Here is a 71,630-nt window from a genome sequence, read left to right on the forward strand (position 1 = left end):
GCTGAGCCGCGTTCCGCAAGCTGGGATGCCCCAAGCTGAGCCGCGTCCTGTGAGCTAGGAGGCAGCGAGCTGAGCCATGACCGATGAGCTAGGAAGCCGTGGTCTGAGCCGTGTCCCGCAAGCTAAGAGGCCTCAAACAATGCTGAAATCGTAGTCTAAAGCATCCAACAATTTGTCATCCTCTCCTGCCATCTGTAGCCAGACCCAGTCAATATCAGACACTAATAAATCTTTTCTCGAAATAAAAGACTCCTCGGACTCCTTTTTAAGAAAGTGATATTTAGAGAATTTTGTGCCTAGAAACCCGGCTAAAGTAAAATAATACAATCTCTGGAGGGCAATTTTTTCCGTCATCAGATCACTCGAGGAAGGCGTGAGGTAGGAGGCTGTGAACAGAGCTGCGTGGCATGAGCTGGAAGGCCATGAGCTGAGCCGCGTGGCGTGAGCAATGAGGCTCTGAGCTGAGCCGCGTGGCGCGAGCGAGGAGGCCGCAGGCTGAGCTGCGTGTCGCGAGCTAGGAAGCCGTGAGCAGAGAGGCCACGAGCTGAGCCGCGTTCCGCAAGCTGGGATGCCCCAAGCTGAGCCGTGTCCTGTGAGCTAGGAAGCAGCGAGCTGAGCCATGACCGATGAGCTAGGAAGCCGTGGTCTGAGCCGTGTCCCGCAAGCTAAGAGGCCTCAAACATTGCTGAAATCGTAGTCTAAAGCATTCAACAATTTGTCATCCTCTCCTGCCATCTGTAGCCAGACCCAGTCAATATTGGACACTAATAAATATTTTCTCGAAATAAAAGACTCCTCGGACTCCTTTTTAAGAAAGTGATATTTAGAGAATTTTGTGCCTAGAAACCCGGCTAAAATAAAATAATAAAATCTCTGGAGGGCAATTTTTTCCGCCATCAGATCACTCGAGGAAGGCGTGAGGTAGGAGGCTGTGAACAGAGCTGCGTGGCATGAGCTGGAAGTCCATGAGCTGAGCCGCGTGGCGTGAGCAATGAGGCTCTGAGCTGAGCCGCGTGGCGCGAGCGAGGAGGCCGCAGGCTGAGCTGCGTGTCGCGAGCTAGGAAGCCGTGAGCTGAGAGGCCACGAGCTGAGCCGCGTTCCGCAAGCTGGGATGCCCCAAGCTGAGCCGCGTCCTGTGAGCTAGGAGGCAGCGAGCTGAGCCATGACCGATGAGCTAGGAAGCCGTGGTCTGAGCCGTGTCCCGCAAGCTAAGAGGCCTCAAACAATGCTGAAATCGTAGTCTAAAGCATCCAACAATTTGTCATCCTCTCCTGCCATCTGTAGCCAGACCCAGTCAATATCAGACACTAATAAATCTTTTCTCGAAATAAAAGACTCCTCGGACTCCTTTTTAAGAAAGTGATATTTAGAGAATTTTGTGCCTAGAAACCCGGCTAAAGTAAAATAATACAATCTCTGGAGGGCAATTTTTTCCGCCATCAGATCACTCGAGGAAGGCGTGAGGTAGGAGGCCGTGAACAGACCTGCTTGGCATGAGGTGGAAGACCATGAGCTGAGCCGCGTGGCGTGAGCAATGAGGCTCTGAGCTGAGCCGCGTGGCGCGAGTGAGGAGGCCGCAGGCTGAGCTGCCTGTCGCGAGCTAGGAAGCCGTGAGCTGAGAGGCCACGAGCTGAGCCGCGTTCCACAAGCTGGGATGCCCCAAGCTGAGCCGCGTCCTGTGAGCTAGGAAGCAGCGAGCTGAGCCATGACCGATGAGCTAGGAAGCCGTGGTCTGAGCCGTGTCCCGCAAGCTAAGAGGCCTCAAAAAATGCTGAAATCGTAGTCTAAAGCATCCAACAATTTGTCATCCTCTCCTGCCATCTGTAGCCAGACCCAGTCAATATCAGACACTAATAAATTTTTTCTCAAAATAAAAGACTCCTCGGACTCCTTTTTAAGAAAGTGATATTTAGAGAATTTTGTGCCTAGAAACCCGGCTAAAGTAAAATAATACAATCTCTGGAGGGCAATTTTTTCCGCCATCAGATCACTCGAGGAAGGCGTGAGGTAGGAGGCTGTGAACAGAGCTGCGTGGCATGAGCTGGAAGTCCATGAGCTGAGCCGCGTGGCGTGAGCAATGAGGCTCTGAGCTGAGCCGCGTGGCGCGAGCGAGGAGGCCGCAGGCTGGGCTGCGTGTCGCGAGCTAGGAAGCCGTGAGCTGAGAGGCCACGAGCTGAGCCGCGTTCCGCAAGCTGGGATGCCCCAAGCTGAGCCGCGTCCTGTGAGCTAGGAGGCAGCGAGCTGAGCCATGACCGATGAGCTAGGAAGCCGTGGTCTGAGCCGTGTCCCGCAAGCTAAGAGGCCTCAAACAATGCTGAAATCGTAGTCTAAAGCATCCAACAATTTGTCATCCTCTCCTGCCATCTGTAGCCAGACCCAGTCAATATCAGACACTAATAAATCTTTTCTCGAAATAAAAGACTCCTCGGACTCCTTTTTAAGAAAGTGATATTTAGAGAATTTTGTGCCTAGAAACCCGGCTAAAGTAAAATAATACAATCTCTGGAGGGCAATTTTTTCCGTCATCAGATCACTCGAGGAAGGCGTGAGGTAGGAGGCTGTGAACAGAGCTGCGTGGCATGAGCTGGAAGGCCATGAGCTGAGCCGCGTGGCGTGAGCAATGAGGCTCTGAGCTGAGCCGCGTGGCGCGAGCGAGGAGGCCGCAGGCTGAGCTGCGTGTCGCGAGCTAGGAAGCCGTGAGCAGAGAGGCCACGAGCTGAGCCGCGTTCCGCAAGCTGGGATGCCCCAAGCTGAGCCGTGTCCTGTGAGCTAGGAAGCAGCGAGCTGAGCCATGACCGATGAGCTAGGAAGCCGTGGTCTGAGCCGTGTCCCGCAAGCTAAGAGGCCTCAAACATTGCTGAAATCGTAGTCTAAAGCATTCAACAATTTGTCATCCTCTCCTGCCATCTGTAGCCAGACCCAGTCAATATTGGACACTAATAAATATTTTCTCGAAATAAAAGACTCCTCGGACTCCTTTTTAAGAAAGTGATATTTAGAGAATTTTGTGCCTAGAAACCCGGCTAAAATAAAATAATAAAATCTCTGGAGGGCAATTTTTTCCGCCATCAGATCACTCGAGGAAGGCGTGAGGTAGGAGGCTGTGAACAGAGCTGCGTGGCATGAGCTGGAAGTCCATGAGCTGAGCCGCGTGGCGTGAGCAATGAGGCTCTGAGCTGAGCCGCGTGGCGCGAGCGAGGAGGCCGCAGGCTGAGCTGCGTGTCGCGAGCTAGGAAGCCGTGAGCTGAGAGGCCACGAGCTGAGCCGCGTTCCGCAAGCTGGGATGCCCCAAGCTGAGCCGCGTCCTGTGAGCTAGGAGGCAGCGAGCTGAGCCATGACCGATGAGCTAGGAAGCCGTGGTCTGAGCCGTGTCCCGCAAGCTAAGAGGCCTCAAACAATGCTGAAATCGTAGTCTAAAGCATCCAACAATTTGTCATCCTCTCCTGCCATCTGTAGCCAGACCCAGTCAATATCAGACACTAATAAATCTTTTCTCGAAATAAAAGACTCCTCGGACTCCTTTTTAAGAAAGTGATATTTAGAGAATTTTGTGCCTAGAAACCCGGCTAAAGTAAAATAATACAATCTCTGGAGGGCAATTTTTTCCGCCATCAGATCACTCGAGGAAGGCGTGAGGTAGGAGGCCGTGAACAGACCTGCTTGGCATGAGGTGGAAGACCATGAGCTGAGCCGCGTGGCGTGAGCAATGAGGCTCTGAGCTGAGCCGCGTGGCGCGAGTGAGGAGGCCGCAGGCTGAGCTGCCTGTCGCGAGCTAGGAAGCCGTGAGCTGAGAGGCCACGAGCTGAGCCGCGTTCCACAAGCTGGGATGCCCCAAGCTGAGCCGCGTCCTGTGAGCTAGGAAGCAGCGAGCTGAGCCATGACCGATGAGCTAGGAAGCCGTGGTCTGAGCCGTGTCCCGCAAGCTAAGAGGCCTCAAAAAATGCTGAAATCGTAGTCTAAAGCATCCAACAATTTGTCATCCTCTCCTGCCATCTGTAGCCAGACCCAGTCAATATCAGACACTAATAAATTTTTTCTCAAAATAAAAGACTCCTCGGACTCCTTTTTAAGAAAGTGATATTTAGAGAATTTTGTGCCTAGAAACCCGGCTAAAGTAAAATAATACAATCTCTGGAGGGCAATTTTTTCCGCCATCAGATCACTCGAGGAAGGCGTGAGGTAGGAGGCTGTGAACAGAGCTGCGTGGCATGAGCTGGAAGTCCATGAGCTGAGCCGCGTGGCGTGAGCAATGAGGCTCTGAGCTGAGCCGCGTGGCGCGAGCGAGGAGGCCGCAGGCTGGGCTGCGTGTCGCGAGCTAGGAAGCCGTGAGCTGAGAGGCCACGAGCTGAGCCGCGTTCCGCAAGCTGGGATGCCCCAAGCTGAGCCGCGTCCTGTGAGCTAGGAGGCAGCGAGCTGAGCCATGACCGATGAGCTAGGAAGCCGTGGTCTGAGCCGTGTCCCGCAAGCTAAGAGGCCTCAAACAATGCTGAAATCGTAGTCTAAAGCATCCAACAATTTGTCATCCTCTCCTGCCATCTGTAGCCAGACCCAGTCAATATCAGACACTAATAAATCTTTTCTCGAAATAAAAGACTCCTCGGACTCCTTTTTAAGAAAGTGATATTTAGAGAATTTTGTGCCTAGAAACCCGGCTAAAGTAAAATAATACAATCTCTGGAGGGCAATTTTTTCCGTCATCAGATCACTCGAGGAAGGCGTGAGGTAGGAGGCTGTGAACAGAGCTGCGTGGCATGAGCTGGAAGGCCATGAGCTGAGCCGCGTGGCGTGAGCAATGAGGCTCTGAGCTGAGCCGCGTGGCGCGAGCGAGGAGGCCGCAGGCTGAGCTGCGTGTCGCGAGCTAGGAAGCCGTGAGCAGAGAGGCCACGAGCTGAGCCGCGTTCCGCAAGCTGGGATGCCCCAAGCTGAGCCGTGTCCTGTGAGCTAGGAAGCAGCGAGCTGAGCCATGACCGATGAGCTAGGAAGCCGTGGTCTGAGCCGTGTCCCGCAAGCTAAGAGGCCTCAAACATTGCTGAAATCGTAGTCTAAAGCATTCAACAATTTGTCATCCTCTCCTGCCATCTGTAGCCAGACCCAGTCAATATTGGACACTAATAAATATTTTCTCGAAATAAAAGACTCCTCGGACTCCTTTTTAAGAAAGTGATATTTAGAGAATTTTGTGCCTAGAAACCCGGCTAAAATAAAATAATAAAATCTCTGGAGGGCAATTTTTTCCGCCATCAGATCACTCGAGGAAGGCGTGAGGTAGGAGGCTGTGAACAGAGCTGCGTGGCATGAGCTGGAAGTCCATGAGCTGAGCCGCGTGGCGTGAGCAATGAGGCTCTGAGCTGAGCCGCGTGGCGCGAGCGAGGAGGCCGCAGGCTGAGCTGCGTGTCGCGAGCTAGGAAGCCGTGAGCTGAGAGGCCACGAGCTGAGCCGCGTTCCGCAAGCTGGGATGCCCCAAGCTGAGCCGCGTCCTGTGAGCTAGGAGGCAGCGAGCTGAGCCATGACCGATGAGCTAGGAAGCCGTGGTCTGAGCCGTGTCCCGCAAGCTAAGAGGCCTCAAACAATGCTGAAATCGTAGTCTAAAGCATCCAACAATTTGTCATCCTCTCCTGCCATCTGTAGCCAGACCCAGTCAATATCAGACACTAATAAATCTTTTCTCGAAATAAAAGACTCCTCGGACTCCTTTTTAAGAAAGTGATATTTAGAGAATTTTGTGCCTAGAAACCCGGCTAAAGTAAAATAATACAATCTCTGGAGGGCAATTTTTTCCGCCATCAGATCACTCGAGGAAGGCGTGAGGTAGGAGGCCGTGAACAGACCTGCTTGGCATGAGGTGGAAGACCATGAGCTGAGCCGCGTGGCGTGAGCAATGAGGCTCTGAGCTGAGCCGCGTGGCGCGAGTGAGGAGGCCGCAGGCTGAGCTGCCTGTCGCGAGCTAGGAAGCCGTGAGCTGAGAGGCCACGAGCTGAGCCGCGTTCCACAAGCTGGGATGCCCCAAGCTGAGCCGCGTCCTGTGAGCTAGGAAGCAGCGAGCTGAGCCATGACCGATGAGCTAGGAAGCCGTGGTCTGAGCCGTGTCCCGCAAGCTAAGAGGCCTCAAAAAATGCTGAAATCGTAGTCTAAAGCATCCAACAATTTGTCATCCTCTCCTGCCATCTGTAGCCAGACCCAGTCAATATCAGACACTAATAAATTTTTTCTCAAAATAAAAGACTCCTCGGACTCCTTTTTAAGAAAGTGATATTTAGAGAATTTTGTGCCTAGAAACCCGGCTAAAGTAAAATAATACAATCTCTGGAGGGCAATTTTTTCCGCCATCAGATCACTCGAGGAAGGCGTGAGGTAGGAGGCTGTGAACAGAGCTGCGTGGCATGAGCTGGAAGTCCATGAGCTGAGCCGCGTGGCGTGAGCAATGAGGCTCTGAGCTGAGCCGCGTGGCGCGAGCGAGGAGGCCGCAGGCTGGGCTGCGTGTCGCGAGCTAGGAAGCCGTGAGCTGAGAGGCCACGAGCTGAGCCGCGTTCCGCAAGCTGGGATGCCCCAAGCTGAGCCGCGTCCTGTGAGCTAGGAGGCAGCGAGCTGAGCCATGACCGATGAGCTAGGAAGCCGTGGTCTGAGCCGTGTCCCGCAAGCTAAGAGGCCTCAAACAATGCTGAAATCGTAGTCTAAAGCATCCAACAATTTGTCATCCTCTCCTGCCATCTGTAGCCAGACCCAGTCAATATCAGACACTAATAAATCTTTTCTCGAAATAAAAGACTCCTCGGACTCCTTTTTAAGAAAGTGATATTTAGAGAATTTTGTGCCTAGAAACCCGGCTAAAGTAAAATAATACAATCTCTGGAGGGCAATTTTTTCCGTCATCAGATCACTCGAGGAAGGCGTGAGGTAGGAGGCTGTGAACAGAGCTGCGTGGCATGAGCTGGAAGGCCATGAGCTGAGCCGCGTGGCGTGAGCAATGAGGCTCTGAGCTGAGCCGCGTGGCGCGAGCGAGGAGGCCGCAGGCTGAGCTGCGTGTCGCGAGCTAGGAAGCCGTGAGCAGAGAGGCCACGAGCTGAGCCGCGTTCCGCAAGCTGGGATGCCCCAAGCTGAGCCGTGTCCTGTGAGCTAGGAAGCAGCGAGCTGAGCCATGACCGATGAGCTAGGAAGCCGTGGTCTGAGCCGTGTCCCGCAAGCTAAGAGGCCTCAAACATTGCTGAAATCGTAGTCTAAAGCATTCAACAATTTGTCATCCTCTCCTGCCATCTGTAGCCAGACCCAGTCAATATTGGACACTAATAAATATTTTCTCGAAATAAAAGACTCCTCGGACTCCTTTTTAAGAAAGTGATATTTAGAGAATTTTGTGCCTAGAAACCCGGCTAAAATAAAATAATAAAATCTCTGGAGGGCAATTTTTTCCGCCATCAGATCACTCGAGGAAGGCGTGAGGTAGGAGGCTGTGAACAGAGCTGCGTGGCATGAGCTGGAAGTCCATGAGCTGAGCCGCGTGGCGTGAGCAATGAGGCTCTGAGCTGAGCCGCGTGGCGCGAGCGAGGAGGCCGCAGGCTGAGCTGCGTGTCGCGAGCTAGGAAGCCGTGAGCTGAGAGGCCACGAGCTGAGCCGCGTTCCGCAAGCTGGGATGCCCCAAGCTGAGCCGCGTCCTGTGAGCTAGGAGGCAGCGAGCTGAGCCATGACCGATGAGCTAGGAAGCCGTGGTCTGAGCCGTGTCCCGCAAGCTAAGAGGCCTCAAACAATGCTGAAATCGTAGTCTAAAGCATCCAACAATTTGTCATCCTCTCCTGCCATCTGTAGCCAGACCCAGTCAATATCAGACACTAATAAATCTTTTCTCGAAATAAAAGACTCCTCGGACTCCTTTTTAAGAAAGTGATATTTAGAGAATTTTGTGCCTAGAAACCCGGCTAAAGTAAAATAATACAATCTCTGGAGGGCAATTTTTTCCGCCATCAGATCACTCGAGGAAGGCGTGAGGTAGGAGGCCGTGAACAGACCTGCGTGGCATGAGGTGGAAGACCATGAGCTGAGCCGCGTGGCGTGAGCAATGAGGCTCTGAGCTGAGCCGCGTGGCGCGAGTGAGGAGGCCGCAGGCTGAGCTGCGTGTCGCGAGCTAGGAAGCCGTGAGCTGAGAGGCTACGAGCTGAGCCGCGTTCCGCAAGCCGGGATGCCCCAAGCTGATCCGCGTCCTGTGAGCTAGGAAGCAGCGAGCTGAGCCATGACCGATGAGCTAGGAAGCCGTGGTCTGAGCCGTGTCCCGCAAGCTAAGAGGCCTCAAAAAATGCTGAAATCGTAGTCTAAAGCATCCAACAATTTGTCATCCTCTCCTGCCATCTGTAGCCAGACCCAGTCAATATCAGACACTAATAAATCTTTTCTCAAAATAAAAGACTCCTCGGACTCCTTTTTAAGAAAGTGATATTTAGAGAATTTTGTGCCTAGAAACCCGGCTAAAGTAAAATAATACAATCTCTGGAGGGCAATTTTTTCCGCCATCAGATCACTCGAGGAAGGTGTGAGGTAGGAGGCCGTGAACAGACCTGCGTTGCATGAGGTGGAAGACCATGAGCTGAGCCGCGTGGCGTGAGCAATGAGGCTCTGAGCTGAGCCGCGTGGCGCGAGCGAGGAGGCCGCAGGCTGAGCTGCGTGTCGCGAGCTAGGAAGCCGTGAGCTGAGAGGCCACGAGCTGAGCCACGTTCCGCAAGCTGGGATGCCCCAAGCTGAGCCGCGTCCTGTGAGCTAGGAGGCAGCGAGCTGAGCCATGACCGATGAGCTAGGAAGCCGTGGTCTGAGCCGTGTCCCGCAAGCTAAGAGGCCTCAAACAATGCTGAAATCGTAGTCTAAAGCATCCAACAATTTGTCATCCTCTCCTGCCATCTGTAGCCAGACCCAGTCAATATCAGACACTAATAAATCTTTTCTCAAAATAAAAGACTCCTCGGACTCCTTTTTAAGAAAGTGATATTTAGAGAATTTTGTGCCTAGAAACCCGGCTAAAGTAAAATAATACAATCTCTGGAGGGCAATTTTTTCCGCCATCAGATCACTCGAGGAAGGTGTGAGGTAGGAGGCCGTGAACAGACCTGCGTTGCATGAGGTGGAAGACCATGAGCTGAGCCGCGTGGCGTGAGCAATGAGGCTCTGAGCTGAGCCGCGTGGCGCGAGCGAGGAGGCCGCAGGCTGAGCTGCGTGTCGCGAGCTAGGAAGCCGTGAGCTGAGAGGCCACGAGCTGAGCCACGTTCCGCAAGCTGGGATGCCCCAAGCTGAGCCGCGTCCTGTGAGCTAGGAGGCAGCGAGCTGAGCCATGACCGATGAGCTAGGAAGCCGTGGTCTGAGCCGTGTCCCGCAAGCTAAGAGGCCTCAAACAATGCTGAAATCGTAGTCTAAAGCATCCAACAATTTGTCATCCTCTCCTGCCATCTGTAGCCAGACCCAGTCAGTATCAGACACTAATAAATCTTTTCTCGAAATAAAAGACTCCTCGGACTCCTTTTTAAGAAAGTGATATTTAGAGAATTTTGTGCCTAGAAACCCGGCTAAAATAAAATAATAAAATCTCTGGAGGGCAATTTTTTCCGCCATCAGATCACTCGAGGAAGGCGTGAGGTAGGAGGCTGTGAACAGAGCTGCGTGGCATGAGCTGGAAGTCCATGAGCTGAGCCTCGTGGCGTGAGCAATGAGGCTCTGAGCTGAGCCACGTGGTGCGAGCGAGGAGGCCGCAGGCTGAGCTGCGTGTCGCGAGCTAGGAAGCCGTGAGCTGAGAGGCCACGAGCTGAGCCGCGTTCCGCAAGCTGGGATGCCCCAAGCTGAGCCGCGTCCTGTGAGCTAGGAGGCAGCGAGCTGAGCCATGACCGATGAGCTAGGAAGCCGTGGTCTGAGCCATGTCCCGCAAGCTAAGAGGCCTCAAACATTGCTGAAATCGTAGTCTAAAGCATCCAACAATTTGTCATCCTCTCCTGCCATCTGTAGCCAGACCCAGTCAATATCGGACACTAATAAATCGTTTCTCGAAATAAGACTCCTCGGACTCCTTTTTAAGAAAGTGATATTTAGAGAATTTTGTGCCTAGAAACCCGGCTAAAATAAAATAATAAAATCTCTGGAGGGCAATTTTTTCCGCCATCAGATCACTCGAGGAAGGCGTGAGGTAGGAGGCTGTGAACAGAGCTGCGTGACATGAGCTGGAAGTCCATGAGCTGAGCCGCGTGGCGTGAGCAATGAGGCTCTGAGCTGAGCTGCGTGTCGCGAGCTAGGAAGCCGTGAGCTGAGAGGCCACGAGCTGAGCCGCGTTCCGCAAGCTGGGATGCCCCAAGCTGAGCCGCGTCCTGTGAGCTAGGAGGCAGCGAGCTGAGCCATGACCGATGAGCTAGGAAGCCGTGGTCTGAGCCGTGTCCCGCAAGCTAAGAGGCCTCAAACAATGCTGAAATCGTAGTCTAAAGCATCCAACAATTTGTCATCCTCTCCTGCCATCTGTAGCCAGACCCAGTCAATATCAGACACTAATAAATCTTTTCTCGAAATAAAAGACTCCTCGGACTCCTTTTTAAGAAAGTGATATTTAGAGAATTTTGTGCCTAGAAACCCGGCTAAAGTAAAATAATACAATCTCTGGAGGGCAATTTTTTCCGCCATCAGATCACTCGAGGAAGGCGTGAGGTAGGAGGCCGTGAACAGACCTGCGTGGCATGAGGTGGAAGACCATGAGCTGAGCTGCGTGGCGTGAGCAATGAGGCTCTGAGCTGAGCCGCGTGGCGCGAGTGAGGAGTCCGCAGGCTGAGCTGCGTGTCGCGAGCTAGGAAGCCGTGAGCTGAGAGGCCACGAGCTAAGCCGCGTTCCGCAAGCTGGGATGCCCCAAGCTGAGCCGCGTCCTGTGAGCTAGGAAGCAGCGAGCTGAGCCATGACCGATGAGCTAGGAAGCCGTGGTCTGAGCCGTGTCCCACAAGCTAAGAGGCCTCAAACATTGCTGAAATCGTAGTCTAAAGCATTCAACAATTTGTCATCCTCTCCTGCCATCTGTAGCCAGACCCAGTCAATATTGGACACTAATAAATATTTTCTCGAAATAAAAGACTCCTTGGACTCCTTTTTAAGAAAGTGATATTTAGAGAATTTTGTGCCTAGAAACCCGGCTAAAATAAAATAATAAAATCTCTGGAGGGCAATTTTTTCCGCCATCAGATCACTCGAGGAAGGCGTGAGGTAGGAGGCTGTGAACAGAGCTGCGTGGCATGAGCTGGAAGTCCATGAGCTGAGCCGCGTGGCGTGAGCAATGAGGCTCTGAGCTGAGCCGCGTGGCGCGAGCGAGGAGGCCGCAGGCTGAGCTGCGTGTCGCGAGCTAGGAAGCCGTGAGCTGAGAGGCCACGAGCTGAGCCGCGTTCCGCAAGCTGGGATGCCCCAAGCTGAGCCGCGTCCTGTGAGCTAGGAGGCAGCGAGCTGAGCCATGACCGATGAGCTAGGAAGCCGTGGTCTGAGCCGTGTCCCGCAAGCTAAGAGGCCTCAAACAATGCTGAAATCGTAGTCTAAAGCATCCAACAATTTGTCATCCTCTCCTGCCATCTGTAGCCAGACCCAGTCAATATCAGACACTAATAAATCTTTTCTCGAAATAAAAGACTCCTCGGACTCCTTTTTAAGAAAGTGATATTTAGAGAATTTTGTGCCTAGAAACCCGGCTAAAGTAAAATAATACAATCTCTGGAGGGCAATTTTTTCCGTCATCAGATCACTCGAGGAAGGCGTGAGGTAGGAGGCTGTGAACAGAGCTGCGTGGCATGAGCTGGAAGGCCATGAGCTGAGCCGCGTGGCGTGAGCAATGAGGCTCTGAGCTGAGCCGCGTGGCGCGAGCGAGGAGGCCGCAGGCTGAGCTGCGTGTCGCGAGCTAGGAAGCCGTGAGCTGAGAGGCCACGAGCTGAGCCGCGTTCCGCAAGCTGGGATGCCCCAAGCTGAGCCGTGTCCTGTGAGCTAGGAAGCAGCGAGCTGAGCCATGACCGATGAGCTAGGAAGCCGTGGTCTGAGCCGTGTCCCGCAAGCTAAGAGGCCTCAAACATTGCTGAAATCGTAGTCTAAAGCATTCAACAATTTGTCATCCTCTCCTGCCATCTGTAGCCAGACCCAGTCAATATTGGACACTAATAAATATTTTCTCGAAATAAAAGACTCCTCGGACTCCTTTTTAAGAAAGTGATATTTAGAGAATTTTGTGCCTAGAAACCCGGCTAAAATAAAATAATAAAATCTCTGGAGGGCAATTTTTTCCGCCATCAGATCACTCGAGGAAGGCGTGAGGTAGGAGGCTGTGAACAGAGCTGCGTGGCATGAGCTGGAAGTCCATGAGCTGAGCCGCGTGGCGTGAGCAATGAGGCTCTGAGCTGAGCCGCGTGGCGCGAGCGAGGAGGCCGCAGGCTGAGCTGCGTGTCGCGAGCTAGGAAGCCGTGAGCTGAGAGGCCACGAGCTGAGCCGCGTTCCGCAAGCTGGGATGCCCCAAGCTGAGCCGCGTCCTGTGAGCTAGGAGGCAGCGAGCTGAGCCATGACCGATGAGCTAGGAAGCCGTGGTCTGAGCCGTGTCCCGCAAGCTAAGAGGCCTCAAACAATGCTGAAATCGTAGTCTAAAGCATCCAACAATTTGTCATCCTCTCCTGCCATCTGTAGCCAGACCCAGTCAATATCAGACACTAATAAATCTTTTCTCGAAATAAGACTCCTCGGACTCCTTTTTAAGAAAGTGATATTTAGAGAATTTTGTGCCTAGAAACCCGGCTAAAGTAAAATAATACAATCTCTGGAGGGCAATTTTTTCCGCCATCAGATCACTCGAGGAAGGCGTGAGGTAGGAGGCCGTGAACAGACCTGCTTGGCATGAGGTGGAAGACCATGAGCTGAGCCGCGTGGCGTGAGCAATGAGGCTCTGAGCTGAGCCGCGTGGCGCGAGTGAGGAGGCCGCAGGCTGAGCTGCCTGTCGCGAGCTAGGAAGCCGTGAGCTGAGAGGCCACGAGCTGAGCCGCGTTCCACAAGCTGGGATGCCCCAAGCTGAGCCGCGTCCTGTGAGCTAGGAAGCAGCGAGCTGAGCCATGACCGATGAGCTAGGAAGCCGTGGTCTGAGCCGTGTCCCGCAAGCTAAGAGGCCTCAAAAAATGCTGAAATCGTAGTCTAAAGCATCCAACAATTTGTCATCCTCTCCTGCCATCTGTAGCCAGACCCAGTCAATATCAGACACTAATAAATTTTTTCTCAAAATAAAAGACTCCTCGGACTCCTTTTTAAGAAAGTGATATTTAGAGAATTTTGTGCCTAGAAACCCGGCTAAAGTAAAATAATACAATCTCTGGAGGGCAATTTTTTCCGCCATCAGATCACTCGAGGAAGGCGTGAGGTAGGAGGCCGTGAACAGACCTGAGTTGCATGAGGTGGAAGACCATGAGCTGAGCCGCGTGGCGTGAGCAATGAGGCTCTGAGCTGAGCTGCGTGGCGCGAGCGAGGAGGCCGCAGGCTGAGCTGCGTGTCGCGAGCTAGGAAGCCGTGAGCTGAGAGGCCACGAGCTGAGCCACGTTCCGCAAGCTGGGATGCCCCAAGCTGAGCCGCGTCCTGTGAGCTAGGAGGCAGCGAGCTGAGCCATGACCGATGAGCTAGGAAGCCGTGGTCTGAGCCGTGTCCCGCAAGCTAAGAGGCCTCAAACAATGCTGAAATCGTAGTCTAAAGCATCCAACAATTTGTCATCCTCTCCTGCCATCTGTAGCCAGACCCAGTCAGTATCAGACACTAATAAATCTTTTCTCGAAATAAAAGACTCCTCGGACTCCTTTTTAAGAAAGTGATATTTAGAGAATTTTGTGCCTATAAACCCGGCTAAAGTAAAATAATACAATCTCTGGAGGGCAATTTTTTCCGCCATCAGATCACTCGAGGAAGGCGTGAGGTAGGAGGCTGTGAACAGAGCTGCGTGGCATGAGCTGGAAGTCCATGAGCTGAGCCGCGTGGCGTGAGCAATGAGGCTCTGAGCTGAGCCGCGTGGCGCGAGCGAGGAGGCCGCAGGCTGAGCTGCGTGTCGCGAGCTAGGAAGCCGTGAGCTGAGAGGCCACGAGCTGAGCCGCGTTCCGCAAGCTGGGATGCCCCAAGCTGAGCCGCGTCCTGTGAGCTAGGAGGCAGCGAGCTAAGCCATGACCGATGAGCTAGGAAGCCGTGGTCTGAGCCGTGTCCCGCAAGCTAAGAGGCCTCAAACAATGCTGAAATCGTAGTCTAAAGCATCCAACAATTTGTCATCCTCTCCTGCCATCTGTAGCCAGACCCAGTCAATATCAGACACTAATAAATCTTTTCTCGAAATAAAAGACTCCTCGGACTCCTTTTTAAGAAAGTGATATTTAGAGAATTTTGTGCCTAGAAACCCGGCTAAAGTAAAATAATACAATCTCTGGAGGGCAATTTTTTCCGCCATCAGATCACTCGAGGAAGGCGTGAGGTAGGAGGCCGTGAACAGACCTGCGTGGCATGAGGTGGAAGACCATGAGCTGAGCCGCGTGGCGTGAGCAATGAGGCTCTGAGCTGAGCCGCGTGGCGCGAGTGAGGAGGCCGCAGGCTGAGCTGCGTGTCGCGAGCTAGGAAGCCGTGAGCTGAGAGGCTACGAGCTGAGCCGCGTTCCGCAAGCCGGGATGCCCCAAGCTGATCCGCGTCCTGTGAGCTAGGAAGCAGCGAGCTGAGCCATGACCGATGAGCTAGGAAGCCGTGGTCTGAGCCGTGTCCCGCAAGCTAAGAGGCCTCAAAAAATGCTGAAATCGTAGTCTAAAGCATCCAACAATTTGTCATCCTCTCCTGCCATCTGTAGCCAGACCCAGTCAATATCAGACACTAATAAATCTTTTCTCAAAATAAAAGACTCCTCGGACTCCTTTTTAAGAAAGTGATATTTAGAGAATTTTGTGCCTAGAAACCCGGCTAAAGTAAAATAATACAATCTCTGGAGGGCAATTTTTTCCGCCATCAGATCACTCGAGGAAGGTGTGAGGTAGGAGGCCGTGAACAGACCTGCGTTGCATGAGGTGGAAGACCATGAGCTGAGCCGCGTGGCGTGAGCAATGAGGCTCTGAGCTGAGCCGCGTGGCGCGAGCGAGGAGGCCGCAGGCTGAGCTGCGTGTCGCGAGCTAGGAAGCCGTGAGCTGAGAGGCCACGAGCTGAGCCACGTTCCGCAAGCTGGGATGCCCCAAGCTGAGCCGCGTCCTGTGAGCTAGGAGGCAGCGAGCTGAGCCATGACCGATGAGCTAGGAAGCCGTGGTCTGAGCCGTGTCCCGCAAGCTAAGAGGCCTCAAACAATGCTGAAATCGTAGTCTAAAGCATCCAACAATTTGTCATCCTCTCCTGCCATCTGTAGCCAGACCCAGTCAATATCAGACACTAATAAATCTTTTCTCAAAATAAAAGACTCCTCGGACTCCTTTTTAAGAAAGTGATATTTAGAGAATTTTGTGCCTAGAAACCCGGCTAAAGTAAAATAATACAATCTCTGGAGGGCAATTTTTTCCGCCATCAGATCACTCGAGGAAGGTGTGAGGTAGGAGGCCGTGAACAGACCTGCGTTGCATGAGGTGGAAGACCATGAGCTGAGCCGCGTGGCGTGAGCAATGAGGCTCTGAGCTGAGCCGCGTGGCGCGAGCGAGGAGGCCGCAGGCTGAGCTGCGTGTCGCGAGCTAGGAAGCCGTGAGCTGAGAGGCCACGAGCTGAGCCACGTTCCGCAAGCTGGGATGCCCCAAGCTGAGCCGCGTCCTGTGAGCTAGGAGGCAGCGAGCTGAGCCATGACCGATGAGCTAGGAAGCCGTGGTCTGAGCCGTGTCCCGCAAGCTAAGAGGCCTCAAACAATGCTGAAATCGTAGTCTAAAGCATCCAACAATTTGTCATCCTCTCCTGCCATCTGTAGCCAGACCCAGTCAGTATCAGACACTAATAAATCTTTTCTCGAAATAAAAGACTCCTCGGACTCCTTTTTAAGAAAGTGATATTTAGAGAATTTTGTGCCTAGAAACCCGGCTAAAATAAAATAATAAAATCTCTGGAGGGCAATTTTTTCCGCCATCAGATCACTCGAGGAAGGCGTGAGGTAGGAGGCTGTGAACAGAGCTGCGTGGCATGAGCTGGAAGTCCATGAGCTGAGCCTCGTGGCGTGAGCAATGAGGCTCTGAGCTGAGCCACGTGGTGCGAGCGAGGAGGCCGCAGGCTGAGCTGCGTGTCGCGAGCTAGGAAGCCGTGAGCTGAGAGGCCACGAGCTGAGCCGCGTTCCGCAAGCTGGGATGCCCCAAGCTGAGCCGCGTCCTGTGAGCTAGGAGGCAGCGAGCTGAGCCATGACCGATGAGCTAGGAAGCCGTGGTCTGAGCCATGTCCCGCAAGCTAAGAGGCCTCAAACATTGCTGAAATCGTAGTCTAAAGCATCCAACAATTTGTCATCCTCTCCTGCCATCTGTAGCCAGACCCAGTCAATATCGGACACTAATAAATCGTTTCTCGAAATAAGACTCCTCGGACTCCTTTTTAAGAAAGTGATATTTAGAGAATTTTGTGCCTAGAAACCCGGCTAAAATAAAATAATAAAATCTCTGGAGGGCAATTTTTTCCGCCATCAGATCACTCGAGGAAGGCGTGAGGTAGGAGGCTGTGAACAGAGCTGCGTGACATGAGCTGGAAGTCCATGAGCTGAGCCGCGTGGCGTGAGCAATGAGGCTCTGAGCTGAGCTGCGTGTCGCGAGCTAGGAAGCCGTGAGCTGAGAGGCCACGAGCTGAGCCGCGTTCCGCAAGCTGGGATGCCCCAAGCTGAGCCGCGTCCTGTGAGCTAGGAGGCAGCGAGCTGAGCCATGACCGATGAGCTAGGAAGCCGTGGTCTGAGCCGTGTCCCGCAAGCTAAGAGGCCTCAAACAATGCTGAAATCGTAGTCTAAAGCATCAAACAATTTGTCATCCTCTCCTGCCATCTGTAGCCAGACCCAGTCAATATCAGACACTAATAAATCTTTTCTCAAAATAAAAGACTCCTCGGACTCCTTTTTAAGAAAGTGATATTTAGAGAATTTTGTGCCTAGAAACCCGGCTAAAGTAAAATAATACAATCTCTGGAGGGCAATTTTTTCCGCCATCAGATCACTCGAGGAAGGTGTGAGGTAGGAGGCCGTGAACAGACCTGCGTTGCATGAGGTGGAAGACCATGAGCTGAGCCGCGTGGCGTGAGCAATGAGGCTCTGAGCTGAGCCGCGTGGCGCGAGCGAGGAGGCCGCAGGCTGAGCTGCGTGTCGCGAGCTAGGAAGCCGTGAGCTGAGAGGCCACGAGCTGAGCCACGTTCCGCAAGCTGGGATGCCCCAAGCTGAGCCGCGTCCTGTGAGCTAGGAGGCAGCGAGCTGAGCCATGACCGATGAGCTAGGAAGCCGTGGTCTGAGCCGTGTCCCGCAAGCTAAGAGGCCTCAAGCAATGCTGAAATCGTAGTCTAAAGCATCCAACAATTTGTCATCCTCTCCTGCCATCTGTAGCCAGACCCAGTCAGTATCAGACACTAATAAATCTTTTCTCGAAATAAAAGACTCCTCGGACTCCTTTTTAAGGAAGTGATATTTAGAGAATTTTGTGCCTAGAAACCCGGCTAAAATAAAATAATAAAATCTCTGGAGGGCAATTTTTTCCGCCATCAGATCACTCGAGGAAGGCGTGAGGTAGGAGGCTGTGAACAGAGCTGCGTGGCATGAGCTGGAAGTCCATGAGCTGAGCCTCGTGGCGTGAGCAATGAGGCTCTGAGCTGAGCCACGTGGTGCGAGCGAGGAGGCCGCAGGCTGAGCTGCGTGTCGCGAGCTAGGAAGCCGTGAGCTGAGAGGCCACGAGCTGAGCCGCGTTCCGCAAGCTGGGATGCCCCAAGCTGAGCCGCGTCCTGTGAGCTAGGAGGCAGCGAGCTGAGCCATGACCGATGAGCTAGGAAGCCGTGGTCTGAGCCATGTCCCGCAAGCTAAGAGGCCTCAAACATTGCTGAAATCGTAGTCTAAAGCATCCAACAATTTGTCATCCTCTCCTGCCATCTGTAGCCAGACCCAGTCAATATCGGACACTAATAAATCGTTTCTCGAAATAAGACTCCTCGGACTCCTTTTTAAGAAAGTGATATTTAGAGAATTTTGTGCCTAGAAACCCGGCTAAAATAAAATAATAAAATCTCTGGAGGGCAATTTTTTCCGCCATCAGATCACTCGAGGAAGGCGTGAGGTAGGAGGCTGTGAACAGAGCTGCGTGACATGAGCTGGAAGTCCATGAGCTGAGCCGCGTGGCGTGAGCAATGAGGCTCTGAGCTGAGCTGCGTGTCGCGAGCTAGGAAGCCGTGAGCTGAGAGGCCACGAGCTGAGCCGCGTTCCGCAAGCTGGGATGCCCCAAGCTGAGCCGCGTCCTGTGAGCTAGGAGGCAGCGAGCTGAGCCATGACCGATGAGCTAGGAAGCCGTGGTCTGAGCCGTGTCCCGCAAGCTAAGAGGCCTCAAACATTGCTGAAATCGTAGTCTAAAGCATCCAACAATTTGTCATCCTCTCCTGCCATCTGTAGCCAGACCCAGTCAATATCGGACACTAATAAATCGTTTCTCGAAATAAGACTCCTCGGACTCCTTTTTAAGAAAGTGATATTTAGAGAATTTTGTGCCTAGAAACCCGGCTAAAATAAAATAATAAAATCTCTGGAGGGCAATTTTTTCCGCCATCAGATCACTCGAGGAAGGCGTGAGGTAGGAGGCTGTGAACAGAGCTGCGTGACATGAGCTGGAAGTCCATGAGCTGAGCCGCGTGGCGTGAGCAATGAGGCTCTGAGCTGAGCCGCGTGGCGCGAGCGAGGAGGCCGCAGGCTGAGCTGCGTGTCGCGAGCTAGGAAGCCGTGAGCTGAGAGGCCACGAGCTGAGCCGCGTTCCGCAAGCTGGGATGCCCCAAGCTGAGCCGCGTCCTGTGAGCTAGGAGGCAGCGAGCTGAGCCATGACCGATGAGCTAGGAAGCCGTGGTCTGAGCCGTGTCCCGCAAGATAAGAGGCCTCAAACATTGCTGAAATCGTAGTCTAAAGCATCCAACAATTTGTCATCCTCTCCTACCACCTGTAGCCAGACCCCGTCAATATCAGACACTAATAAATCTTTTCTCGAAATAAGACTCCTCGGACTCCATTTTAAGAAAGTGATATTTAGAGAATTTTGTGCCTAGAAACCCGGCTAAAATAAAATAATACAATCTCTGGAGGGCAATTTTTTCCGCCATCAGATCACTCGAGGAAGGCGTGAGGTAGAAAGGCTGTGAACAGAGCTGCGTGACATGAGCTGGAAGTCCATGAGCTGAGCCGCGTGGCGTGAGCAATGAGGCTCTGAGCTGAGCCGCGTGGCGCGAGCGAGGAGGCCGCAGGCTGAGCTGCGTGTCGCGAGCTAGGAAGCCGTGAGCTGAGAGGCCACGAGCTGAGCCGCGTTCCGCAAGCTGGGATGCCCCAAGCTGAGCCGCGTCCTGTGAGCTAGGAGGCAGCGAGCTGAGCCATGACCGATGAGCTAGGAAGCCGTGGTCTGAGCCGTGTCCCGCAAGATAAGAGGCCTCAAACATTGCTGAAATCGTAGTCTAAAGCATCCAACAATTTGTCATCCTCTCCTACCACCTGTAGCCAGACCCAGTCAATATCAGACACTAATAAATATTTTCTCGAAATAAAAGACTCCTCGGACTCCTTTTTAAGAAAGTGATATTTAGAGAATTTTGTGCCTAGAAACCCGGCTAAAATAAAATAATACAATCTCTGGAGGGCAATTTTTTCCGCCATCAGATCACTCGAGGATGGCGTGAAGTAGGAGGCTGTGAACAGAGCTGCTTGGCATGAGCTGGAAGTCCATGAGCTGAGCCGCATGGCGTGAGCAATGAGGCTCTTAGCTGAGCCGCGTGGCGCGAGCGAGGAGGCCGCAGGCTGAGCTGCGTGTCGCGAGCTAGGAAGCCGTGAGCTGAGAGGCCACGAGCTGAGCCGCGTTCCGCAAGCTGGGATGCCCCAAGCTGAGCCGCGTCCTGTGAGCTAGGAGGCAGCGAGCTGAGCCATGACCGATGAGCTAGGAAGCCGTGGTCTGAGCCGTGTCCCGCAAGCTAAGAGGCCTCAAACAATGCTGAAATTGTAGTCTAAAGCATTCAACAATTTGTCATCCTCTCCTGCCATCTGTAGCCAGACCCAGTCAATATCAGACACTAATAAATATTTTCTCGAAATAAAAGACTCCTCGGACTCCTTTTTAAGAAAGTGATATTTAGAGAATTTTGTGCCTAGAAACCCGGCTAAAATAAAATAATAAAATCTCTGGAGGGCAATTTTTTCCGCCATCAGATCACTCGAGGAAGGCGTGAGGTAGGAGGATGTGAACAGAGCTGCGTGGCATGAGCTGGAAGACCATGAGCTGAGCCGCGTGGCGCGAGCGAGGAGGCCGCAGGCTGAGCCGCGTTCCGCAAGCTGGGATGCCCCAAGCTGAGCCGCGTCCTGTGAGCTATGAGGCAGCGAGCTGAGCCATGACCGATGAGCTAGGAAGCCGTGGTCTGAGCCGTGTCCCGCAAGCTAAGAGGCCTCAAACAATGCTGAAATCGTAGTCTAAAGCATTCAACAATTTGTCATCCTCTCCTGCCATCTGTAGCCAGACCCAGTCAATATCAGACACTAATAAATATTTTCTCGAAATAAAAGACTCCTCGGACTCCTTTTTAAGAAAGTGATATTTAGAGAATTTTGTGCCTAGAAACCCGGCTAAAATAAAATAATACAATCTCTGGAGGGCAATTTTTTCCGCCATCAGATCACTCGAGGAAGGCGTGAGGTAGGAGGATGTGAACAGAGCTGCGTGGCATGAGCTGGAAGACCATGAGCTGAGCCGCGTGGCGTGAGCAATGAGGCTCTGAGCTGAGCCGCGTGGTGCGAGCGAGGAGGCCGCAGGCTGAGCTGCGTGTCGCGAGCTAGGAAGCCGTGAGCTGAGAGGCCACGAGCTGAGCCGCATTCCGCAAGCTGGGATGCCCCAAGCTGAGCCGCGTCCTGTGAGCTAGGAGGCAGCGAGCTGAGCCATGACCGATGAGCTAGGAAGCCGTGGTCTGAGCCGTGTCCCGCAAGCTAAGAGGCCTCAAACAATGCTGAAATCGTAGTCTAAAGCATCCAACAATTTGTCATTCTCTCCTGCCATCTGTAGCCAGACCCAGTCAATATCAGACACTAATAAATATTTTCTCGAAATAAAAGACTCCTCGGACTCCTTTTTAAGAAAGTGATATTTAGAGAATTTTGTGCCTAGAAACCCGGCTAAAATAAAATAATACAATCTCTGGAGGGCAATTTTTTCCGCCATCAGATCACTCGAGGAAGTTGTGAGGTAGGAGGATGTGAACAGAGCTGCGTGGCATGAGCTGGAAGACCATGAGCTGAGCCGCGTGGCGTGAGCAATGAGGCTCTGAGCTGAGCCGCGTGGCGCGAGCGAGGAGGCCGCAGGCTGAGCTGCGTGTCGCGAGCTAGGAAGCCGTGAGCTGAGAGGCCACGAGCTGAGCCGCGTTCCGCAAGCTGGGATGCCCCAAGCTGAGCCGCGTCCTGTGAGCTAGGAGGCAGCGAGCTGAGCCATGACCGATGAGCTAGAAAGCCGTGGTCTGAGCCGTGTCCCGCAAGCTAAGAGGCCTCAAACATTGCTGAAATCGTAGTCTAAAGCATTCAACAATTTGTCATCCTCTCCTGCCATCTGTAGCCAGACCCAGTCAATATCGGACACTAATAAATATTTTCTCGAAATAAAAGACTCCTCGGACTCCTTTTTAAGAAAGTGATATTTAGAGAATTTTGTGCCTAGAAACCCGGCTAAAATAAAATAATACAATCTCTGGAGGGCAATTTTTTCCGCCATCAGATCACTCGAGGAAGGTGTGAGGTAGGAGGATGTGAACAGAGCTGCGTGGCATGAGCTGGAAGACCATGAGCTGAGCCGCGTGGCGTGAGCAATGAGGCTCTGAGCTGAGCCGCGTGTCGCGAGCGAGGAGGCCGCAGGCTGAGCTGCGTGTCGCGAGCTAGGAAGCCGTGAGCTGAGAGGCCACGAGCTAAGCCGCGTTCCGCAAGCTGGGATGCCCCAAGCTGAGCCGCGTCCTGTGAGCTAGGAGGCAGCGAGCTGAGCCATGACCGATGAGCTAGAAAGCCGTGGTCTGAGCCGTGTCCCGCAAGCTAAGAGGCCTCAAACATTGCTGAAATCGTAGTCTAAAGCATTCAACAATTTGTCATCCTCTCCTGCCATCTGTAGCCAGACCCAGTCAATATCGGACACTAATAAATATTTTCTCGAAATAAAAGACTCCTCGGACTCCTTTTTAAGAAAGTGATATTTAGAGAATTTTGTGCCTAGAAACCCGGCTAAAATAAAATAATAAAATCTCTGGAGGGCAATTTTTTCCGCCATCAGATCACTCGAGGAAGACGTGAGGTAGGAGGCTGTGAACAGAGCTGCGTGGCATGAGCTGGAAGTCCATGAGCTGAGCCGCGTGGCGTGAGCAATGAGGCTCTGAGCTGAGCCGCGTGGCGCGAGCGAGGAGGCCGCAGGCTGAGCTGCGTGTCGCGAGCTAGGAAGCCGTGAGCTGAGAGGCCACGAGCTGAGCCGCTTTCCGCAAGCTGGGATGCCCCAAGCTGAGCCGCGTCCTGTGAGCTAGGAGGCAGCGAGCTGAGCCATGACCGATGAGCTAGGAAGCCGTGGTCTGAGCCGTGTCCCGCAAGCTAAGAGGCCTCAAACATTGCTGAAATCGTAGTCTAAAGCATCCACCAATTTGTCATCCTCTCCTGCCACCTGTAGCCAGACCCAGTCAATATCAGACACTAATAAATCTTTTCTCGAAATAAGACTCCTCGGACTCCATTTTAAGAAAGTGATTTTTAGAGAATTTTGTGCCTAGAAACCCGGCTAAAATAAAATAATTCAATCTCTGGAGGGCAATTTTTTCTGCCATCAGATCACTCGAGGAAGGCGTGAGGTAGGAGGATGTGAACAGAGCTGCGTGGCATGAGCTGGAAGACCATGAGCTGAGCCGCGTGGCGTGAGCAATGAGGCTCAGAGCTGAGCCGCGTGGCGCGAGCGAGGAGGCCGCAGGCTGAGTTGCGTGTCGCGAGCTAGGAAGCCGTGAGCTGAGAGGCCACGAGCTGAGCCGCGTTCCGCAAGCTGGGATGCCCCAAGCTGAGCCGCGTCCTGTGAGCTAGGAGGCAGCGAGCTGAGCCATGACCGATGAGCTAGGAAGCCGTGGTCTGAGCCGTGTCCCGCAAGCTAAGAGGCCTCAAACAATGCTGAAATCGTAGTCTAAAGCATTCAACAATTTGTCATCCTCTCCTGCCATCTGTAGCCAGACCCAGTCAATATCAGACACTAATAAATATTTTCTCGAAATAAAAGACTCCTCGGACTCCTTTTTAAGAAAGTGATATTTAGAGAATTTTGTGCCTAGAAACCCGGCTAAAATAAAATAATACAATCTCTGGAGGGCAATTTTTTCCGCCATCAGATCACTCGAGGAAGGCGTGAGGTAGGAGGATGTGAACAGAGCTGCGTGGCATGAGCTGGAAGACCATGAGCCGAGCCGCGTGGCGTGAGCAATGAGGCTCTGAGCTGAGCCGCGTGGTGCGAGCGAGGAGGCCGCAGGCTGAGCTGCGTGTCGCGAGCTAGGAAGCCGTGAGCTGAGAGGCCACGAGCTGAGCCGCGTTCCGCAAGCTGGGATGCCCCAAGCTGAGCCGCGTCCTGTGAGCTAGGAGGCAGCGAGCTGAGCCATGACCGATGAGCTAGGAAGCCGTGGTCTGAGCCGTGTCCCGCAAGCTAAGAGGCCTCAAACAATGCTGAAATCGTAGTCTAAAGCATCCAACAATTTGTCATTCTCTCCTGCCATCTGTAGCCAGACCCAGTCAATATCAGACACTAATAAATATTTTCTCGAAATAAAAGACTCCTCGGACTCCTTTTTAAGAAAGTGATATTTAGAGAATTTTGTGCCTAGAAACCCGGCTAAAATAAAATAATTCAATCTCTGGAGGGCAATTTTTTCCGCCATCAGATCACTCGAGGAAGGCGGGAGGTAGGAGGATGTGAACAGAGCTGCGTGGCATGAGCTGGAAGACCATGAGCTGAGCCGCGTGGCGTGAGCAATGAGGCTCTGAGCTGAGCCGCGTGGCGCGAGCGAGGAGGCCGCAGGCTGAGCTGCGTGTCGCGAGCTAGGAAGCCGTGAGCTGAGAGGCCACGAGCTGAGCCGCGCTCCGCAAGCTGGGATGCCCCAAGCTGAGCCGCGTCCTGTGAGCTAGGAGGCAGCGAGCTGAGCCATTACCGATGAGCTAGGAAGCCGTGGTCTGAGCCGTGTCCCGCAAGCTAAGAGGCCTCAAACATTGCTGAAATCGTAGTCTAAAGCATTCAACAATTTGTCATCCTCTCCTGCCATCTGTAGCCAGACCCAGTCAATATCGGACACTAATAAATATTTTCTCGAAATAAAAGACTCCTCGGACTCCTTTTTAAGAAAGTGATATTTAGAGAATTTTGTGCCTAGAAACCCGGCTAAAATAAAATAATTCAATCTCTGGAGGGCAATTTTTTCCGCCATCAGATCACTCGAGGAAGGCGTGAGGTAGGAGGATGTGAACAGAGCTGCGTGGCATGAGCTGGAAGACCATGAGCTGAGCCGCGTGGCGTGAGCAATGAGGCTCTGAGCTGAGCCGCGTGGCGCGAGCGAGGAGGCCGCAGGCTGAGCTGCGTGTCGCGAGCTAGGAAGCCGTGAGCTGAGAGGCCACGAGCTGAGCCGCGTTCCGCAAGCTGGGATGCCCCAAGCTGAGCCGCGTCCTGTGAGCTAGGAGGCAGCGAGCTGAGCCATGACCGATGAGCTAGGAAGCCGTGGTCTGAGCCGTGTCCCGCAAGCTAAGAGGCCTCAAACATTGCTGAAATCGTAGTCTAAAGCATTCAACAATTTCTCATCCTCTCCTGCCATCTGTAGCCAGACCCAGTCAATATTGGACACTAATAAATATTTTCTCGAAATTAAAGACTCCTCGGACTCCTTTTTAAGAAAGTGATATTTAGAGAATTTTGTGCCTAGAAACCCGGCTAAAATAAAATAATAAAATCTCTGGAGGGCAATTTTTTCCGCCATCAGATCACTCGAGGAAGACGTGAGGTAGGAGGCTGTGAACTGAGCTGCGTGGCATGAGCTGGAAGTCCATGAGCTGAGCCGCGTGGCGTGAGCAATGAGGCTCTGAGCTGAGCCGCGTGGCGCGAGCGAGGAGGCCGCAGGCTGAGCTGCGTGTCGCGAGCTAGGAAGCCGTGAGCTGAGAGGCCACGAGCTGAGCCGCGTTCCGCAAGCTGGGATGCCCCAAGCTGAGCCGCGTCCTGTGAGCTAGGAGGCAGCGAGCTGAGCCATGACTGATGAGCTAGGAAGCCGTGGTCTGAGCCGTGTCCCGCAAGCTAAGAGGCCTCAAACATTGCTGAAATCGTAGTCTAAAGCATTCAACAATTTGTCATCCTCTCCTGCCATCTGTAGCCAGACCCAGTCAATATTGGACACTAATAAATATTTTCTCGAAATAAAAGACTCCTCGGACTCCTTTTTAAGAAAGTGATATTTTGAGAATTTTGTGCCTAGAAACCCGGCTAAAATAAAATAATAAAATCTCTGGAGGGCAATTTTTTCCACCATCAGATCACTCGAGGAAGGCGTGAGGTAGGAGGCTGTGAACAGAGCTGCTTGGCATGAGCTGGAAGTCCATGAGCTGAGCCGCGTGGCGTGAGCAATGAGGCTCTGAGCTGAGCCGCGTGGCGCGAGCGAGGAGGCCGCAGGCTGAGCTGCGTGTCGCGAGCTAGGAAGCCGTGAGCTGAGAGGCCACGAGCTGAGCCGCGTTCCGCAAGCTGGGATGCCCCAAGCTGAGCCGCGTCCTGTGAGCTAGGAGGCAGCGAGCTGAGCCATGACCGATGAGCTAGGAAGCCGTGGTCTGAGCCGTGTCCCGCAAGCTAAGAGGCCTCAAACAATGCTGAAATCATAGTCTAAAGCATTCAACAATTTGTCATCCTCTCCTGCCATCTGTAGCCAGACCCAGTCAATATCAGACACTAATAAATATTTTCTCGAAATAAAAGACTCCTCGGACTCATTTTTAAGAAAGTGATATTTAGAGAATTTTGTGCCTAGAAACCCGGCTAAAATAAAATAATACAATCTCTGGAGGGCAATTTTTTCCGCCATCAGATCACTCGAGGAAGGCGTGAGGTAGGAGGATGTGAACAGAGCTGCGTGGCATGAGCTGGAAGACCATGAGCTGAGCCGCGTGGCGTGAGCAATGAGGCTCTGAGCTGAGCCGCGTGGCGCGAGCGAGGAGGCCGCAGGCTGAGCTGCGTGTCGCGAGCTAGGAAGCCGTGAGCTGAGAGGCCACGAGCTGAGCTGCGTTCCGCAAGCTGGGATGCCCCAAGCTGAGCCGCGTCCTGTGAGCTAGGAGGCAGCGAGCTGAGCCATGACCGATGAGCTAGGAAGCCGTGGTCTGAGCCGTGTCCCGCAAGCTAAGAGGCCTCAAACATTGCTGAAATCGTAGTCTAAAGCATCCAACAATTTGTCATCCTCTCCTGCCACCTGTAGCCAGACCCAGTCAATATCAGACACTGATAAATCTTTTCTAGAAATAAGACTCCTCGGACTCCATTTTAAGAAAGTGATATTTAGAGAATTTTGTGCCTAGAAACCCGGCTAAAATAAAATAATTCAATCTCTGGAGGGCAATTTTTTCCGCCATCAGATCACTCGAGGAAGGCGTGAGGTAGGAGGATGTGAACAGAGCTGCGTGGCATGAGCTGGAAGACCATGAGCTGAGCCGCGTGGCGTGAGCAATGAGGCTCTGAGCTGAGCCGCGTGGCGCGAGCGAGGAGGCCGCAGGCTGAGCTGCGTGTCGCGAGCTAGGAAGCCGTGAGCTGAGAGGCCACGAGCTGAGCCGCGTTCCGCAAGCTGGGATGCCCCAAGCTGAGCCGCGTCCTGTGAGCTAGGAGGCAGCGAGCTGAGCCATGACCGATGAGCTAGGAAGCCGTGGTCTGAGCCGTGTCCCGCAAGCTAAGAGGCCTCAAACATTGCTGAAATTGTAGTCTAAAGCATTCAACAATTTGTCATCCTCTCCTGCCATCTGTAGCCAGACCCAGTCAATATTGGACACTAATAAATATTTTCTCGAAATAAAAGACTCCTCGGACTCCTTTTTAAGAAAGTGATATTTAGAGAATTTTGTGCCTAGAAACCCGGCTAAAATAAAATAATAAAATCTCTGGAGGGCAATTTTTTCCGCCATCAGATCACTCGAGGAAGGCGTGAGGTAGGAGGCTGTGAACAGAGCTGCTTGGCATGAGTTGGAAGTCCATGAGCTGAGCCGCATGGCGTGAGCAATGAGGCTCTGAGCTGAGCCGCGTGGCGCGAGCGAGGAGGCCGCAGGCTGAGCTGCGTGTCGCGAGCTAGGAAGCCGTGAGCTGAGAGGCCACGAGCTGAGCCGCGTTCCGCAAGCTGGGATGCCCCAAGCTGAGCCGCGTCCTTTGAGCTAGGAGGCAGCGAGCTGAGCCATGACCGATGAGCTAGGAAGCCGTGGTCTGAGCCGTGTCCCGCAAGCTAAGAGGCCTCAAACATTGCTGAAATCGTAGTCTAAAGTATCCAACAATTTGTCATCCTCTCCTGCCACCTGTAGCCAGACCCAGTCAATATCAGACACTAATAAATCTTTTCTAGAAATAAGACTCCTCGGACTCCATTTTAAGAAAGTGATATTTAGAGAATTTTGTGCCTAGAAACCCGGCTAAAATAAAATAATTCAATCTCTGGAGGGCTATTTTTTCCGCCATCAGATCACTCGAGGAAGGCGTGAGGTAGGAGGATGTGAACAGAGCTGCGTGGCATGAGCTGGAAGACCATGAGCTGAGCCGCGTGGCGTGAGCAATGAGGCTCTGAGCTGAGCCGCGTGGCGCGAGCGAGGAGGCCGCAGGCTGAGCTGCGTGTCGCGAGCTAGGAAGCCGTGAGCTGAGAGGCCACGAGCTGAGCCGCGTTCCGCAAGCTGGGATGCCCCAAGCTGAGCCGCGTCCTGTGAGCTAGGAGGCAGCGAGCTGAGCCATGACTGATGAGCTAGGAAGCCGTGGTCTGAGCCATGTCCCGCAAGCTAAGAGGCCTCAAACATTGCTGAAATTGTAGTCTAAAGCATCCAACAATTTGTCATCCTCTCCTGCCACCTGTAGCCAGACCCAGTCAATATTGGACACTAATAAATATTTTCTCGAAATAAAAGACTCCTCGGACTCCTTTTTAAGAAAGTGATATTTAGAGAATTTTGTGCCTAGAAACCCGGCTAAAATAAAATAATAAAATCTCTGTAGGGCAATTTTTTCCGCCATCAGATCACTCGAGGAAGGCGTGAGGTAGGAGGATGTGAACAGAGCTGCGTGGCATGAGCTGGAAGACCATGAGCTGAGCCACGTGGCGTGAGCAATGAGGCTCTGAGCTGAGCCGCGTGGCGTGAGCGAGGAGGCCGCAGGCTGAGCTGCGTGTCGCGAGCTAGGAAGCCGTGAGCTGAGAGGCCACGAGCTGAGCCGCGTTCCGCAAGCTGGGATGCCCCAAGCTGAGCCGCGTCCTGTGAGCTAGGAGGCAGCGAGCTGAGCCATGACCGATGAGCTAGGAAGCCGTGGTCTGAGCCGTGTCCCGCAAGCTAAGAGGCCTCAAACATTGCTGAAATCGTAGTCTAAAGCATCCAACAATTTGTCATCCTCTCCTGCCACCTGTAGCCAGACCCAGTCAATATCAGACACTAATAAATCTTTTCTAGAAATAATACTCCTCGGACTCCATTTTAAGAAAGTGATATTTAGAGAATTTTGTGCCTAGAAACCAGGCTAAAATAAAATAATTCAATCTCTGGAGGGCAATTTTTTCCGCCATCAGATCACTCGAGGAAGGCGTGAGGTAGGAGGATGTGAACAGAGCTGCGTGGCATGAGCTGGAAGACCATGAGCTGAGCCGCGTGGCGTGAGCAATGAGGCTCTGAGCTGAGCCACGTGGCGCGAGCGAGGAGGCCGCAGGCTGAGCTGCGTGTCGCGAGCTAGGAAGCCGTGAGCTGAGAGGCCACGAGCTGAGCCGCGTTCCGCAAGCTGGGATGCCCCAAGCTGAGCCGCGTCCTGTGAGCTAGGAGGCAGCGAGCTGAGCCATGACCGATGAGCTAGGAAGCCGTGGTCTGAGCCGTGTCCCGCAAGCTAAGAGGCCTCAAACATTACTGAAATCGTAGTCTAAAGCATCCAACAATTTGTCATCCTCTCCTGCCATCTGTAGCCAGACCCAGTCAATATCAGACACTAATAAATCTTTTCTCGAAATAAGACTCCTCGGACTCCATTTTAAGAAAGTGATTTTTAGAGAATTTTGTGCCTAGAAACCCGGCTAAAATAAAATAATTCAATCTCTGGAGGGCAATTTTTTCCGCCATCAGATCACTCGAGGAAGGCGTGAGGTAGGAGGATGTGAACAGAGCTGCGTGGCATGAGCTGGAAGACCATGAGCTGAGCCACGTGGCGTGAGCAATGAGGCTCTAAGCTGAGCCGCGTGGCGCGAGCGAGGAGGCCGCAGGCTGAGCTGCGTGTCGCGAGCTAGGAAGCCGTGAGCTGAGAGGCCACGAGCTGAGCCGCGTTCCGCAAGCTGGGATGCCCCAAGCTGAGCCGCGTCCTGTGAGCTAGGAGGCAGCGAGCTGAGCCATGACCGATGAGCTAGGAAGCCGTGGTCTGAGCCGTGTCCCGCAAGCTAAGAGGCCTCAAACATTGCTGAAATCGTAGTCTAAAGCATCCAACAATTTGTCATCCTCTCCTGCCACCTGTAGCCAGACCCAGTCAATATCAGACACTAATAAATCTTTTCTAGAAATAAGACTCCTCGGACTCCATTTTAAGAAAGTGATATTTAGAGAATTTTGTGCCTAGAAACCCGGCTAAAATAAAATTATTCAATCTCTGGAGGGCAATTTTTTCCGCCATCAGATCACTCGAGGAAGGCGTGAGGTAGGAGGATGTGAACAGAGCTGCGTGGCATGAGCTGGAAGACCATGAGCTGAGCCGCGTGGCGTGAGCAATGAGGCTCTGAGCTGAGCCGCGTGGCGCGAGCGAGGAGGCCGCAGGCTGGGCTGCGTGTCGCGAGCTAGGAAGCCGTGAGCTGAGAGGCCACGAGCTGAGCCGCGTTCCGCAAGCTGGGATCCCCCAAGCTGAGCCGCGTCCTGTGAGCTAGGAGGCAGCGAGCTGAGCCATGACCGATGAGCTAGGAAGCCGTGGTCTGAGCCGAGTCCCGCAAGCTAAGAGGCCTCAAACATTGCTGAAATCGTAGTCTAAAGCATTCAACAATTTGTCATCCTCTCCTGCCATCTGTAGCCAGACCAAGTCAATATTGGACACTAATAAATATTTTCTCGAAATAAAAGACTCCTCGGACTCCTTTTTAAGAAAGTGATATTTAGAGAATTTTGTGCCTAGAAACCCGGCTAAAATAAAATAATAAAATCTCTGGAGGGCAATTTTTTCCGCCATCAGATCACTCGAGGAAGACGTGAGGTAGGAGGCTGTGAACAGAGCTGCGTGGCATGAGCTGGAAGTCCATGAGCTGAGCCGCGTGGCGTGAGCAATGAGGCTCTGAGCTGAGCCGCGTGGCGCGAGCGAGGAGGCCGCAGGCTGAGCTGCGTGTCGCGAGCTAGGAAGCCGTGAGCTGAGAGGCCACGAGCTGAGCCGTGTTCCGCAAGCTGGGATGCCCCAAGCTGAGCCGCGTCCTGTGAGCTAGGAGGCAGCGAGCTGAGCCATGACCGATGAGCTAGGAAGCCGTGGTCTGAGCCGTGTCCCGCAAGCTAAGAGGCCTCAAACATTGCTGAAATCGTAGTCTAAAGCATCCAACAATTTGTCATCCTCTCCTGCCATCTGTAGCCAGACCCAGTCAATATCAGACACTAATAAATCTTTTCTAGAAATAAGACTCCTCGGGCTCCATTTTAAGAAAGTGATATTTAGAGAATTTTGTGCCTAGAAACCCGGCTAAAATAAAATAATTCAATCTCTGGAGGGCAATTTTTTCCGCCATCAGATCACTCGAGGAAGGCGTGAGGTAGGAGGATGTGAACAGAGCTGCGTGACATGAGCTGGAAGACCATGAGCTGAGCCGCGTGGCGTGAGCAATGAGGCTCTGAGCTGAGCTGCGTGGCGCGAGCGAGGAGGCCGCAGGCTGAGCTGCGTGTCGCGAGCTAGGAAGCCGTGAGCTGAGAGGCCACGAGCTGAGCCGCGTTCCGCAAGCTGGGATGCCCCAAGCTGAGCCGCGTCCTGTGAGCTAGGAGGCAGCGAGCTGAGCCATGACCGATGAGCTAGGAAGCCGTGGTCTGAGCCGTGTCCCGCAAGCTAAGAGGCCTCAAACATTGCTGAAATCGTAGTCTAAAGCATCCAACAATTTGTCATCCTCTCCTGCCATCTGTAGCCAGACCCAGTCAATATCAGACACTAATAAATCTTTTCTCGAAATAAGACTCCTCGGACTCCATTTTAAGAAAGTGATTTTTAGAGAATTTTGTGCCTAGAAACCCGGCTAAAATAAAATAATTCAATCTCTGGAGGGCAATTTTTTCCGCCATCAGATCACTCGAGGAAGGCGTGAGGTAGGAGGATGTGAACAGAGCTGCGTGACATGAGCTGGAAGACCATGAGCTGAGCCGCGTCTCGTGAGCAATGAGGCTCTGAGCTGAGCTGCGTGGCGCGAGCGAGGAGGCCGCAGGCTGAGCTGCGTGTCGCGAGCTAGGAAGCCGTGAGCTGAGAGGCCACGAGCTGAGCCGCGTTCCGCAAGCTGGGATGCCCCAAGCTGAGCCGCGTCCTGTGAGCTAGGAGGCAGCGAGCTGAGCCATGACCGATGAGCTAGGAAGCCGTGGTCTGAGCCGTGTCCCGCAAGCTAAGAGGCCTCAAACATTGCTGAAATCGTAGTCTAAAGCATCCAACAATTTGTCATCCTCTCCTGCCATCTGTAGCCAGACCCAGTCAATATCAGACACTAATAAATCTTTTCTCGAAATAAGACTCCTCGGACTCCATTTTAAGAAAGTGATTTTTAGAGAATTTTGTGCCTAGAAACCCGGCTAAAATAAAATAATTCAATCTCTGGAGGGCAATTTTTTCCGCCATCAGATCACTCGAGGAAGGCGTGAGGTAGGAGGATGTGAACAGAGCTGCGTGGCATGAGCTGGAAGACCATGAGCTGAGCCGCGTGGCGTGAGCAATGAGGCTCTGAGCTGAGCCGCGTGGCGCGAGCGAGGAGGCCGCAGGCTGAGCTGCGTGTCGCGAGCTAGGAAGCCGTGAGCTGAGAGGCCACGAGCTGAGCCGCGTTCCGCAAGCTGGGATGCCCCAAGCTGAGCCGCGTCCTGTGAGCTAGGAGGCAGCGAGCTGAGCCATGACCGATGAGCTAGGAAGCCGTGGTCTGAGCCGTGTCCCGCAAGCTAAGAGGCCTCAAACATTGCTGAAATCGTAGTCTAAAGCATTCAACAATTTGTCATCCTCTCCTGCCATCTGTAGCCAGACCCAGTCAATATTGGACACTAATAAATATTTTCTCGAAATAAAAGATTCCTCGGACTCCTTTTTAAGAAAGTGATATTTAGAGAATTTTGTTCCTAGAAACCCGGCTAAAATAAAATAATACAATCTCTGGAGGGCAATTTTTTCCGCCATCAGATCACTCGAGGAAGGCGTGAGGTAGGAGGATGTGAACAGAGCTGCGTGGCATGAGCTGGAAGACCATGAGCTGAGCCGCGTGGCGTGAGCAATGAGGTTCTCAGCTGAGCCGCTTGGCGCGAGCGAGGAGGCCGCAGGCTGAGCTGCGTGTCGCGAGCTAGGAAGCCGTGAGCTGAGAGGCCACGAGCTGAGCCGCGTTCCGCAAGCTGGGATGCCCCAAGCTGAGCCGCGTCCTGTGAGCTAGGAGGCAGCGAGCTGAGCCATGACCGATGAGCTAGGAAGCCGTGGTCTGAGCCGTGTCCCGCAAGCTAAGAGGCCTCAAACATTGCTGAAATCGTAGTCTAAAGCATTCAACAATTTGTCATCCTCTCCTGCCATCTGTAGCCAGACCAAGTCAATATCAAACACTAATAAATATTTTCTCGAAATAAAAGACTCCTCGGACTCCTTTTTAAGAAAGTGATATTTAGAGAATTTTGTGCCTAGAAACCCGGCTAAAATAAAATAATACAATCTCTGGAGGGCAATTTTTTCCGCCATCAGATCACTCGAGGAAGGCGTGAGGTAGGAGGATGTGAACAGAGCTGCGTGGCATGAGCTGGAAGACCATGAGCTGAGCCGCGTGGCGTGAGCAATGAGGCTCTGAGCTGAGCCGCGTGGCGCGAGCGAGGAGGCCGCAGGCTGAGCTGCGTGTCGCGAGCTAGGAAGCCGTGAGCTGAGAGGCCACGAGCTGAGCCGCGTTCCGCAAGCTGGGATGCCCCAAGCTGAGCCGCATCCTGTGAGCTAGGAGGCAGCGAGCTGAGCCATGACCGATGAGCTAGGAAGCCGTGGTCTGAGCCGTGTCCCGCAAGCTAAGAGGCCTCAAACATTGCTGAAATCGTAGTCTAAAGCATCCAACAATTTGTCATCCTCTCCTGCCACCTGTTGCCAGACCCAGTCAATATTGGACACTAATAAATATTTTCTCGAAATAAAAGATTCCTCGGACTCCTTTTTAAGAAAGTGATATTTAGAGAATTTTGTTCCTAGAAACCCGGCTAAAATAAAATAATACAATCTCTGGAGGGCAATTTTTTCCGCCATCAGATCACTCGAGGAAGGCGTGAGGTAGGAGGATGTGAACAGAGCTGCGTGGCATGAGCTGGAAGACCATGAGCTGAGCCGCGTGGCGTGAGCAATGAGGTTCTCAGCTGAGCCGCGTGGCGCGAGCGAGGAGGCCGCAGGCTGAGCTGCGTGTCGCGAGCTAGGAAGCCGTGAGCTGAGAGGCCACGAGCTGAGCCGCGTTCCGCAAGCTGGGATGCCCCAAGCTGAGCCGCGTCCTGTGAGCTAGGAGGCAGCGAGCTGAGCCATGACCGATGAGCTAGGAAGCCGTGGTCTGAGCCGTGTCCCGCAAGCTAAGAGGCCTCAAACATTGCTGAAATCGTAGTCTAAAGCATTCAACAATTTGTCATCCTCTCCTGCCATCTGTAGCCAGACCAAGTCAATATCAGACACTAATAAATATTTTCTCGAAATAAAAGACTCCTCGGACTCCTTTTTAAGAAAGTGACATTTAGAGAATTTTGTGCCTAGAAACCCGGCTAAAATAAAATAATACAATCTCTGGAGGGCAATTTTTTCCGCCATCAGATCACTCGAGGAAGGCGTGAGGTAGGAGGATATGAACAGAGCTGCGTGGCATGAGCTGGAAGACCATGAGCTGAGCCGCGTGGCGTGAGCAATGAGGCTCTGAGCTGAGCCGCGTTGCGCGAGCGAGGAGGCCGCAGGCTGAGCTGCGTGTCGCAAGCTAGGAAGCCGTGAGCTGAGAGGCCACGAGCTGAGCCGCGTTCCGCAAGCTGGGATGCCCCAAGCTGAGCCGTGTCCTGTGACTAGGAGGCAGCGAGCTGAGCCATGACCGATGAGCTAGGAAGCCGTGGTCTGAGCCGTGTCCCGCAAGCTAAGAGGCCTCAAACATTGCTGAAATCGTAGTCTAAAGCATTCAACAATTTGTCATCCTCTCCTGCCATCTGTAGCCAGACCCAGTCAATATTGGACACTAATAAATATTTTCTCGAAATAAATGACTCCTCGGACTCCTTTTTAAGAAAGTGATATTTAGAGAATTTTGTGCCTAGAAACCCGGCTAAAATAAAATAATAAAATCTCTGGAGGGCTATTTTTTCCGCCATCAGATCACTCGAGGAAGACGTATGGTAGGAGGCTGTGAACAGAGCTGCGTGGCATGAGCTGGAAGACCATGAGCTGAGCCGCGTGGCGTGAACAATGAGGCTCTGAGCTGAGCCGCGTGGCGCGAGCAAGGAGGCCGCAGGCTGAGCTGCGTGTCGCGAGCTAGGAAGCCGTGAGCTGAGAGGGCACGAGCTGAGCCGCGTTCCGCAAGCTGGGATGCCCCAAGCTGAGCCGCGTCCTGTGAGCTAGGAGGCAGCGAGCTGAGCCATGACCGATGAGCTAGGAAGCCGTGGTCTGAGCCGTGTCCCGCAAGCTAAGAGGCCTCAAACATTGCTGAAATCGTAGTCTAAAGCATTCAACAATTTGTCATCCTCTCCTGCCATCTGTAGCCAGACCCAGTCAATATTGGACACTAATAAATATTTTCTCGAAATAAATGACTCCTCGGACTCCTTTTTAAGAAAGTGATATTTAGAGAATTTTGTGCCTAGAAACCCGGCTAAAATAAAATAATAAAATCTCTGGAGGGCTATTTTTTCCGCCATCAGATCACTCGAGGAAGACGTGTGGTAGGAGGCTGTGAACAGAGCTGCGTGGCATGAGCTGGAAGACCATGAGCTGAGCCGCGTGGCGTGAACAATGAGGCTCTGAGCTGAGCCGCGTGGCGCGAGCGAGGAGGCCGCAGGCTGAGCTGCGTGTCGCGAGCTAGGAAGCCGTGAGCTGAGAGGCCACGAGCTGAGCCGCGTTCCGCAAGCTGGGATGCCCCGAGCTGAGCCGTGTCCTGTGAGCTAGGAGGCCGTGGTCTGAGCCGTGTCCCGCAAGCTAAGAGGCCTCAAACATTGCTGAAATCGTAGTCTAAAGCATCCAACAATTTGTTATCCTCTCCTGCCATCTGTAGCCAGACCCAGTCAATATCGGACACTAATAAATATTTTCTCGAAATAAAAGACACCTCGGACTCCTATTTAAGAAAGTGATATTTAGAGAATTTTGTGCCTAGGAACCCGGCTAAAATAAAATAATACAATCTCTGGAGGGTAATTTTTTCCGCCATCAGATCATTCGAGGAAGGCGTGAGGTAGGAGGCTGTGAACAGAGCTGCGTGGCATGAGCTGGAAGACCATGAGCTGAGCCGCGTGGCGTGAGCAATGAGGCTCTGAGCTGAGCCGCGTGGCGCGAGCGAGGAGGCCGCAGGCTGAGCTGCGTGTCGCGAGCTAGGAAGCCGTGAGCTGAGAGGCCACGAGCTGAGCCGTGTTCCGCAAGCTGGGATGCCCCAAGCTGAGCCGCGTCCTGTGAGCTAGGAGGCAGCGAGCTGAGCCATGAACGATGAGCTAGGAAGCCGTGGTCTGAGCCGTGTCCCGCAAGCTAAGAGGCCTCAAACATTGCTGAAATCGTAGTCTAAAGCATCCAACAATTTGTCATCCTCTCCTGCCATCTGTAGCCAGACCCAGTCAATATTGGACACTAATAAATATTTTCTCGAAATAAAAGACTCCTCGGACTCCTTTTTAAGAAAGTGATATTTAGAGAATTTTGTGCCTAGGAACCCGGCTAAAATAAAATAATACAATCTCTGGAGGGTAATTTTTTCCGCCATCAGATCATTCGAGGAAGACGTGAGGTAGGAGGCTGTGAACAGAGCTGCGTGGCATGAGCTGGAAGACCATGAGCTGAGCCGCGTGGCGTGAGCAATGAGGCTCGGAGCTGAGCCGCGTGGCGCGAGCGAGGAGGCCGCAGGCTGAGCTGCGTGTCGCGAGCTAGGAAGCCGTGAGCTGAGAGGCCACGAGCTGAGCCGCGTTCCGCAAGCTGGGATGCCCCAAGCTGAGCCGCGTCCTGTGAGCTAGGAGGCAGCGAGCTGAGCCATGAACGATGAGCTAGGAAGCCGTGGTCTGAGCCGTGTCCCGCAAGCTAAGAGGCCTCAAACATTGCTGAAATCGTAGTCTAAAGCATCCAACAATTTGTCATCCTCTCCTGCCATCTGTAGCCAGACCCAGTCAATATTGGACACTAATAAATATTTTCTCGAAATAAAAGACTCCTCGGACTCCTTTTTAAGAAAGTGATATTTAGAGAATTTTGTGCCTAGGAACCCGGCTAAAATAAAATAATACAATCTCTGGAGGGTAATTTTTTCCGCCATCAGATCATTCGAGGAAGACGTGAGGTAGGAGGCTGTGAACAGAGCTGCGTGGCATGAGCTGGAAGACCATGAGCTGAGCCGCGTGGCGTGAGCAATGAGGCTCTGAGCTGAGCCGCGTGGCGCGAGCGAGGAGGCCGCAGGCTGAGCTGCGTGTCGCGAGCTAGGAAGCCGTGAGCTGAGAGGCCACGAGCTGAGCCGCGTTCCGTAAGCTGGGATGCCCCAAGCTGAGCCGGGTCCTGTGAGCTAGGAGGCAGCGAGCTGAGCCATGACCGATGAGCTAGGAAGCCATGGTCTGAGCCGTGTCCCACAAGCTAAGAGGCCTCAAACATTGCTGAAATCGTAGTCTAAAGCATCCAACAATTTGTCATCCTCTCCTGCCATTTGTAGCCAGACCCAGTCAAAATCAGACACTAATAAATCGTTTCTCGAAATAAAAGACTCCTCGGACTCCTTTTTAAGAAAGTGATATTTAGAGAATTTTGTGCCTAGGAACCCGGCTAAAATAAAATAATACAATCTCTGGAGGGCAATTTTTTCCGCCATCAGATCATTCGAGGAAGGCATGAGGTAGGAGGCTGTGAACAGAGCTGTGTGGCATGAGCTGGAAGACCATGAGCTGAGCCGCGTGGCGTGAGCAATGAGGCTCGGAGCTGAGCCGCGTGGCGCGAGCGAGGAGGCCGCAGGCTGAGCTGCGTGTCGCGAGCTAGGAAGCCGTGAGCTGAGAGGCCACGAGCTGAGCCGCGTTCCGCAAGCTGGGATGCCCCAAGCTGAGCCGCGTCCTGTGAGCTAGGAGGCAGCGAGCTGAGCCATGAACGATGAGCTAGGAAGCCGTGGTCTGAGCCGTGTCCCGCAAGCTAAGAGGCCTCAAACATTGCTGAAATCGTAGTCTAAAGCATCCAACAATTTGTCATCCTCTCCTGCCATCTGTAGCCAGACCCAGTCAATATTGGACACTAATAAATATTTTCTCGAAATAAAAGACACCTCGGACTCCTTTTTAAGAAAGTGATATTTAGAGAATTTTGTGCCTAGGAACCCGGCTAAAATAAAATAATACAATCTCTGGAGGGTAATTTTTTCCGCCATCAGATCATTCGAGGAAGGCGTGAGGTAGGAGGCTGTGAACAGAGCTGCGTGGCATGAGCTGGAAGACCATGAGCTGAGCCGCGTGGCGTGAGCAATGAGGCTCTGAGCTGAGCCGCGTGGCGCGAGCGAGGAGGCCGCAGGCTGAGCTGCGTGTCGCGAGCTAGGAAGCCGTGAGCTGAGAGGCCACGAGCTGAGCCGCGTTCCGCAAGCTGGGATGCAGCGAGCTGAGCCATGAACGATGAGCTAGGAAGCCGTGGTCTGAGCCGTGTCCCGCAAGCTAAGAGGCCTCAAACATTGCTGAAATCGTAGTCTAAAGCATCCAACAATTTGTCATCCTCTCCTGCCATCTGTAGCCAGACCCAGTCAATATTGGACATTAATAAATATTTTCTCGAAATAAAAGACTCCTCGAACTCCTTTTTAAGAAAGTGATATTTAGAGAATTTTGTGCCTAGGAACCCGGCTAAAATAAAATAATACAATCTCTGGAGGGTATTTTTTTCCGCCATCAGATCATTCGAGGAAGACGTGAGGTAGGAGGCTGTGAACAGAGCTGCGTGGCATGAGCTGGAAGACCATAAGCTGAGCCGCGTGGCGTGAGCAATGAGGCTCTGAGCTGAGCCGCGTGGCGCGAGCGAGGAGGCCGCAGGCTGAGCTGCGTGTCGCGAGCTAGGAAGCCGTGAGCTGAGAGGCCACGAGCTGAGCCGCGTTCCGCAAGCTGGGATGCAGCGAGCTGAGCCATGAACGATGAGCTAGGAAGCCGTGGTCTGAGCCGTGTCCCGCAAGCTAAGAGGCCTCAAACATTGCTGAAATCGTAGTCTAAAGCATCCAACAATTTGTCATCCTCTCCTGCCATCTGTAGCCAGACCCAGTCAATATTGGACATTAATAAATATTTTCTCGAAATAATAGACTCCTCGAACTCCTTTTTAAGAAAGTGATATTTAGAGAATTTTGTGCCTAGGAACCCGGCTAAAATAAAATAATACAATCTCTGGAGGGTATTTTTTTCCGCCATCAGATCATTCGAGGAAGACGTGAGGTAGGAGGCTGTGAACAGAGCTGCGTGGCATGAGCTGGAAGACCATGAGCTGAGCCGCGTGGCGTGAGCAATGAGGCTCTGAGCTGAGCCGCGTGGCGCAAGCGAGGAGGCCGCAGGCTGAGCTGCGTGTCGCGAGCTAGGAAGCCGTGAGCTGAGAGGACACGAGCTGAGCCGCGTTCCGTAAGCTGGGATGCCCCAAGCTGAGCCGCGTCCTGTGAGCTAGGAGGCAGCGAGCTGAGCCATAACCGATGAGCTAGGAAGCCATGGTCTGAGCCGTGTCCCACAAGCTAAGAGGCCTCAAACATTGCTGAAATCGTAGTCTAAAGCATCCAACAATTTGTCATCCTCTCCTGCCATCTGTAGCCAGACCCAGTCAATATTGGACACTAATAAATATTTTCTCGAAATAAAAGACTCCTCGGACTCCTTTTTAAGAAAGTGATATTTAGAGAATTTTGTGCCTAGGAACCCGGCTAAAATAAAATAATACAATCTCTGGAGGGCAATTTTTTCCGCCATCAGATCATTCGAGGAAGGCGTGAGGTAGGAGTATGTGAACAGAGCTGCGTGGCATGAGCTGGAAGACCATGAGCTGAGCCGCGTGGCGTGAGCAATGAGGCTCTGAGCTGAGCCGCGTGGCGTGAGCGAGGAGGCCGCAGGCTGAGCTGCGTGTCGCGAGCTAGGAAGCCGTGAGCTGAGAGGCCACGAGCTGAGCCGCGTTCCGCAAGCTGGGATGCCCCAAGCTGAGCCGCGTCCTGTGAGCTAGGAGGCAGCGAGCTGAGCCATGACCGATGAGCTAGGAAGCCGTGGTCTGAGCCGTGTCCCGCAAGCTAAGAGGCCTCAAACATTGCTGAAATCGTAGTCTAAAGCATCCAACAATTTGTCATCCTCTCCTGCCATCTGTAGCCAGACCCAGTCAATATCAGACACTAATAAATCTCTTCTCGAAATAAAAGACTCCTCGGACTCCTTTTTAAGAAAGTGATATTTAGAGAATTTTGTGCCTAGGAACCCGGCTAAAATAAAATAATACAATCTCTGGAGGGTAATTTTTTCCGCCATCAGATCATTCGAGGAAGACGTGAGGTAGGAGGCTGTGAACAGAGCTGCGTGGCATGAGCTGGAAGACCATGAGCTGAGCCGCGTGGCGTGAGCAATGAGGCTCGGAGCTGAGCCGCGTGGCGCGAGCGAGGAGGCTGCAGGCTGAGCTGCGTGTCGCGAGCTAGGAAGCCGTGAGCTGAGAGGCCACGAGCTGAGCCGCGTTCCGCAAGCTGGGATGCCCCAAGCTGAGCCGCGTCCTGTGAGCTAGGAGGCAGCGAGCTGAGCCATGAACGATGAGCTAGGAAGCCGTGGTCTGAGCCGTGTCCCGCAAGCTAAGAGGCCTCAAACATTGCTGAAATCGTAGTCTAAAGCATCCAACAATTTGTCATCCTCTCCTGCCATCTGTAGCCAGACCCAGTCAATATTGGACACTAATAAATATTTTCTCGAAATAAAAGACTCCTCGGACTCCTTTTTAAGAAAGTGATATTTAGAGAATTTTGTGCCTAGGAACCCGGCTAAAATAAAATAATACAATCTCTGGAGGGTAATTTTTTCCGCCATCAGATCATTCGAGGAAGACGTGAGGTAGGAGGCTGTGAACAGAGCTGCGTGGCATGAGCTGGAAGACCATGAGCTGAGCCGCGTGGCGTGAGCAATGAGGCTCTGAGCTGAGCCGCGTGGCGCGAGCGAGGAGGCCGCAGGCTGAGCTGCGTGTCGCGAGCTAGGAAGCCGTGAGCTGAGAGGCCACGAGCTGAGCCGCGTTCCGTAAGCTGGGATGCCCCAAGCTGAGCCGCGTCCTGTGAGCTAGGAGGCAGCGAGCTGAGCCATGAACGATGAGCTAGGAAGCCGTGGTCTGAGCCGTGTCCCGCAAGCTAAGAGGCCTCAAACATTGCTGAAATCGTAGTCTAAAGCATCCAACAATTTGTCATCCTCTCCTGCCATCTGTAGCCAGACCCAGTCAATATTGGACACTAATAAATATTTTCTCGAAATAAAAGACACCTCGGACTCCTTTTTAAGAAAGTGATATTTAGAGAATTTTGTGCCTAGGAACCCGGCTGAAATAAAATAATACAATCTCTGGAGGGTAATTTTTTCCGCCATCAGATCATTCGAGGAAGGCGTGAGGTAGGAGGCTGTGAACAGAGCTGCGTGGCATGAGCTGGAAGACCATGAGCTGAGCCGCGTGGCGTGAGCAATGAGGCTCTGAGCTGAGCCGCGTGGCACGAGCGAGGAGGCCGCAGGCTGAGCTGCGTGTCGCGAGCTAGGAAGCCGTGAGCTGAGAGGCCACGAGCTGAGCCGCGTTCCGCAAGCTGGGATGCAGCGAGCTGAGCCATGAACGATGAGCTAGGAAGCCGTGGTCTGAGCCGTGTCCCGCAAGCTAAGAGGCCTGAAACATTGCTGAAATCGTAGTCTAAAGCATCCAACAATTTGTCATCCTCTCCTGCCATCTGTAGCCAGACCCAGTCAATATCAGACACTAATAAATCTCTTCTCGAAATAAAAGACTCCTCGGACTCCTTTTTAAGAAAGTGATGTTTAGAGAATTTTGTGCCTAGAAACCCGGCTAAAGTAAAATAATACAATCTCTGGAGGGCAATTTTTTCCGCCAACAGATCACTCGAGGAAGGCGTGAGGTAGGAGGCTGTGAACAGAGCTGCGTGGCATGAGCTGGAAGACCATGAGCTGAGCCGCGTGGCGTGAGCAATGAGGCTCTGAGCTGAGCCGCGTGGCACGAGCGAGGAGGCCGCAGGCTGAGCTGCGTGTCGCGAGCTAGGAAGCCGTGAGCTGAGAGGCCACGAGCTGAGCCGCGTTCCGCAAGCTGGGATGCCCCAAGCTGAGCCGCGTCCTGTGAGCTAGGAGGCAGCGAGCTGAGCCATGACCGATGAGCTAGGAAGCCGTGGTCTGAGCCGTGTCCCGCAAGCTAAGAGGCCTCAAACATTGCTGAAATCGTAGTCTAAAGCATCCAACAATTTGTCATCCTCTCCTGCCATCTGTAGCCATACCCAGTCAATATCGGACACTAATAAATATTTTCTCGAAATAAAAGACTCCTCGGACTCCTTTTTAAGAAAGTGATATTCAGAGAATTTTGTGCCTAGAAACCCAGCTAAAGTAAAATAATACAATCTCTGGAGGGCAATTTTTTCCGCCATCAGATCACTCGAGGAAGGCGTGAGGTAGGAGGATGTGAACAGAGCTGCATGGCATGAGCTGGAAGACCATGAGCTGAGCCGCGTGGCGTGAGCAATGAGGCTCTGAGCTGAGCCGCGTGGCGCGAGCGAGGAGGCCGCAGGCTGAGCTGCGTGTCGCGAGCTAGGAAGCCGTGAGCTGAGAGGCCACGAGCTGAGCCGCGTTCCGCAAGCTGGGATGCCCCAAGCTGAGCCGCGTCCTGTGAGCTAGGAGGCAGCGAGCTGAGCCATGACCGATGAGCTAGGAAGCCGTGGTCTGAGCCGTGTCCCGCAAGCTAAGAGGCCTCAAACATTGCTGAAATCGTAGTCTAAAGCATCCAACAATTTGTCATCCTCTCCTGCCATCTGTAGCCAGACCCATTCAATATCAGACACTAATAAATTGATTCTCGAAATAAAAGACTCCTCGGACTACTTTTTAAGAAAGTGATATTTAGAGAATTTTGTGCCTAGAAACCCGGCTAAAATAAAATAATACAATCTCTGGAGGGCAATTTTTTCCGCCATCAGATCACTCGAGGAAGGCGTGAGGTAGTAGGCTGTGAACAGAGCTGCGTGGCATGAGCTGGAAGACCACGAGCTGAGTCGCGTGGCGTGAGCAATGAGGCTCTGAGCTGAGCCGCGTGGCGCGAGCGAGGAGGCCGCAGGCTGAGCTGCGTGTCGCGAGCTAGGAAGCCGTGAGCTGAGAGGCCACGAGCTGAGCCGCGTTCCGCAAGCTGGGATGCCCCAAGCTGAGCCGCGTCCTGTGAGCTAGGAGGCAGCGAGCTGAGCCATGACCGATGAGCTAGGAAGCCTCAAACATTGCTGAAATCGTAGTCTAAAGCATCCAACAATTTGTCATCCTCTCCTGCCATCTGTAGCCAGACCCAGTCAATATCGGACACTTATAAATATTTTCTCGAAATAAAAGACTCCTCGGACTCCTTTTTAAGAAAGTGATATTTAGAGAATTTTGTGCCTAGAAACCCGGCTAAAGTAAAATAATACAATCTCTGGAGGGCAATTTTTTCCGCCAACAGATCACTCGAGGAAGGCGTGAGGTAGGAGGCTGTGAACAGAGCTGCGTGGCATGAGCTGGAAGACCATGAGCTGAGCCGCGTGGCGTGAGCAATGAGGCTCTGAGCTGAGCCGCGTGGCGCGAGCGAGGAGGCCGCAGGCTGAGCTGCGTGTCGCGAGCTAGGAAGCCGTGAGCTGAGAGGCCACGAGCTGAGCCGCGTTCCGCAAGCTGGGATGCCCCAAGCTGAGCCGCGTCCTGTGAGCTAGGAGGCAGCGAGCTGAGCCATGACCGATGAGCTAGGAAGCCGTGGTCTGAGCCGTGTCCCGCAAGCTATGAGGCCTCAAACATTGCTGAAATCGTAGTCTAAAGCATCCAACAATTTGTCATCCTCTCCTGCCATCTGTAGCCAGACCCATTCAATATCAGACACTAATAAATTGATTCTCGAAATAAAAGACTCCTCGGACTACTTTTTAAGAAAGTGATATTTAGAGAATTTTGTGCCTAGAAACCCGGCTAAAATAAAATAATACAATCTCTGGAGGGCAATTTTTTCCGCCATCATATCACTCGAGGAAGGCGTGAGGTAGTAGGCTGTGAACAGAGCTGCGTGGCATGAGTTGGAAGACCACGAGCTGAGTCGCGTGGCGTGAGCAATGAGGCTCTGAGCTGAGCCGCGTGGCGCGAGCGAGGAGGCCGCAGGCTGAGCTGCGTGTCGCGAGCTAGGAAGCCGTGAGCTGAGAGGCCACGAGCTGAGCCGCGTTCCGCAAGCTGGGATGCCCCAAGCTGAGCCGCGTCCTGTGAGCTAGGAGGCAGCGAGCTGAGCCATGACCGATGAGCTAGGAAGCCGTGGTCTGAGCCGTGTCCCGCAAGCTAAGAGGCCTCAAACATTGCTGAAATCGTAGTCTAAAGCATCCAACAATTTGTCATCCTCTCCTGCCATCTGTAGCCAGACCCAGTCAATATCGGACACTAATAAATATTTTCTCGAAATAAAAAACACCTCGGACTCCTTTTTAAGAAAGTGATATTTAGAGAATTTTGTGCCTAGAAACCCGGCTAAAGTAAAATAATACAATCTCTGGAGGGCAATTTTTTCCGCCATCAGATCACTCGAGGAAGGCGTGAGGTAGGAGGATGTGAACAGAGCTGCTTGGCATGAGCTGGAAGACCATGAGCTGAGTCGCGTGGCGTGAGCAATGAGGCTCTGAGCTGAGCCGCGTGGCGCGAGCGAGGAGGCCGCAGGCTGAGCTGCGTGTCGCGAGCTAGGAAGCCGTGAGCTGAGAGGCCACGAGCTGAGCCGCGTTCCGCAAGCTGGGATGCCCCAAGCTGAGCCGCGTCCTGTGAGCTAGGAGGCAGCGAGCTGAGCCATGACCGATGAGCTAGGAAGCCGTGGTCTGAGCCGTGTCCCGCAAGCTAAGAGGCCTCAAACATTGCTGAAATCGTAGTCTAAAGCATCCAACAATTTGTCATCCTCTCCTGCCATCTGTAGCCAGACCCAGTCAATATCGGACACTAATAAATATTTTCTCGAAATAAAAGACTCCTCGGACTCCTTTTTAAGAAAGTGATATTTAGACAATTTTGTGCCTAGAAACCCGGCTAAAATAAAATAATACAATCTCTGGAGGGCAATTTTTTCCGCCATCAGATCACTCGAGGAAGGCGTGAGGTAGTAGGCTGTGAACAGAGCTGCGTGGCATGAGCTGGAAGACCACGAGCTGAGTCACGTGGCGTGAGCAATGAGGCTCTGAGCTGAGCCGCGTGGCGCGAGCGAGGAGGCCGCAGGCTGAGCTGCGTGTCGCGAGCTAGGAAGCCGTGAGCTGAGAGGCCACGAGCTGAGCCGCGTTCCGCAAGCTGGGATGCCCCAAGCTGAGCCGCGTCCTGTGAGCTAGGAGGCAGCGAGCTGAGCCATGACCGATGAGCTAGGAAGCCGTGGTCTGAGCCGTGTCCCGCAAGCTTAGAGGCCTAATACATTGCTGAAGTCGTAGTCTAAAGCATCCAACAGGTTGTCATACTCTCCTGTCATCTGGAGCCAGACCCAGTCAGACTCAGAGACTAAGGAAGCTTCTCTTGAAATAAGACTCCTCTGGCTCCTTTTTGCAAGAGTGATATCTAGCCAGCACTGTCCCTTGAACCCCATCACGACCAAAATAAAAATTCTGGAGAACAACGTTTTCCGTCATCAGGGCAATCGAGGATGGCATGAGGTGGGAGGCCGCGAATGGAGCTGCGTGGCATGCGCTGGAAGACCATGAGCTGAGCCGAGTGGCTTGAGCAATGAGGCCACGAGCTGAGCCACATGGTGCATGCTGGGAGGATGAGGGCTCAGCTGCTTGTTATGAGCTAGGAAGTCGCAAGGTTAAAGGCTGCAAGTTGTACCCCATCGAGCCACTTTTCTGTACTCGTAGTCTAGTAATAAACACCCTGGAGGGTTTTCTCTCACTAGTGCATTCGAGGATGGAGTGGCTTCACACAGCAAGGGAGGGATGGAAAAGGAGCTTCGTGCAGCTGTGAAGCCAAAAATTGAGCTGCTAGCTGAGGTAGGTAGGAGCTGAGAGTCTGCAAACTGAGCCGCATCTCGCGAATACGATGTCACGACTTGAGCTGCATCCTATGAAAAGACTGGGCTTAGAACTAGGCTTAGAAAGGTTAGGGTTGGGATAGTTCCTTATCGGGCTTCTAATGAAGTTTTTATTTTCTTTTTTTATTAAGCTGCGAACAAGAACATCAAACATTCATTAATATAAGAAGTAGGACAAATGTCAGATAGCATGGGAACATTGGGGGAAAAAAAAGAAAAAAAAATTACCACTATCAACAATAATAAGACAATTATTTAAATAAAATACAATGCAAACACCTTACATACTTTTATACTTTTATACATTTATATGTATAAATTAAGTCACATATCAGATAAATTAGCAAATGATTACGGGGCAACACATGACAAATAACCACAACCCTTGTCTTGATGTATGGATATGTGTCTTATAAACTCTTTTTTCAGGGAAATACAGAAGGAAAGATAGAACAGAAGAATGACAATCAAAAGATAATAATAAAATCAACTAAATAACAATAATAATACAATTACAGAATCATTAGGCGTTGTGATGCAGTGAACATCTGTAGACTATTGAGGCTGCGTACTGTTTCCCCTTAATGGTGGGCATGCATTGTGTGTTGGTGAAGATACAAGTAACACATCAGGGGGTAGAGATGGAAGAGAGGAGAGGTGGGAGCAAAAGGAAGATTGATGGGGGGAAGATTGTTGTTTGATCAACGCAGGTTGGGCCGCCGTGCACCGTGAGCAGAGCAGAGGGAGAGGCATGGCAGCCCCCAGGACAGCACCCCCCATGTAAACCCCGGCCCAGGCAGACCACACCGAACGTGACCTGCTACCACTGTGTACCCCTAGACAGGGGCTAGAGTAAAGGCATATTAAAATGGCAATTCAAGCTGGAAGATGCTTATTGGGCTTTTTATTAAGACAGAGGGGTGATGAAGCTGTGCTGTAGTTCAAACATGTTCCTTTTTTGTGCTTTTACAGACGCTCCCCTCCAAATACTGAGCAGGTTCTGTGCCCATACCGATTTCTTAAAGAAATGATTCACCACAGAAAGTTTGTCATGTCCTGCTGTTTGCTTTTCAATTTGTCTCACATATTTTTGTTTTTTTATAGGCCAACATATTTTATTTATTTATGAACACCTTTGCTACTTGTTGTGTAAAATAATAAACATTTGAAAAATTATTTGATTTTCTTTGTTGCTTTTTCTCATCCAGCTTTAAGTCCTGTTTGGTTCACCATGACATTTATAAATTGTATTACATATAAAAGTTCACACACTGATAGGGGTATTAGTAATATATGACAGTCAATGTTGTCCATAAGACCACATTGTAAAAATGTGTGTCAGTGTATAAAAACACAAATGATTTTCTCACTGTCACTGTTTTGATTACGGGTACAGATATGGTGGTACTGCAATATGTCAGTATATCTGCAGACTTTGTCAGTCCATCATGCAGGTGTAATGATAGAATTAGAACATTTCTGTGTACTGCTACCACATAGTGGACAAATAAAAGATTGCAATCAATTCTAAAATCAGTCAGTCAGCCCAGATGTCTTTACAGGCAGTCCCCGAGTTAAGGAGGCCGACTTATGGACAGCTCATACTTACGATCGGACTGCCATGAAGCCTTTTATATTAAAAATTTGGGCTAAATACAATGGTTTGTAATAACAAACAGATGCGCCATTAGTGACACTCCCAGGGGGTTCATTAGTTTCAAGAGAAAGAGGTTACCACCTTGAAAGTAGGTGGCTACCATTGTTCAGGGAAACTCGACACGCAAACTCCGAGACATGCGACGTAAACCAATTTCAGAGGGTTGTAGGGGTCCTTCTGAGGAAATTTTGAAATGTAGAACCTTTAATATTCCCTTTTTCAGGCATCTTAGAGGCCTCATTCCACCAAATTTTACTGACACAAACTTTCATCATACAGTAGTAGTACTAAGTAGTAGTAGCAGTCTGTTACTGAGGACACCAAATGTATCTCATTATCAGATTATGTTGATTAATGATTAATGTGCTGTATTTTTGTTTTTTACTGTATAGCAGTAATAATAATGATAATTATTATCATGTACTGCATTTACTTTTCTGACTTTCCTACAAATTCACCTTAAAGACTGACATTGGGAACCGATCTGGTTTGTAACCTGACGACTGCCTGTACTCTGAATATAACCTCCTACCCGACATTAATCCATATGATGTCCGTCCATTGAAGGGCTCATACACAGTTAAGGGTTTAACTATGTGCTGTCAAGTTATAGTGAATTTATACATTTTCCTAGGATGTCTGCTGTTAATCATAATAAACAGAAAGTGAAAAAATAAGCATCCTGAAGTAAGTGATTCTCACCTGGAGGCCCATCAGAGGATGAAGAGGAGCATCAGAGGAGCCTTATGTGTGTCTCACTGACCTCAGATCTGTGGAGACTGACACTCACTTGCTGATTGATCAGTCCAATGAAAAATCCACTTTCTCCTCTCTGATTGGCTGATACGAGTTCTGCTGTCTTCTGTGTCACCTACTGACAGACCACAGCCCACCTGACCAACGTCGTCCTTTACAGCAGTGACTGGCTGGGGCATCTGTGGCTCTTTAAGGGCAGCCCTGCATGTGCTGAGGAGGCCAGCAGCACTGCCATGGGGTGTGTGTCACTGGGGGAGGGAGGGTGTCTGGGGGCAGGGGAGGAGGAAGAGCAGGAGGAAGAGCAGTGCCCAGGGCTCTACATCAACAAGAAACTGTCAGCGAGAGAGACAAAGTATAGCACCACTGACAAAACAGTGATTGATAATTAAGTGAGCTGTCCTCACCTTCTGCTTCTACTTCCTGGGGGGGGGGGTACTTCCACCTCTGTTGTGACTGTGCTCCCCCCATTACTCAGATCACTTAGCACTGTCTAGCTGGAACACCCTTCAGCTTCCAGGGAGCCTATTAGCTGGGGGGCGGGACCTGGTCTGGACTGACTCCCTCCCCCAAGAAGGTGGGGGTCAGTGCAGCAGTGGATAGTTCAGGTCTAGAAAGTAAAAATCCAGACCAAGATTTAGTTTCAACCAAACAGCTGAGTACTCTGTGTCTGTGGCACTTTACACAACTAGTTGTTTGAAACAACATCTAAAACTGGATTTTTACTCTCTGGACCTAAACTATCCACTTCTGGATCAGTGTCATTCTTAAAGTCGTGTTTCAACTTCTGGCAAAGTTCTCTCAGGAGCCCATCTCTGTTGTATGTACAGTCGGCATGTAATACATTCCTACCCAGATCCCTGACAAACAGTTGGAGGCAGAATTACTTGTTATCAGAGTATGTGAATTTATACACACACCAGCAGCCGTGACAGAGTAAGACATTTCCTGTATACTGCTGCCACATACTGGACACAAAGAAGACTGCAGTCAATTCTAAAATCAAAGTTAGTCAACATGCTACCACCACAGACTATTACAGTTTTTCTGAATTGCTAAAACGCATTTCCTAAAATCTCCTCTCCTTTTCTCAAAACACTAAGCACAAACCCTAAAGTTCAAGCTATGCTCATAAAACCTTTTACTTGTCTTGCAAAATCAAACAGTTGAACCGAGACAACTCAAAAGAACCAACTTTACTCAAAATCAAGCGCAACTGTCAGAAAACACACAAAACACTACTCAGAAATTGACACACTACATAAACAAATGTAAATCACTCTGGGATAAAAGGAAAATAATCTTTATTTAGGACATTCCTGTACCTATGAAAGCTTATTTACATCCAAACAAAGAAACCTGCAGCAAAACAAAATGCACTCTGTACTTTTACATATTTTTACATCAAAATCAATCAGTCATTCAGCCGCATCATCATGCCTTTGCATCCAGTCAGGCCACAGGACTTCATCTACATCACATGCAATGTTCTCCCTTGCAAAACAACGTGGAAAGAATCCTTTGGCTTCCCGAATCCAGCCTTGGCAAGATTCCATTCTTACAACATCACACGCTGCATCCATTGCTTGGATGAGATTTTTCTGTATGTAGGGATTTCGGTAATATACTTTCCACCGCCATGCTGAGAAAAATTCCTCAGTAGGGTTTAAAAAGGGAGTGTATGGAGGAAGGCAAACATTCATAAAATGCTGGTTATTGTTAAACCAATCACGTATTCTTGGACCACGGTGAAAGCTCACATTGTCCTAAATGATAACATAAATGCGATGCTCTGCCTGCTCGTCACCTCTCCGCTCATGTCTGAGCAAAGCATCCCATAGACCATCCAGGAATGTTAGAAGAAGGTCAGTGTCGTATGGCCCAACAACAACATGGCAGTGGACAACCCCATAGCTGCTGATGGCAGCGCATATGGTCACATTTCCACCACACTTGCCAGGCACTTCTACAATGGCATGTTGACCAGTTATGCTGCGACCTCTCTTTCTCCTTTTTGCCAGATTGAATCCAGCTTCATCCATGAAGATGTATTCGTGAGGCCTCTCCATTGAGTCAAGTTCAAAAAGTCTCTATACACAATGAAAATAGATTACCCTCCGTTCTGTGAATGACATATATAGTACAGTATACTGTACATGCTAGTGCAGAGTGTACTGTAACAGTTTAGTTACTTGCACATATTGATTTCGTTGCTCTTTCACTATTTCAGTTTCGCTCAAACGGCACCCTATAGGCTTGTTTCATCCTGATCTGGTTGCGTTGCAGGACACGGTCATTTGTTGAAAGACTCACATGATTTATTCTATCGAAATGCACATTGTCTTCAATAATCTGCTGTTGTATTTCACACAGTTGTATTGCATTGTTTTGATGGACCATCTCAACAATTACTATCTCTTGTTCTTCTGAGAACTTACGTGCTCTTCCACCCCTACTGTATGTGGCCATCTGTCAATTCTGCAAAAAAGATAATATTGTTAGCAGTATACATGCTGTACTGTAAATGTTCTCTACTGTACAAAAACAGATATAGTGCCGCAAGGAAATTATTTTTCCCTGTCCCCTTTATAGAGATTGGTGGAGCCATTGACTGACACTGAAGTCACGCCGTAACTTTCAGAGACAAAAATACATTTTACCGGTTTTCTTCCCTGAAGGTCCTGACCATGGAGGCCACTGTGAACTGGCATAGATTTAGTTGCACATGTTGTCCTGCTTCCCTCATAGTCATGCCATGAACCACAACGTGATCTGTGACCCTTGCTCTGATTTCATTTGAAATTACACCTCTTCTTCTTGGTCTTCCTCCTCGTCCACCACCTCTGACTCGCACTCCTCTTCCTCTTCTGTTGTAATGCTCCATGTTGAATTCAGTCACACCGCTTTCATTTGACTTGGCTTATATCCTGTTTATTGAATGGGTTCCACACATCACAGACTGCACACATGCGTGCTCAGTTTTCAGTGGTAGTGTGTTAATGATGAAAACAGGGTGTTATTTCTGTGTAACTTTTAGAGTCTGTGTGTGCCATTCTGGGTCCAAGTGCACCACACTGCTAAATGTGTTTTGTGAATGAGAATGTGTTTAGAGTTTTGCTAATTGGGAGATTCAGATTTGCTAATTGTGTCTAAGCAGACGAACAGTGTTTATCATTTTGCCAACTGTGGAATTGATTTGATGAAGGAGTTTTGGTAGTTGACAGTTTAGTTTTTAAACTGAGGTTTAGTGTTTTAGCAATACAGAAATACTAACAGGAAGTGATAAAACTTCATGGAAAAATATGAATATAAACATACAGATGTAGTAAGTATATTGTGCAAAATGTATCTTCATCTTAACTACGCTGAATGGTGGAGTCCCAGAGTAAGTGATCCTCACCTGGAGGCCCATCAGTGAAGAAGAGGATGAAGAGGAGCATCAGAGGAGCCTTATGTGTGTATCGCTGACCTCAGATCTGTGGAGACTGACACTCACTTCCTGACTCTCCTTAAACTCACTGCCTCCCTTTTATGAGTTTAAATGTTTTTAAATCATCCATCTATCTTTCCCCCTCTTGCCCAGGCTGGGGTCACAGTCAGCCTGGGGCACATCCCAGGAAGCACGGGGCCCAAACCAGGGACACAAACAGCACACTGACAGCCAGGGGCAGGATTCAAACCCAAACCCCTGAAAGTATGAGGCATCCGTGTTACACACAGCCACCACTGCAGCATGCAGGAGCAATGAAAAGCATTTTTATTAACATGGTGTATGACGAGTCACACTGTCTGTGTTCTGCATTTTCAGTAATATTCCATCTATCAATAATCTTCCTACTCTCACCTATGGTCTTGAGCTCTGGGTAGTGACTGAAAGAATGAGACTGTGGATACAAACGACCGGAATGAGCTTCCTCCACAGCAGGCCTGGGCTCAGCCTTAGAGACAGGGTGAGGAGCTCAGACATTCGGGAGGAGCACTGAGTAAAGCCGCTGCTCCTCCGCATTGAACTGAGCCAACTGAGGGGTTCGGGCATCTAGCTGGGATGCCTCCTGGACGCCCCCAGGGGAGGTGTTTCCGGTATGTCCAACCAGGAGGAGGCCCTGGGGCGTTTCTCTCGGCTGGCCTGGGAACGCCTTGGTATCCCCCGGTGGAGCCGGAAGAGGTGGCTGGTGAGAGGGAGGTCTGGGCATCCCTGCTTAGACTGCTGCCCCTGTGACCCGACCCCAGATAAGCGGCAGAAAATGGATGGATGGATGGATGGAAGGAAGGAAGGACGGACAGACAAGAGAAAGAGACACTGGCCAATACTTTCTCAAAATACTGTATATTATGATAATAGACATTTTATATTATACAAATAAACTAATACTGCTAATGATATTTTCTCTATTAATATAAAAGTGACATTTCGCAGACCGCCAGAATAAAACCTCACATTTACATTTACCTCTTATTACATTTAAGTTTTTCTCCAAAGCGACGTACAAGTGCAGCAAATGGCGTCTTGATCACGGTAAAAATGCACAACAGCCACAAATGTCTGTTTCTCACTGGCTGATGTGACAGTGCTGCATGCCATTTAAATACAGCTCACATCACTGTAAGATTCTCCTCTCTGGTGATGATCCCTCCCCATCACTGGAGTATCTGCGTGTCCCTCTCATCCTGGGCAGCAGCTCCCCAGATATAGAGAAGTGCCTCTGTTGCTGCCCCCTATTGGACAAGGAACAGACAAGCATTAACATCAATTTGGTTTCTGAGGCACTAACACCTTCCTTAGCATTTCAGGGAATGTAGAGAATCAATGTTAGTGCTACAGGAACAGGAAATGAACCAGATTGATACATTAATCTGTGAAACCTCTTTAGTTTCATCCGATTAAAATCTGATGCCAAGTGAACCGCAGGTATGATGCTGGAATCATGACCATATACAGTGTCAAAGGAAACTCATAGCTAGGTGAACAGTAGGCAGGGTGTGTATTTTGGCAGCTTGGATGCCATGGGACCACCTGATTGTGTAATTAGTACCACAGTAATTCTTCCTTTCTGTTGCGGTGATGCTGGCACTTTAATATCAGCGAAGTGGCAGAGTGTGTGAGGGGCTGGAGCTCCCATATGACATCAGGGTTAGGAAGTGGCTGTAGAGCAGAGTGTGTGAGTGGCCGGAGCTCCCATATGACATCAGGGTTAGGAAGTGGCTGTAGAGCAGAGTGTGTGAGGGGCCGGAGCTCCCATATGACATCAGGGTTAGGAAGTGGCTGTAGAGCAGAGTGTGTGAGGGGCCGGAGCTCCCATATGACATCAGGGTTAGGAAGTGGCTGTAAAGCAGAGCTGAGTGTATATAGCGAAAATATACGAATAGATGGTTATAAAATACCGAAACGGTCAGCAATATCAAGACAAAAGTATAATCATCAGCAGACTAAGGGGGATGAGTGATGATTTTGTTATTCTTCGACTCCCGGAGACTGGGAAAACGTGCTAGGTGTGTGATATCCCCTCCTCGGCACCACTGACCAGCGGGGCAGTGGAAGTGGCAGTAACTACGCTGGTGGATGTCTATGGATGCTGACTTACATGGGTTGTCATGGGCTGGCGGTGGGGTCGCTTTGGCTTTGCATGACTGCTTCACGCTTGCTGGGTTGTCTGTTGGGGGGTGATGCTTGGCGGTTCCTTCTTGCTTTAATTGACGTGCCAGCTAATTTGGTGGCATGCCGGTTGATGTATGCGGTGGCTGTGGGCTGGCGTCCCCTGGCTGGTGGCTTAGTGGGTGTGGGGTGCTCAGGGGGGGCTGCAGTTACTGTTGGTTCTTGCTGGGCGGCGCGGGTCTGTGATGCGTCTTGTATTGGTTTGTGCATCTGATCGTCAGGGGTCATGGATTGCTTGGGTGTTGCTTAGATGTATGGATTTTGTCCTTCTTATAAAGTGTCACTTTATTTAGTTGTGGTGTTTTTCCTTTATTTTGGAACCAGCCACTACTGTTGTCTATAGATGTCCAATAGACTGAATTGCCATTAGGAGGTCGAACTAAAGTGTGTTTTATGTTTCTCATAATCGTTAAGTACGGCAGTTATGTTATAAAAAGTAATGCTTTTCTTTAAACAGTGCAGTCGAGATTTTCTTCCATGGCCGGTGGCATCATTTATGACCAGTGAACATATGACCCACATGCAGCATGGCACAGACTAAATGTATCACAGCTCATGTTACAGCAGATTCTCCAAACTCACCTCTCTGTGCTTCAGGGTGACTGAGCTGTAGATCACGTCGCTGGCTGGGTTCACAGCAGGACAGTGTGAAGAACATCCTGAGGACACCTGCTGAGAGTAATTAGCTGCTTACAGTGGAGGTACAAGACTAACCTTTGTACAGAAACTACAAATCCATAAACTCCCAAACCTCCCATGTGAATCACTATGAAATATCAGGGGTATCATGGTACTTCTTGGTTCATTACAGCTAATTCTGATACACATGGATCTGAGAGATCAGCTGAGGTGTAGATGTACCTGCCCAGTCAGTACATTATTGATATACTTGTCACTCTCATTGGTACGGGCATAGGAGCAGTATCACAAAACTGATTTACATGAAACCATCTTACCTCTGGATCTGGCAGGACAATGGAGCTGTAGGTGACATCAGCACCAGGCTCCACAGAGGTCTGAGAGAGGAACATTATGACCATGTATCTCTACAGAACCACCTGTCCATTCTTTAACTGACAACAATGAAACATCATTATTGATAAATTTGGAGATAATCCAATGTACAAGTAAATGACTTTACCATTAAAGTTATTGTCCAAAATTAAGACTTTTTATTTCCATTTAGAAACCATTTTTACCATAATGCAGTAACTCACTTTTGAACTGATAATGAATAATAAAGGAACTATCAGCACCTGGTAATGAATGACAAGAGGAGTACTGACACCCGGTACTGAATGACAAGAGGAGTAGCGGCACCCGGTACTGAATAACAAGGGGAGAACCGGCACAGTCCTTGGAGCTGTTTGATGTGCTACACTAACAGCAAGACTATTCCATACTCCAACTACACGCTGTGTAAAGAAGTGCTTCCTCAAATTCATTTTTAAATGTTCTCCCACTAATTTCCATCTATGGCCACGAGTTCTAGTATTTAAACTAATATTGAAACAGCATCCAGACCTGATAGAATCTTAAGATTCAAGCACTGGGGGTAGGAACTATCAAAAACACACACAGGAGACACTACTCTGGTATTACACTGTTACAACACTCTATTTAAAGCGTAAGAACATAAGTACACACATTATGTAACATGATTACACATACAGTATAAGCTGATAACCTGAATGACTGAGCAGACCAGCCCCGCAGCCTCATATCATTGTATGTATTTTATCCCTGTGCCTTACCTGCCCTGGGAGTGCGCACGCCCCCAGAACGATTGCCGGGATGATCACGTGCTTCTTCCTCTTCTTCCTTTTTCCGGTCCTCGTCAGGAAGGGCGGCTGCACGCTATCCACAAAGGCAGACAGCGGGAGGACACTCTCAGGCTTATTCGGAGCAAGAGCTTTTGGAGTCGTGAGCGATAAGTCCATGAGAAGGAAGTGTCAAAGAAACAAAATGGCCGCCGGTTGACAAATTGTTTTACGGTGCCTGCAGAGTGACGTTTAACCGCTGGTCCTGGGTGTAAGAAGCAGACAGCCAGCAGCCCCATCCTGGCAGAAGGCACATTACCTCTATTTATTAATCTGTCTTATTTGTGAATAGTATAAAATAATATATTTCTAATTTAAATAAAAGTCGATCTCTAGCACCACAGCTCTGGGGCTCTGGCATAGTTCCGGACGCCCCGCTGCAGGCCTCGGTGTTGGGTAAAGTATCTAACTACAATTGTTTAATCAGCGGGATAAAGTGCCGTAATGGATGTATGACAAATTAGTATAAATTTAAAATCAATAACATTTAATTAATAAAACAATTTAGCTGTATTTTATTAGTTTTATTTTAAATAAGATGCTCCCAGTTTATTATTAATTTAATAGCTGTAGGAACTAGTGAGGGAGCAGCATGGAGGTGCAGTGGTTAGAACTGTTGCCTCACGCCTCTGAGTCCCGGGTTTGAGCCTCCGCCTGGGTCACATGTGTGTGGAGTTTCTATGTCGTCGTGGGGTTTCCTCCGGGTACTCCGGTTTCCCCCCACAGTCCAAAAACATGCTGAGGCTAATTGGAGTTGCTAAATTGCCCGTAGGTGTGCATGCGTGAGTGAATGGTGTGTGAGTGTGCCCTACGATGGGCTGGCCACCCATCCTAGGTTGTTCCCTGCCTCGTGCTCATTGCTTCTGGGATAGGCTCCGGACCCCCCGCAACCCAGTAGGATAAGCAGTTTGGAAAATGGATGGATGGATGGATGGGATGAAAATAGGGGACTGTCCCCAAAAAGAAGCACAGATCCCCTTCATGAAGGAAACTGTAGGGTTAATTAGTATTTATCTATTTATATTTAAGCATAAATGATTCACATGCAGATTTAAATTAATTACTTATGTTTAACAGTAACATGAACTGGAATCTGCAGGTTTCCAGCAGCACACCAATACCAGCCAGTGTCCTTCCTCTCCAGTCCACTCATTGTCACACTGATGGTTTTATTTTCTGTGTCATCCCTGATCAGGACAGGCCTCCCATCCAAACTCCCAGATCTCTCTGATGCACAGGCGCCCCCAATCTTACACCACATCCTATGTCTTTTGTTGTTTCCATAGTAACACTGACACTGTCTCCATCCACACCCGTCACCTCCTGTTTGTCCACTGACAGCCCTGGAGGACTTGAACACACAGATAAAACACTCAAAGATTTGCATAGCAATGAAATGTTTATGAATATCAGCCCATTACAACATACATACTGTATGTAAATGTTTGGACAATAAACTGACATTTTTTAACATATTACTTATCATATTTAACCTCATGAAGTCACCCGATTTAGCTGACACTGTTACTTCTTCCAAGTCTCGTTTATCATGCTGAATTAAATTAAAATGCAGATTTTTTAAATATTAAAACATTTTTTCCTTCAGTGTTTGTGTTAAGGTCCTTACTTTTTGACTCAGTGACATGTTACATACTGTGCATATCATTGGCTACAGTCTGCAGTACAGACATCTTACCATCAGTGACTGACAGATTAACCTGATCTAAGAGGCTCCACTGATCTTCACACCACACCAGTACATATCAGAGTCTTCAGCTGTCAGATTGTTGATGGTCACAGTGAAGACTCGCTTCACTGGTCAGGATCATCTCTGACTCACACTTTACCCTCCTGTGGAGAGTCAGTGTGTACTATGGGAGTACATGACCTCACATTATACCCTCTACACCAGTATTTCACATAAGTTTTATATCTGTCACCATAGGAACATGGGATTGTTACAGATCATCCTCTCTGTACACAGACCCATTTCACTGTGGACACACTGTCAGCACCTGTGGGGAAAATAATTAACTGAATAAGGATTTTCCACCTCATGACATCTCTAAATAATGATGCTTGGTTTGTATAATACTTAGATTAGGTCATGTGTAATTAACAGAACAGTGATGATGTATAAAAGTCAAAGACCATCATTTTACTATAAGAACAAGGAAAACAAAACTAGTGTCTGATCTTGGGAAGGGCTTCAGCAGGATGAGGGATCGGGAATCTGAGCCTGGCAGTGTGTTCTAGGGTCTGAGAGGAAAACCAGGACCTTAAATCCCTAGTAAAAGGCCTAGATGAGGTGAATGAATGGGCTTGTCACTGTGTGGGATGGCCACACCCCTTCAGTACTATGGCCTTACTTGTAAACATATCCAGTCCTGTGATACAGGCCCTCTCATTTTCCCTCTATACATGCTTCCTTTGGGCTCTATTTGTGAACGTTATTATGTAAAATATCATTGCTATGCTGGTGATATGCAGCTCTATCTGCCATTAAAACCTGGTGACTGCTGCTCTCTGGTGGCCCTTTCTAACTGTCTGGAGGATATTAAGAACAGGACAGCAATGACTTTCGTCCAGATTAATGAAAACAAGACAGAGGTAATGAGTTTTGGTCACTGTTCATGTCATGCCCGGCTCGTCCGCTCCTCGTGTATGCCACGCCCCCTGCCTTCCCACGTGTATTTCCCTGATTGTACCCCGCTGTATCTGATTACTTTGATTAGTCTTGTCCTGTTTTAAGTCCTGGTCTTACCTGTGGTCCTCGTCCGTCATTGATGTCTGTTGCCGTCCTGTATTCCCTGCCCCGGATTGCTCCTAATAAACCCCCGTTTTCCCGTATCCTGCTTGCCTGCCTGCTCCTTGCTCGCTCTGCCCGCTTCGCCTGACCGTATCCCGTGACAGTTCATGATCTCAGAGAACAATTAGGGCCTCATTCAGAAAACTTCCAGTCACATACTAAAAATCTTGGTGTCATCTTTGATTCATCACTGAGTTTGATAAACAAATAAATGCTGTTGTGAAGGGGTGTTTCTGTCAGCTGAGTTCAATAGCCTGGCTTAAACCACACCTTTCAGCCAAAGACCTGGAGAGTTACTCCTGCTTTTATCCTGATTGGGTTACTGCCGTTCTCTGTACCCAGGTTTACCAGAAGCATCTTTATTCTGACTACACCTTGTTCAAAACGGTGCTACCAGGCTCTCAACAAAATATAGACACCAAATTTCCCCTGTGTTGGCCGCATTGCATTGGCTACCTGTTAAGTTTTGAGAATTTCTGAGAATACAGTTTAAAGATTTCTTATTTCTTTCTAAGGCGATACATGGCATAGGTCCCCAGTCTGTCTCGGAGCTAATTCAGCCTTACACCGCTTCTTATTAGATGCATCTCTGTACTGACCCTGCACACACAGGAACACATTTTATTTATCTATTTAATCTGACTATTCTGCTTTGCACATCATGTATTTAACATTTATAGTGATTTTATATTCATTACTAGATTATTGTATAACTTTTGCACTGTTTTTTAACTTGGTTGTTGCTTAGTCTTGTTTTTCCATGGAGCACCATTATACCAAAAAGAATTCCTTGTAGGGTCAACCTACTTGGCAATAAACCACAGTCTGATTCTGATTATTTTTTGTGTAACATTGGCCAATGTCTCTACTTTTACTATATATTTATATTATTTTGACCTACAGCACTTTTAAATGTGCTATAGAAATAAAAATGATTCAACTTGATATAGAAACGTATTTCAAGTCATCCATCTTGCCTACAGGGGGTTGCGGTGTGACCCCTGGTGGACAAATTATGCAGCAACAGCACTCATATCATGGTTGAAAGTTCTGTCTTCAGTCTCTCTGTTCCTTTTTAATTATCATCAATTGGCCATTATAAACCAAATGCTGTTAGCGATTTGTCACAGACTCCTGGATTAATTAATTAAAATATTCATGATGAATAAAGAAGATGAATTGGCGCTAATGTGTATTTTTACTGTGTTATTGATAAGATAAATATTACAGTACACGGATCGCTCTGGTGTCTCAGAAATTGTCTCAATTTTTTCATACCAATTTTTCATTAGTACAGTAGTGCTTGCAGTTCACAAATGCTTTGGCCTACAAACAATTTGGTTCGCAAAAACAAAATTTGGTCAATGAACAAACTCGACCAGATTCCTTTTTTTATACTAGTGTAACACCGGCGGGGCGCATATCCCAGCATACCCCGCGTACAATTGTAAATAGAAAGACCACGACAGGCACCCAACAAGCACCGAACCCAAATACACAGATGGGAAACACAATGTTGTCAGAAGCTGAACTGCAAAATGCAGGTATGCAAGCAGGTCCTCAGGGTTGTCACACATGTTTTTGTGAGGTGTACACTGTTGGTTGCTTGAGCCCCTGGATGAGACACTGGTCAGTACCCTGAAGAATCGCTGTGGGCAGTGTGAGGACTTCTGCCCTCTCAGTTAAACAATAGGCGCAGGGACTGAGTCAAATGAGTCTCTCTGCATCCTGCTTAATGATATCAAGGGGTTGTGTAGGCGTGTCTGTGCTCACATGGCTCTATCAGTACAGAGTGAACTGGCCAGGGATCAGTTTATCTAGACACTTAACCCCAGATAGCTCACATTCAGACACAGTCAACCCCTCTGCGTCCCTAGATGAGGCCCTGGAACTGGCTTTGGAGAGAGAAATTGTGGGCAGCGAGGTGGCGGGGAACGAGGCGGGAGAAATCAACCAAGCTGTAAACGCCAAAGGGCTTGGAGGACTCAGGCCCTCAGGTTTACTTCCCGGATGCAAGACTGCCTGTAGGCTGACAGGCAGCAGCACCCCCCCATCCCTCAGTCCTCAGACAGTGTCCCAAGTTCACCACCACCCAGGGTTCCGCCAAGGGCACGCATAGCCGGGAAGATGTGGGCCAACAAGGTTAATTTCCTGAACTTCCTTGGTGACACCGGGGAGGTGGCCCTGCTGCCACCTGCTGCAGAGGTGGTGACTACGGATTGGACTCACAGAGGCAACTTCTGTCACATACCCACCATAGTGATGTGAGTCGCATGTACTGCCCTAGTCCATACAGGTTCCACTGCAACCCTGGTGAGACCAGACACTGTCTAGAACTGACATTGGTGCAGGTGAGAACAATGACTGGTGACCTGGCCCCTTTAAGAGGGACGGGGTTGTTCCCTTTTGACATGGGGGTTTAGTTGTGAATAGTAACTATGTGGATGGCTGACATGCTCGATCCCTCCATCCTGGGCCTGAATTTCCCCCGGAGCACGGCATGTGTGCTGGACTTTGGGCACAACATGCTGAGATTCCCTGCGGTCCATGTGTACAGTGGGGCCGCTGGCCCCGCAGCCTCTGCAGCTGACTGCCCACCCCTTACTGCCACTGGGCCTGTACCTCCACATCAGCTAGAGATCCCTTCCTCTGCTACAGTCACATGGGCCCCTGAGCCCACATGTGTCCCCTCCAGTGTAGCGCTGCAGCCTCACTCACTTCACTGGAGTCTAACGGGGTTTATCAGAGCGACTTACCTGAATCTGCCATTGGAGGAGCCCATGATGACCACACGGTTGCCCTTGTGCCACTGCAATCCCACTGCCCTGGTCCTCTACCTCACACCATTGATCCCCTGCCCCACCCATACGGTTGTGTGCCTGTGTTTGCAACCTCCTCCTGCACTGAGCCTCTTGCCACCAGCACAGAACCAGTCAAGGCTGACCAGTGAAGCTCAGTGGTGGGTGCTGAGCGGCCATTACAGAAGTTTAATTATTTAATTTACAGTAATACACATGTTTCCAACCATTAAAAACATTATCCAGACTTAAAGTCACTTGAATAAAAATATTTAAAAACTTGTTAGCATTTCAATATAGTATCTGGTTGGACTGTGTACTTCCTCTTTGTTTACATGGATAACATAACACTCACAGTACAAAGTATGCTGTCCTCAGCATTCGCATCTCCGCAACATTCCAAAGATCCATCATAGGCCTTTATTCTAAAAACAAGCTAAAATGGTCACTGAGAACCTTTGCGTCCATTGATTTCCATCAGCTGTGTGTGGAAAGTTCGAAAGAATTTCTGAGGCTACTGAACAGAGCCAGGGTTGCCAGCTCTCACCCATCTGGTGTGACACTCACGCCTTCAGACTCTCACGCTCACGCAAGAAATCTTATTAAATCTTAGGGCAAATCTATATTATTTCATTATAAACCTAAAATTCGCTATATCAAAAGCACTGGGGTACTTTGAAAACCCTACAAACTATTTACAAGGTAATAAAACTGTTACGTACATGTAAATTTGTGTGCATACTTGTTTCAAACTGGGAATCTTATGCCAGCCAGCTAAACAAATTTGACAACCCTGCTACAGGCCTCTCTGTTCAGTTTTCGCTGAATGCTAAGGCTTCCCAGGCAAGCTACTGACCCTCCAAATTTCACAGACCTCTCGGCCACCCAGTAATCTGTAACTTTAGTGCTGAAAGCTCGACAGTGAGTGTATCATGTGAGGCAGCTGTGAAAATACAGACTCTCCTCTGTGCTACAAAAAACCTTCTACAGCGGCAATGTGGGATCTGTGCTCTCCGGGAGCATAACTGCTTGTTACGGCAGCTCCAGCTCTGAAGGCCGCCGAGTCCCACTAAGGGTGATACGATGCACCCAGAGAATCACCAGGACAGAACTGCCGCCCTGCATAAGTCCCCGGAGCCTTATGGCCGGGACTGAGAGGCCGAGGAGAAGCTTCTACCCCCAGGCCCGTAGGATCATTAACATCACAGATTAAAAGCTAAAATATGCTATAACTACAATCTGTACTTTAAACATTTCTACATATTTTTTATACATTTTCATCTTTACTTTTTATATACCTTTTATTGTTATATATTCTTATTATCTTTCTGTAGTTTCAGTACTTCTTTTGTTAATTCACGTTGTTTAATTTTGATGTCCTTTTACTAGTGTGTTTATTACTGGACTGGAGTAACGACAATTTCATTTCACTGCCAGTGTACCACTACATTTGTATGACAAATAAAAATTTTGAATTTATTGTGTTACCCCCACCACATTATTTAATGTGTTCCTCATGAATTTCAATTTTTTTTCTCAAAATAAACACGTATTCCAATTTTGGTTCTTGCAACACATTTCCAAAAAAATTGGGACAGGAGCAATTTAGGGCCAGTAGTGAGGTAAATTGGTTAAATAATGATGTGATTTGAAACAGGTGATGTCAACAGGTGATTGTAATTATGATTTGGTACAAAAGCAGCACAAATACATGAGAAAATTATTGAAATGTTTAAAAACAATATTCCTCAAAGAGGAATATTCCTGTTGAAGGAATCTGAAGGAATTTCAGTGCGTAAAGGACAAGGACGCAAGCCTAAGTTGAACTACCGTGATCACCGATCCCTCAGGCGGCACTGCATCAAGAATCGTCATTCATCTATAAGCGATATGACCACATATGACTACTTTGGCAAACCTTTGTCAAGTACCACAGTACGTAGTTACATCCACAAATGCCAGTTAAAACTGTACTGTGCCAAAAGCAAGCCCCATCTTAACAGTGTCCAGAAGCGCCGTCGGCTTCTCTGGGCTCAGAACGCATCTAAGTTGGACCATCACACAGTGGAAACGTGTACTGTGGTGAGATGAAACAGTATTTCAGGTATTTTTTGTGAGAAATGGATGCCGTGTGCTCCAGACCAAAGAAGAAAAGGATCACCCACACTGTTACCAGCAATAAGTCCAAAAGCCAGGGTCTGTCATGGTATGGGGTTGTGTCAGTGCCCTTGGCAAAGGTAACTTGCAGTTCTGTGATGGCACCGTTAATGCTGAAAAGTACATAGAGATTTTGGAGCACAATATGTTACCTTCAAGAAGACATTTTTTCCAGGGACGCCCATGCATTTTTCAACAAACAATGCGAAACCACATTCTGCACACATTACAAAGTCCTGGCTGCGGAGGAAGAGGGTATGGGTACTTGACTGCCTGCAGTCCCGACCTGTCTCCAGTAGAGAATGTGTGGTGCATTTTGAAGCGCAATATGTGACAACGAAGACCCCGTACTGTTGTCCGCCTTAAGACTTGTTTGCAGGAAGAATGGGACAAAATTACACCTGAAACACTACATCACTTGGTGTCTTCAGTCCCTAAATGTCTTTTAAGTGTTGTGAAAAGGAATGGCAACATTACAAAGTAGTAAATGCTTTACTGTCCCAACCTTTTTTTGAAATGTGTTCTAAGAACCAAAATTGGAATACGTGTTTGAAAAGAACAGTGAAATTCACGAGGAACACATTAAATAATGTGCTGTTGTATTGTTTTCAATGTAATACAGGTCAAAGATAATTTAACAAAGTGCTGTTTTCAGTTTGATTTTCATTTTACATACCATCCCAACTTTTTCTGATTTGCGGTTGTAAAATGTGAACACAAAAGCTTTTGTGTGAACATTATAAAACAGATTAATTCGTATTAAACAATTTGAAAGACATAGACATCTAATATGTGTGTGTCTGTGAGAGAGAGCATTTCAATTAATGCCTACAGTTCAATATTTGTTATATGTGCTGAATTTCATGGTCATCATTTTGGAAAAAAAGCTACCTAAACCATACAGGACTTAGAAATGGGTTAAAACTGACAGGACGATACCAGATATTAAATTGTATAGTTAGGATGAATGTACTGTTAAACATCAGCACCATTGGAGGAGTCATGCATGGTGAGGCAGGGGGATATCTGTACATTAATGGGCGATGCATTACTGGGGATCTTTGGACCTGTTACAGTCGTCATCAACATTAAAAAAAACATTTCCATTTCCACTGCGTGAAAAAACAAATTGCACCCTATTTATAGAGTGGGAGACTACTTTTTGCAAGGATTTATATCTCCTTAAATTACTTCTTCACAGATAAGCACCAGAATGTTCTTTTCCCAGATGGTAGTAGGGACAAAATCTCCTACCACTGATAATTCTGATCATACACAAATTTTTATTTTTCTGAGTCTAGCCATTTTACCTTATCAAAAATAACCAGTAAATCCTATTATTATCCTGCTACCCCCACTCTACCAAAACTCATGAAATGATATGATACATTTGGAGAAGGAAGATTTCTAATTGATCCTTTATACTCACCCACCAGACCAGTATAAGAAGCTGTACGATGTAAAGCCTCTTTAAATGGGTACAGACTACTTTCGTTTATTGTAATAAGTATCTTATAAATTTGACTTTACACTTTTGCATGGTATTGATAGATTTTGAGTTAATTACTTAACACAATTCTTATTAAAATTGTTCATTATAGAACCTGAATGTCTCAAGGTAGCACATTAGTACAAAAAAACGCTGTATGATGTATTATTGTAGCAGTCAGATGTTATTTTAACCAATGTACAGGTTTACCTTTAATTTAATTCCACAAACATAATCAAAATCACTTGTGAAAAAGACATTTAGTCATTTACTAAGGCAGATACAACCTGTGGAAGCACAGCTAAAAGCATACCATCAGCCATTACAGAGTGACCCATTCTCTTTGTAACTGAGTAATCACAACTAAGTGCAATTAACTAAAATGAAACTGTACACAGAAACAGTAAAGGCAAAGGTAATTTATTATGACGAAATGCTTCCAAAATGCCCAGTGTGCTTCAGCGTTTCTCCTTTTCTCCAGTCGTCGACAGGTCCTGTATTTATTAGGTGATCTGTGATGTAGGAGATCTTGAGAATGGCTACTGCTCCAAGGATGATTGGCAGGTGGCTTTTCCCAGAAACAGCGGGCTGGAAATGTGTGGGATCTGGAGTGAAGATAGAAACAGAGGAAGAGTAAAAGCAGAGGGTGTGGGGGGGGGGAATAAGACTGCAGGACACGTTAAAGTCTATAGTAACACAGGTGACCTGGACTACATGCCCATCACTCCCCACATGCCCGTTTCCCTCGTCTTCCCTGTGGTGTGGTGCTAATGAGCTACATCTATTTCTCGTTTAATCCTGCCTCCCGTTTCAGCCCTTGTGTGGATGATCCCAGGTCCCTCTCGTCTGCTCCTCATCTGTGGTGCATATAGTGCCTCTTCGTCCTGTGCTCCCCAGTCCAGTCATTGTATTGTTACGTGTGCGATCCTGCTGTATAGGATCAATCCTGCTGATCCTGTGTTTCCCCCCTGCTCTCCCAGCCTGGTTTTGACCCCTCATGGTCTGTTTCCTTTTGCCTTTTGCATTGTGTTTTTATTAGAATAAAATCCCCTTCGTTTTCCCCGACGCCTGCCTTTACCTGCATCCTTCCAGAACCTTGACAATATCCTTAATGAGAGATATGGTGCTTAATAAATAGACAATACATTAAACACAAATACATAATAAGGCTAATAATATTTATGTGTGTGTCGTTTAAAAGAAATTAAATCAAATTTACTTACCTGGTGACACTGGTAACTCTGAACATAAAACTAAAAAGATCATTTTAAAATTGTATTCAATTTTGCTGTGAATAAGCATTAACAATTATTTTTTAAACTGCCCACCACCACCCCCCCTCTTCAGAGGACAACTTTATTTTACATTAAATTAAAGATACAGTGTAAAGAGTGTGGCTGCTCCGAACTCACCTGTCCTAGTACTGTGATTAAAGAAAAAAAAATGGGGGGGGGAGAGGGGGGCACAGACACAACAATCGTAGTAATAAAGGTGGGATGGAGAAAATAAAGTGTAGGGGAATACAGAGTACAAACAACCATAAGAAACACACGGCCCATGGCCATACGTCCACAAGACAACCACCCGCCCAACCCGAGAGGGAGCCCATGAGGGACAAAGGGGGCACCAACCCCCGTAAAAGGAGGTCCGCAGAGGGGGGACAGACAGCGAGCCCCCCAGTCCCTCCCGCAAGCCCTCCACCGAGGGAAGCGGGTCCAGGGCCAAAGGGCCCCATCAACCGGGAACACTCCCCGGCAGGACGGATCGCCGCCCACTGTAGCGACCCGGCACGTCCCCCCCCTCCCCGACACTGCAGGATGATCATACAAACAAAGTGCACCCCCCTCCACCCCACGAGTGGACCTGCGTCAACTGGGGAGCGGCAGACCCCCCGCCCAGCCCAAACCGAACCCTCCAATTCGCCTAGAAGGGCTCAGAGCATACCTAGATACCCCGGACCGCCTGCCAGGGCCCCACCACGGCGCAGCAGAGTCAAGGACCACGCAGCCCACAGCCCACAAGAGGAGACGGCCCACACCGGCCAGGGCCGTCTTCTACCTGCTGGGCCACCCCACACGCGCAGGGCCAGACAGAGAGTAAGGGGGGGCCCCTCAGCCCCCACTGATTCCCCGTCCCATGTTAATGTGAAGTGTGCATGTACATGTGTGAGAGAGTTGTGTGTTTATGTCTACAATGCATTAAGATTAGTGGGTGCAGTTCGAGTATGAGGGCCCCACCACTGGCAGATGGCAGAGTCCCCCATCCTCCTCCCTGCACCCCAAGGCCCTAATGTAGCATGGACTGTGTATATAACTAAAGTGCAAAAAGCAGGTGAGCAGTCGAGGCACGGGCACCCCACCACTGGCAGACGGCAGAACCCCACCTGCCTAAACCCACCTCCTCAGCCCTAGTGTCATGTGGTGTCTAATGTGCAAGTAAAACCTCCCCACTGCCCCTCAAAGCCCTAGTGTTGTATGAAATGTGGTGTCCGGCCCAGGGGAACAATAAGGGTGTGCAGGAATGGGCCCCCCCCGGCACCGGGGCCAGATCCCCGACTGGCCCCGATTAGTCCCCATCCCTGACCCCACACAACCGGCAGGGGCGGCCAACCGAGGGGGTTCAGGGGCGCCACATTAACAATTGTTAATAAACATTCCACTATACATCTCAAAATTTATCACACTTAATTCATTATCTTTGATACTGTTTCAAACGTTTAATGTTCCCCAAACAGCAGCAGAAGAACCACAACTTCATCTTCCTTGTATTTTGGCTCTTCTCTGTGTCAAGAGCTCTACAAGCTCAACTTTAATATTAATTTTCCACCACTTCTACATCTTCTATCTATACCAGACCCACATCTATCTCTACACCGCCAGTTTCCTCATTACCTCTTTCTCTATTTATAATATCAACTAGTACATCACTTACTATTATTTCCAATATGGTTACATCTCTCACCATGTCCACACCCTCAATAATTACCTCCCCTACTTCTACCCCTACAATCTCAAAATTTACATCCCCAGAAATTACTTCTGCAAGCCCAAACTCACACACTCGGACTTGCAAAGCCTCTACCTTCACATTTCCTTTCGTATCCTCTGCCTTTAGGGTAATATTCCCCCCCTCCACCTTAACCACCTTCACATTTACCCCCACCTCACCTTGCTTCCCATTGCTTCCATTTTGCATTTTATTAATGCCTACATTCTGGTCTGCACCCTCCACCTGTACACCGGAGATCTTACACACATGTCTTTCCCTCTCTGCCACCTCCACCCTTTCCCCACTAACCTCACCCTTTACCTCACCTACCCCCTGACTGGTCCTATTCTTCCTCACCTTCTTCTTTTTGTGAAGGTAATACGTCTTATAAATTTCCCACTCTTCAGATGTCAGGCCGTAATTTTCCTGAAGAGTCTCAGAGAAAATGCCAGCATTGCCTATCACTCTCACACCCTCCCCTCCCTTACACCAGTCAGTCACTCCTCCCAGTCCCCCCATAACCTCCCCAGCCTGGACAGTGGGGGGTGTCGCTGGTGAGCACTCCTCCAAACCTTTCCTCACTCCCCAGTCGATCACCTCGTCCCACAGGTCCCAGGCTCGCCAGTGCTGGTCGTTGGTCCAGGAAACAGCTTTCGGAATTTTCATTCTTGGTGAATAAACAAGACATAATTAACTAGCCGTCTGTGATACTGTCAAAGCCAAACTAGACACTGTATTTTCAACGTACTCCAGACATTTACTAAATGCTTTTCACCAAGAATGCCTATGGAAAGGGATGGAGCCTTTATTAGCTGCTCGTGGCATCGACGCTACTCCGATAGAAGCGGGCAAATTGCTAAAACTGTTTCACAACCTATACAGTAACGCTGTCGAAATCAGGACGCTGCTTCGATACGTTATAACATCGCCATGGTAATGAACCCAGCAAACGGTTAATCTAAACGTATAGGGGCTCTTTTCAGAATAACATCTTCAGATGAAACGCATTACGAAAGACCGGATGAGTAAACCCAATCATTTCAACCATAAGTCTTATTGTTTTTAAGTTTAACACAATTATTTTCTCTTACAATTTAAATATAAACAATCACATTACGAAAAATGGCCACAGCATCTACAGTTTAAGCTATTAATTTTAAATATATTTCAATTATATTTTGCGGCAATATTTGCATGAACTATATCACGACATAAAATGAAATATACAATTAACTATGCTAACAAAACATAATCTGAAGAAATAGCAAGAAACATACGAAGAGATGCTTCTCACCTCTGTGCCATCGCTCTGTCAGAAAGTTTATGTTCAACCTGCACTCATTTTGTTTCTATGGAAACCAGCGAAATTTTTCATTGGTCGAAAGGATTATGAAATGTACTGACGTCATTTTCAACGAATGAAAACGAGAATTAATTGTCAGGAGGGACGAATTTGAAGCTGAACCAATCAGAAGTAGTATGTTTAGCTCGTGCTTGTTGTGGCTGGGCGTGATTGGATTTGTTGATCTAACCGCCTTCAAGCCCGTAAACCATGTATCTACTTGTCAATGGGAAACCACGCAGTTCTTTCCATAAATTCTGGCTGTAATTTTTTTAATAACATTATGTCTTTTCTATGGAGTATTACGGTAATGCATAATACCGCGATGTTTGGGGTTTACCGCTGTTTATTTTTCCATAGCTGGTGACCGCAATTAGCATTTTAGCCATGTTGGTAGGTACTCTTTTGAGAAAGAAGTTCTTGTTATTCACATTCTGTGTCCTGGTGTTTTTAATTTCTCATAATGTGAACAAAGATATGTCATATACAAGTTTTTTGAGAGACTAAATTTTGGTTTGATTTATAATTTATTTAATGGTAAATAAAGTTCTTATACAGCCATTTTAGAATTAGTGCAGTCTTTCGTTTAGAATTAGCGCAATATTCTTAAAAACTGCATGTTCAAACCAAACGCCATGCCATAATTGATTTACAGATATTTCATTCAGGAATCTATGGAGGGTATACTGTAGGTAGGCCTGTTTGTGTGTGTGTGTGCGCGCGTTTGGGTGGGTGGTTATGTACATAGTGCTATAAAACATGTTATTTTGACTTTGTAGGGACATGTTTTCGTACCCGAAAGTAAGAAGATACTGAATTTTATTAAATTCTGTGAATGCAGTCAAAGGAATAATTCAAAAAGTCTTGCATTTTGTTTGGTTGCTTACTGTTACTGCTTGGTAACTACTGCAATGTTTAAGGTTGCCATAGTTAGGATTGGGGTTACGCCCATACAAATGAATGGAGAATCCCCACAAAGATTCAAATACCTAATCTGTGTGTGTGTGTGTGTGTGTGGAGTAGGTGTATATTACATTGTGGGGACCAAATGTCCCCCACAATGTGACAAAAACCTGCTATTTTGATGTTTTGGGGGGGCATTTTCAGGTACTCACAAAGATCTGTAAATACAGTCAAAAAACTAAAAATGCCAAAAGTCTTGTATTTGGTTTGGTTACATAAGGTTAAGGTTAGGGGTTGGTAGGGGTTAAAGTTGTGATGTTGGGATTACAGTTTTCCCCATAGAAATGAATGGAGAGTCCCCACGAAGATATCATTACACAGCTCTGTGTGTGTGTGTGTGTGTGTGTGTGTGTTGTGTGTGGTATCAGATCAGTCCCTGAGAGTTCAGTAGTCTGACGCCATGTTTCTGAGTCTGGTTGTGGAGGCCTGAATGCTTTTCCAGATGCTAGGAGAGTGAAAAGATTATGTGAGGGGTGGGTGGGGTCATCCACAATGTTGGTGGCTTTGCGGATGGAGCGTGTGATGTGAATGTCCATGATGGAGGGGAGAGAGACTCTAATAATCTTCTCAGCTATCCTCACTATCCGCTGGTCATGTGATCTGAGGCGAGGCAGTTCCTAAATCAGACCGTGATGCAGCTGCTCAGGATGCTCTCATTAGTTTCCCTGTAAAATGTTGTGAGGATGGGAGATGGACATTTCTCAGCTTCCGCTGAAAGTAGAGGTGCTGATGTGCTTTCTTGACTATGGAGCCTGTGTTGAGACAAACTTGTGTGTTGTTTTTGTTTGTCACATAGCGTAAAAATTGCCTAAGGAATCAAAAATGTGGTTCCATGGGGTTCCAGACAGTGACCTTTTTTGGAGACAGTGAGACAAAATTTTATACCTAGGTGCACCAGTTATGATATTGGTCAGGTAGGCTGTGGTCTGTCAGTTGTTGACAAGTGGCTGGTGACCCATGCAACCCAAGCAGAAGTGAGCAGAACTTGTATCAGCCAAATAGACAGGAGAAAGCGGATTTTTCATTGGACTTCAGGACTCCTGAGTAACAGATAAAGACAGAGAAACAGCAAAGTTATGGAGAATCAGGAAGTAAGTGCCAGTCTGCACAGATCTGAGGTCAGTGACACACATAAGGCTCCTCTGATGCTCCTCTTCATCCGCTGATGGGCCTCCAGGTGAGAATCAGAAATGAATCATAATAACAACTGACACAAAGGCCTGAGGT

This window comes from Brienomyrus brachyistius, chromosome 4, assembly GCF_023856365.1.
Source record: "Brienomyrus brachyistius isolate T26 chromosome 4, BBRACH_0.4, whole genome shotgun sequence".
Taxonomy (NCBI): Eukaryota; Metazoa; Chordata; class Actinopteri; order Osteoglossiformes; family Mormyridae; genus Brienomyrus; species Brienomyrus brachyistius.